General features: G+C 41.8%; 1 long non-coding RNA gene and 1 pseudogene across 1 annotated transcript; one reads left to right on the forward strand and one right to left on the reverse strand.

Annotated features, from left to right (window-relative positions):
- The first annotated feature begins 8,774 nt into the window (after positions 1–8,774).
- On the forward strand, positions 8,775–10,031 carry LOC131401874 (actin-like protein 9; annotated as a pseudogene).
- A 4,662-nt stretch (positions 10,032–14,693) lies between these two features.
- LOC131401875 (uncharacterized) lies at positions 14,694–36,925 on the reverse strand. Its single transcript, XR_009218070.1, has 3 exons — positions 36,911–36,925; positions 34,708–34,907; positions 14,694–14,944 (listed from the first exon to the last, which is right to left on the reverse strand). It is a non-coding gene; the product is annotated as an uncharacterized LOC131401875 (long non-coding RNA).
- Between the last annotated feature and the right edge of the window lie 31,346 nt (positions 36,926–68,271).

Below are 68,271 nucleotides of genomic sequence, written 5' to 3' on the forward strand. Positions count from 1 at the left end.
TTCTCTGAGAATCAACCAGTCCCAAAAAGAAAGAAAAAGCTACCACTACGGAATCCCCAAGGAAACAGCCCAGCAAGGTCACCCTAAATAGAAAACCAAGTAAACAGGCTAACACACGTGCATAGAGCTTCCCATCAACTCTTTTACCCAATTAACCAAAAACATGTCATACAAGTGACAGAGACCAAAACAGTAGTTCTGAAAATAAAGGCACTTTGGAGGAAACAGACTTTGAGGGAAGAAGAAATTAAAAAGAAATTCTTAGTAATATTAGAAATATAACTGAATAGAACTCAGAGACATAACTACAAAGATAATAATCATGAAACAAAGGATTTTATCTTTACTTTAAATAACAAAAAAAATCTTTTAGAATGTTTTTAATGATAGGAGACATGAAAAACTCAATAGAAGTGTTGAAATATAAAATTTAGGAAGACATCACAAAAGAACAAAGAGAAAAATAGTAGAAAAATGATGAATAAGTCAAAGAATCATCACAGATGGCCCAACAAAGAAACAATAGGCATTTCAGATGTATGGAAATATGAGAAGAAAAAAACAGAAAAATTCAAAGAAATAATGCAAGAAAATTTTCCAGAATGGAAGTTGTGAATTTCAAGATTGAAAATTGCTCAGCAGAGTAGACAAAAATAATATATCCTATAAGCTTCCAGAGAGATAAAACACCTTTCCTACAAAACTCAAAAATAAGAATGCCCTGGAACTTTTCAGCAGGAACAAAAAATACTAGAAGGCAATGGAGTGATCTCTTCAAAATGCTCAAGGAAAATTAATTCCAACCCAGGATTCTATAGCTGGTCAAATAACCATTTAAGTGTGAGAATAGAATAAAGACATCTTTTGGGCCGGCCCCATGGCTTAGTGGTTAAGTGCATGTGCTCTGCTACTGGTGGCCCAGGTTCGGATCCTGGACGTGCACCAACGCACTGCTTCTCCGGCCATGCTGAGGCCACGTCCCACATACAGCAACTAGAAGGATGTGCAACTATGACGTACAACTATCTTCTGGGGCTTTGGGGGAAAAAAAAGGGAGGAGGATTGACAACAGATGTTAGCTCAGCGCCAGTCTTCCTCAGCAAAAAGAGGAGGATTAGCATGGATGTTAGCTCAAGGCTGATATTCCTCACACACACACAAAAAAAGAATAAAGACATCTTTAGACCTGATGGTATTTTCAAAAAGTGTGTCTCCATTGACTCTTTCTCAGGGAGCACGTGTGCCACCTCAATGGGGCATAAACCTAAAGAGAAAATACAGACTATAGGAAACAGAGGATTCAACCCAAATGGCATCTCTAGGGTAATGGTGAAGGGGGATCCTAGGATGGCAGCTGTCAGCTAGTTCAGCCTGAAGCAGTTCAGGAGGCTCCAGCAGAGGTTTCTTCAAGAAAATTAAACTGATAGAAACCTTCGTGTGTTTGAAAGTTTCGAGAGGAGATTTACATAAATACAGAGTTTTGGGTTCCAAAACAAAAAGAAAAGAAGAAGACTCAGTCTCTCACCACCACTCCTGCCCAAAACTCACCTGCGGATACCAGCAACACCTGCAGACACATTTGTGCGAGGACACTCACAGGGGTGGCACTGGTTCCATCATATCTGGAGAGCCTGCCTCAGCAAACATACACACTGCCGTGGACTAAAGTAGAAAGATGATGTCAAATATCCACATACTTGGTCTACAGGCTGGAAAAACAGACCCTAGATTTGCACAGTTCTAATGCATCCTGTTTGCACAAGACAAAGGAGAGAGACACATATCTTCTGTAGGTCCTTTCCCTACCTTGCTCTTAAGTCTGTGGATCCAGGGCCATGAGCAGACCCAGTGAGAGATGCCCATCAGCTCTCCCCATCTCACAATGACTCCTGAGGACACCTCCCTGGGATGTGTCACGCCCTGGTTAGCCCACCAGCACCTTCACCCGAGCAGTGACGAGCTAATTGTCAAGGGATGGAGGTCCCAGGGGAAGCCTCTTCTGGCTTCCTCTTTCAACTGCAGAGAATATTAACAGCAGTGGGAGTCAGGTGCCCTACATCTAACGTTTGCCCCAGCAGAGCATGAGACAACAATTATGTTCAGCTCTTAACTGACCACAGGAATGGAGGAGGGAGTATTTGCATGGATGACTGAAAAGTGCCAGGCCATCGAATACCCTGGAGAGTTCTGAGTGAGAAGAATGGGAGAAGGAGTCTGTTTTATTTTATTTATTTTTAAGTGGTTATTTTTTTTATTTTATATTATTTTATTTTATGTTTTTGTTGAGGAAGATTCACCTTTAGCTAACAACTGTGCCAGTTTTCCTCTATTTTGCATGTGCGTCGCTGCCACAGCATGGCTGATGAGTGGTGTAACTCCACACCCTGCAACTGAGACTCAACTGCTGAAGCAGAGCATGCTGAACTTAACCAGTAGGCTACAGGGCCAGCTCCCAAGGCATCTGTTTTAAAATGTAGGTTTATTATTATTCAGGTATGGTGAAGCCAACAGGTCAGATGATTGCCATTGAAAAGACACCCTGTTTCTTACGGTTCCCAAGAGGAGGTGGCACACCATGCCATGGGGGTCACATGGGGAGGCACCAGGGTCAGTCAGGAGGCAGAGGGAGAGAGGGGAAAACGTGGGCAACAGCCTTTATTCTGGTTTCCATGGAAAAAATGGGTGAGGCAGGGTTAGCCGGCTTAGGATTGTCTAGTCTGAATAATTTTGGTGGGCTCTGGGGCACAGGGATGTCCCTAGTTGTCTGGCCCCTGGTCCCGGAGTGATCTAGTAAGTGGACAGTGGCCCTGAGTATAAGAGCTCCATGAAGGAGAGGGTTGGGGTGTGGGCTCTGCATTGGTTGGTTTGCACATGACAGGTGCACTCACAGGTGGTTGTTTGCTGTCTCTAGGAATTAGCTAGTCCTAGAAGGAGCAGTCTCTCCCCAAGCAAGTCCCCAAGATGTCAAAGCATCAAAAATACAGAATAAAAATACACGATTAATGCAACATTCCTGTGTGTTCTCCAGGGTTTGTGGCAAGACTGCTCGAGTAATCAGTGGTTCTCAGCACGGAATACACAGTAGAGTGAGCTGGAAGTTCTTAAAAATGTGATGCTCAGGCCACACCCCAGGTCAAGTGAATCAGCATCGTTGGGGAATGGGGACCTCCAGACTAAAGAATGGATGGAGCTGCTCATTTCAGCAGAGCCAGAAGGAGGTGCAGTGTCCTGGAAAAACTGTGATTTCCCCATGTAAAAACACCCCAAATTCAGCGGCACGATCCTCTCAGGGGAGGATCCACAGAGGGCTTCCCATGTGTCCATCGTGTTATTGTTGCTTGTGTTGGGTGGTGGATACACACAGGCACTTGAGATTCTGTGTGTGTGTGTGTGTGTGTGTGTGTGTGTGTACAGTTGATCGTCATTACTAACAAAGACTATATCTGAGAATTCACCTACTTGCTAACATTTATTTGCAATCCCCAAATCAATACTGGTGGGATGTCCTAGGCCATTCGCAGACATGCACAGAGCAGTGAAAAATTTGAGTCATCTGCACGCTCCTTCCCAGCTGATGTCAAACAAGGCAAGGCTCTCCCTTCTAGTTTCAGCTCTCAGACCACAAACATGTCATCGTCATGGTCTATCTAGTGCCACGTGTGTCACGTTTTTGTGCTTTTGTGCCTTCACTGTTTACATTGGCCCCCAGGCATAGTGCTGAGGTGCTGCTATCTAGTGTTTTTAAGTGCAAGGGGGCTGTGACGTGACTTACAGAGAAAATGCGTGTGTTAGATAAGTTTCGTTCAGGTATGAGTTGTAGCACTGTTGGCCGTGGGTTCAATGTTAATGGATCATTAATACATATTAAATGGGGTGTTTTTAAACAGAAACACACACAACACAAAGCTATGTATGGATTAGTTGATCAAAATGCTGTAACTAGAGACTTGCAGGATCCTAATCCAGTGATTCCCAGTTTGGCCACATGCCCAGTTGGGTGAGCAGTGTGGGATAGGTTGCACAGAGACTGAAGAAAAGACCCAAAGATGGTGAGTGAGACACATGGGTTTATTGGGAATTACTTACAGGGAATGTCCAGCAGTGGCCGGCTGGACAGAAGTGTGCACCTGCTCCTGCCCCCGAGAGAAGCTTGCTTAAGCAGGCAGAGGAACAAAGGCTGCGTGCTTGCCGAGGAGGACTGTCCATGTATGACCTGCATTCCAAGGACGAGAGCTCCCCCCAGAGGGCCTCCATGTTCCCTCAGACCATGACGGCCTTTGAGCTAACTGTCCCATGAGAAACAGCTGGGTCGGCCAAGCCCAGGATTGTGATCATCATGAGTGCTGGCATGTAGACCAGACAAGGGGCCTCAAGGACGCATGGCTCATAAAGGGCACAATAGTTCCCCTACATTCCCCTAGAGGCAATAGTTCAGCGTTCATCGTGACTTTATAGAACACAACTACTGCAATAAATTAAGAGAATCAGCCATTGATCACTTAAGCATTCTTGCCTTAACCCCTGGAGAACAAACAGGGATGCTGTATTAATCTTGGCTTTTTAGTCTGCATTTTTTCCAGCTTTACTGAGATATAATTGACATAACATATGTGTAAGGTTAAGGTGTACAATGAGTTGATTTGATACACTTATATATGGCAAAGTGATTACCACCATCATGCAGCTAACAGCTCCTTCACATCACACATTTCTTTTGTGTGATGAGAATATTGAAGATCTACTCTCTTAGCAACTTCCAAATACACAATACAGTATTTTTGACTATAATCAGGATGCTGTGCTGAGATCCCCAGAACTCATTCATCTTCTAACTGGAAGTTTGTACCCCTTGACCAACATCTCCCCATTTCCCCCACCCCCTGGTAACCACCATTCTACTCTCTGTTTCTGAGTTCAGCTATTTTAGATTCCACGTGTAAGTGAGGTCACACATGATTTGTCTTTGTCTGACTTATTTCATTAGTATAATGCCCTCAATGTTCATCCATGTTGTTGCAAATGGCAAGAGTTTCTTCCTTTTCATAGTAGAGTAATATTCCATTGCATATATATATATCACATCATCTTTACCCATTCATCCATTGACGGACACTTGGGTTGTTTCTGCACCTTGGCTATCCTGATTTATTCTGTATTTTTGATGCTTTGACTGTGTGTATGTGTGTAAGTTTTGTAAGCCTGAAATATTTTGTAATTTCAAATTTTGAAATTAAAAATGTATTTAGAAATAAAATAATGAAACCTTGTAGTTCCAGCTTTATTGTGAGTTTTCCTTTCATCTCCCAGATGAAACAAAACTACAAGGCTACAAATTTTTCAAAGTGGAGCAACAACAGCATCAGCCTCACCTGGAAGCTTGTTAGAAATGCAGATTCTCAGGCCCCACCCTGGACCTGCTGAATCAGAATCTTTGGGCAGGACCAGAACTCTGTGTTTTAACAAGCCCTCCTGCAGATTCTCAGACACCTTTAAGCAAGAGGACCCGCTGGTCTGAGGGAACTGCCTCACAAGCCAGACTCACTGTCCACGTTTCAGATGATCAGGGGGAATGAAGAATTTAAGAATTTTGAAGACCCAGATCTGTAGATCTCCAATTGCCGCACATTAAGTTCTTCTGGGAGCTTTTAAAAATCACTGATGCTTGCTCTCCATCTGCAGAGATTCCGATTCAATCGGTCTGGGGTGCAGCCAGGATCTGGGGATTTGTTTAAGTTCCCCTGGTGATTCTAATTTGCAACCAAGGTTGAGAACTCCCGACCAAGAGAACAAAGGGGCAGCAGGGGAAAGGAAGAGAAGCTGGTGGTCTTGGGCGCCCCCTGCCGGCGGGAAGCTGTACATGTCGGCTCCCAGCACCCTCAGGCAGGTGGATAGAAATGCCGGCCCACGTGGGCTTTGTAGGAGTTCGCTGCACGTATCTGAAGTCTGGTTGATATGTGTCCACGAAATGCCCTTTCAATGGAAATGCCTATTTAAATCCATTTAATCCTATATAATTCCATTTCAAAGCTGTTGTTTGAATGTTTCCAGTTGTCATTTGCTCACACACACCCACATACAGAATACATTACCTGTAATTTACGTAACAAACCCTCATATAGCACTATGTGCCATTCACGGACCTTAACCCTGCACAAATAACTCGTCCCTCCCCATACCTGCCCTTTGACGTCAGTACTATTACGTACAATTTGCTAATGGGGAAGATGAGGCACAGAGAGAATAGTAGTTTGTCTCAGCCATGAAGTGGAGGGGCTGGGGTTTAAACCCAGCAGCTGGCTCCAGATCTGTGGTCTTAACAATATCATGGCATTGTTGCCTCTAATCATGACGGTCTCTGCCCTGTTTGCTGTGGTATCCCAGGATCTAGCATCTGTTATGTGCCAGACACAATACCCCCTCAGTGAGTCCCAACCTCCACTTCCACTGTTTGGGATGGATCTGAGACCTCACAGTTTCCTGGACCCAGTCACTGCAGTATCTCAGAGATCTGGGTTCAAACCCTGCTCCTGCACTGTTCCAGCTGTGTGACTTTGGGCAAGTCACTTCACCTCTCTGAGCCTCTATTTTCCCATCAGAAAAAGTGGCCATAGTACCCATTTTTAAGTCATCACAATGCCCCATTCCAAGCTGTCATCTAACACCCCTTTCACTTGCCATGAGGATTCTTTAAAGGGAAAAAAATGTTTATTATTGTCTTAAGTGGCTGTAATGTAAATTCACCACAATACTCTTTCATAGGGTCAAGGGTCCATCCTGCAGATGTGCTGAACAAGGTGGAGAAATGGGAGACACCTCCCCGTCCACACACAGCTGTATCACTATCGGCACTAAAGGCTGGGCCCTCAACAGAGTCTGTTCAATTCTTAATGGAATAATCCATCTGAACTAAATGTGTCCTTTTAATGTGCTGATGCTCAAAGCTCTATTATAACCCCACACTCATTAGGATAGCTGTAACTTTTTTAAAAACCAGAAAATAACAAGTGTTGACAAGGATGTGGAGTCAGTGAAATCCTCTACAGGGTTAGTGGGAATGTAAAATGGTGTTGCAGCTATGAAAATAGTATGATGGTCCCCCCAAAATTAGAAACAGAACTACTATATGATCCAGCATTCCCACTTCTGTGTGTATACCCAAGAGAACTGAAAGCAAGGTCCCAAAGAGATATCTGTACACCCATGATCACAGCAGCATCACTCACAATAGCCCAGAGGTGGAGGCAACTCTAGTTTCCAGTGATGGAAGGACGGAGCAACACAATGTGGTATATACTTATAATGGAATAGTAATCAGCCTTAAAAAGGAAGGACATTCTGACACACGCTGCAACATGGATCAACCTTGAGGACATTATGCTCAGTGAAATAAGCCAGTCACAAAAAGACAAGTAAAGTGTGACTCACTTATAGGAGGTCCCTAGAGGAGTCAGACTCACAGAGACAGAAAGTAGGATGGTGGGGGCCAGGGGCTGAAGGAGCTGTTCTTTAATAGGTTTAGAGTTTCAGTTTTGTGAGATGAAAAGTTTTGGAGATTGGATGCACAACAATGTGAATGTACTTAACACCACTGGACTGTACACTTAAAATGGGTAAGATGGTAAATTTTATGTTATGTTTATTTTACCACAATTAGACTTTTCTTTAAAATTTTGTTAAAAGTTGTGATTTCAATAAACCCTCCAAAGGATAAAGAAAAAAAATCTGACTACATCATCACTATGGCTCTTTTTAAAAACATGAGGGGGAAATCCTTCCAGCCAAAATGCTTATTCTTATTCTTTAACCAAAAACATTTGAAAACAGAACGGCTGCGCACCAAAGCGTTAATCAGGTCAGCTCTGAGCAGGGGCATCGGAAGGTCAGAGGCAGAATCCTACTTTTTTTTTTTTTTTGAGAGGAAGATTAGCCATGAGCTAACATCCAATGCCACTCTTCCTCTTTCTGCTGAGGAAGATTGGCCCTGGGCTAACATCCGTGCCCAGCTTTCTCTATTTTATATGGGACGCGGCTACACCATGTCTTGACAAGTGGTGCATCAGTGCACACCTAGGATTGGCACCTGTGAACCCTGGGACCCCAAAACAGAGAGCCTGCACTTAACCACTACACCTCTGGGCCAGCCCCTATTTTTTTTCCCTTACATAAGTTTTAAGTGGTGAGATTATGGGTGACTTCATTTTCTCATGCTGTGTTTTTCAGCCTGTTTTGAATTAAAAAGTAAAAATGACAACCAAGTTTGAATGTGATGGATAAGGCGCTGTTATTTAGTATATTTCTAAAGCCACACTAGCTGATCACCTTCTGATGAATATTCTAAGGATTAATATTTTAATATTCTAAGGAGGCATGTGGCCAGCTCTCCCATAGGACGCTGTAAATAACTTCAAGACAAGGCACCAAGAGAAAGATTCCTGGGTCTTACTGGGTTCTGGATCAGGGAGCTGGGTCAGACATGCCTCCTCAGGAACTCTCTATCTTCCTCCTTCTCCAAATTTGGCACTTTCAGGGGAATCCAGAATAGATGAGTGTCCTGGGAGCTTTCTGGGACAGGGAGGGGCCCTATCCCCAGCCCTTCATTGTGACGTCTTCTAAAGGGGGCAGAGGGCAGGGTGATGTCACAGACCACTGGCCGGCCCCTCTCCCTCTCTGCCTGTGCCTGCCACAGGCCCGGCCTCACCTTTTCCCCCCACACCTCTGCACCCCAGAGGAAAGGGGTCAGCTTTGCCAAGCAGGCCACCCGGCCACCTGCAGCCATGGATGCAAATCACTCCACCCCCTTGGAGCCCCAGTCCTCCCCAGAGACCCCCAGGTCTGGCCTGACACCCTGCTCAACCCCGGGAAACAAGGCCTGCAGCAGGACACCAGCCCCCAGCACAGTGGGCGACAGATTGCCACCAAAGACTGGAGCGGTGGTCATCGACACGGGCACAGGCACCTGTAAGGTGGGCTTGGTGAGGCAGGCGAGGCCCACTACACCGTGGCCACCATCGTGGGCTGCCAGCCCCAGAGGCCGGCCCCCACCGGGCAGCAAGCGCTGGAGACGTTCATCGGTGAGGCCGCGCGCGCGCGCGCGCCCCGAGCTGACGCTGGTGCAGCCGGTGCGGAGAGGCTTCGTGGTGGACTGGAGCGCGGCCCAGCTCATCTGGCGCCACCTGCTGGAGCACGACCTCCGCGTGGCCAGCCAGGACCACCCGCTGCTCTTCTCAGACCCGCCCTTCAGCCCCGCCACCAACCGCGAGAAGCTGGTGGAGGTGGCCTTCGAGTCGCTGCGTTCCCCCGCCATGTACGTGGCTTCCCAGTCCGTGCTGTCCGTCTACGCGCACGGGCGGGTCAGCGGGCTGGTGGTGGACACGGGCCACGGGGTCACCTCCACGGTGCGGGTCTTCCAGGGCTACAAGCTGCCCCACGCCACAGAGCGCCTGGACCTGGCGGGCACCCACCTGACGGCCTTCCTGCCGGAGATGCTGCTCGGCTCCGGCGTGCAGCTGGGCCAACAGGACCTGGACACCGTGGAGGACATTAAGCATCGCTACTGCTACGTGGCGGCCGACTTGCTCCAGGAGCAGGCCCGGCCCGAGCAGGAAGACCCGCAGAGCCTGGAGCTGCCGGACGGGCGGACGGTCACGCTGGGCAAGGAGCTGTTCCAGTGCCCGGAGCTGCTCTTCAGCCCGCCCGCGATCCCAGGGCTGTCGCCCGTGAGCCTCCCCACCATGGCCACACGGGGTTTTCTCAAGGTGCCCCTGGAGGTGCGGGCGGACGTGGCCCAGAACGTGCTGCTCTGCGGGGGCTCCTCGCTCTTCGCGGGGTTCGAGGGCCGCTTCCGCGCGGAGCTACCGCGCGGTCTGCCCTGCGAGGCCCGCGCGGTGGTGACGGCCCGGCCCAGCAGGAGCTTCTCGGTGTGGATCGCGGGCTCCATCCTGGCCTCGCTGCGCGCCTTCCAGTCCTGCTGGGTCCTGCGGGAGGAGTACGAGGAGCAGGGCCCCCACATCGTGTACTGAAAGTGCTACTGACGCGGGGCAGGGGTGGGGAGTGTTGTGGGCAGTAAAGCTTCCGCTACCCAGCGGGCTCTGTCCTCCCTTCCCTCAGGGCCCAGCCTCGTCCACTCCTGGACCCACCCAGACTCGCCTTGCTCTGACCCCACACGCCCACCCCACCAAGATCTGCCTCCAAAGACATCCTTGGTTCTGCCCTGTCCTAATTCACCTCCCATGGTCCATCCCGTGAGAGACCCCAGTTCTGATTCCCTGAACCCACCTCCCCCAGGATCAAGGCCCAACACACCACCATGTCCTCACCCTGTCAAACCCGTCTCCATGATCTGTGTCCCCCAGGGCACTCTCAGGTTGGGGCCCCACCCAAGCCCAACCCCAAGACATCCCCAGATTCTAACCCCTAATCTCCCCTCCATCATCTATTTCTTTTGATATATAGTGCCCCAAGATTCCTCTGGGCTCTAAGCTCCCCAATTCACCCCCTTGCCATGTCCGTCAAGGATCCTCAACCACCCCCATACCCTGTTCCTCCCCAAGGAACTGCACTGGGCACTCCAAACCCCCTCCCAGAATCTTTCCATGAGTGTTGCAACCCCTAGGTGCACCCTCATAGTCTGCCCCCAATTTCTAATCCCCCCAAACATAGTCCCGAGATCCATTTCCCAAGACATCCCCGGTTCTAAGCACCTCAAATCCACCCCCTCATTGGTTTTCTCTTGTCTGTTTAACCAAAGTTCTCCTATACTCTGATAGTATGAGCACCCCCAAAATTCTCCCCACAAGTGCTGAAACCCCACATTCACCACAAAAATCCAAGTTCTGACCATCAGGGGTCTCCCCTATAGTGGCCCACTAAAGGATCCCTCGTCCAAATCCCATGCCCCAAGTGCCCCTCCCCCAAACTCTGCCCTCCCCTCACAGTTTGCTCCCCTAGACTCTTTCCATCCAGGTGCTCCCACAACCGATCCCCCATTCGTACCCCCAAAGAACACCATGTTCTGAAACCCCAAACCCCCAGGATGATGCCACTGCTCTCAGCCCAGCCCCTTGTTCTGCATCCCTCCGAAAATACCCCTGCATGGTCTGTCTCTCAGTGTACATCATGACCCCAGTCCTCAGCCCTGGAATCCTCCCAGGAAGGCTTTGGCCCCCAGGACCATCCCGTGATGACCCCACTAATGCCCTAGGTCCCTCCCCTGTGTTCTGACCTCCCAACTCCCTCCCCAAATACAGTCTCCCACGGTCAACTCATGATGAACCCCCAGGACACCCCACCCTGGGGTTTTCAGACTCCCAGAAAAAAAAAAAAAAAAAGGATGTCAGAAGATATATGAAAAACCCAAAACAAGAACCCCCAAGAGGTTACAAAGTGATGAGGAGGAACTGCTTTTTCTTCTCACCAGGGGGCAGCGCGTCCAAGCTCAAGGGGCTGAGGGCTGCACCAAATTTAGAACCACGACGACTGCATCCCAGAGCTCAAAGGAGACCCACCCTGCACCACGGGGTCAGGGCGCTGCCAGCCACACACACACAGAAGGGATGTGGGACAAGCTGAGTCCCATATGCAACTGGAAGTGAGGAGGATGCACAAACCCCCACCACTCTTGGGCTGCTGACAAACCCAAAGGGCTCTCATTTAGACCAGACTAAGGTTTCCCCAGCCCCAAACCTTCCCTGGGACAGAAATTTCCCCTAGAACTCTCCAGAAATGTGCCCCACCCATTTGCACACTCTCAGGGGTGGGGAGCTCACTACCTCAAGTCTGTTGTTAGAAATCCCACCTCCTTCCAGGAGTTGTAGGTAAACCTCTGTGCTCTCTGCTTGCCACTCCCCTACCCGGGGCACTGAGAGCACCAGAGAGGTCCCCCCACCCGTATTCACACACACCTCTGGAGTCTAGTCTCTCCCAAGCCCACCGTCCCCAATTTCTTCCACTTCTGGTTTTAAGTCATTCACGCATTCATTCCACAAACATGCATTGACCACCCACTATGTGCCCAGCTCTGGGCTGAAATCTAAGGAAACCACAGTGCATCACTTGGGATGTACCATGGAGAACAGGACATGCGAAAGATGTCTAATGTCACTGTCTTACTCTCAGACGACATTTGAGGGATAGCGATTGTGTCTCCTTTATTCACTGAGTTTACTAAGTGGGGAGCAGGTGTCTGGATAGGAATCGGGAAAATCCAGTCTCAGCCAACAGTTACAGTTAAATCAGTAAATCCAAAAAAGAAAAGTGAATGGGGTGCCTTTCCATCCATCAGCTGTATTACTCCCTATAAAGGGTCTCAAAAGCAATCTCTGTGCTTTTTTCCCCCCTCAGCCAAGAAAAGCATCCATGGAGCTCAAGTTTGAGGTGAAACCAGGCTCAGGGTCCACCTGTCCTCGTTGATCCTCGGATTTCTGTGTGAGCAGGTGAGTACCGTGTGGACCTGGTACCGACAGGTTCCATCAGCCTCTGCTGTGCAGAAGACCTGCCAGTGGGCTTTCCTGGGCTTGGGTTGTCACCACAAGGAGTCAGGAAGACTTTCGGGTTAAAAATGAAATTACTCGATTTTTTATAAAATACTCAAATGTTTAAAATCTAATTAGAATTCTTCTTTGCATCTGGTTCAAAACTAAGGTGATATAAAAAGATATACCTTACAAAGTCTTGCCCTCACCTTGTTTTCTTTCCATCCCATTCTCCTTCCTCTAGCCACCTATAGGTAATTACTTTGATTGGTTTATCATGCATTCTTACCGTTCTGGATTTTCTTTAAGTAAATGCAAGCAAATATATTTTCATTTCCCCTTTTACTTATACAAAACATTGTAGTACTCTATGCATTTTTCTCTGCCTTTTTTCCTTTAACATATACTGGAAATTTTTCTATTATTAGTGCATAGAGTACTTTGCTCTTTTTAGTGGTAAATAGTCTTAAAAACCAAGAGCTGGACACTAGGTATGCTCAGTGCCTCTGGAGTATCATTGCTTCTAAGACCTTTCAGTGGATATAGTAGTGTCAACTTAAAAAGCAAATTTGCCTGTTATTTCATCTGAAATTGAATTTATTTGGGAATAGCCAAAAGAATTGCAATTCAGGATATACATGCTATGGCAAACCACAGGCAAATCCAGAAAAGAAAGGAGGGGAGCTGCTTTTATAGAGAAGAGCAGGAGTAAGGAGGGGCTGTTCTAAAGGAAAATCCATTGGGAGAAAGTAAAGGTCAAGGCAGCAAAGGCTTCTCACTGGCTGAGCTGTGGCGTTTCTCGATGGCTGAGCTGCAGCGTTTCTCGATGGCTGAGCTGCCACGTTTCTGGTTGGCTTAGCTGCAGCGTTTCTCGATGGCTGAGCTACAGCGTTTCTCGATGGTTGAGCTGCAACGTGTTTCGTTGGTTGAGCTGTGATGTTTCTCATTGGCTAGGATGTTGTCAGGTGGAAAAAAAAATCTTGCTTCAGTAATAAAGCAGTTTTACTTCGTGTCCAAGACACAAGTCTCTGTCACTTCCTGTTTGGTGTAATTGACAATATGCGAGAGGGTGTGAGAGCTCCCACTACAGGCCTTCCTGACTCCAATTTAGTTAAGGTTTCTTTTATCAATTTCTGCAGCAGAGAATACGTAATTTTTAAATCATGAGTTTAACATGATATTTCTAATTCAATTTAACTTTACAGTGGTTTTTTGCTTAATTTTCTTTGATTTTATATTAATCTCTTATATGTTATACTAAAAATATTGCCTCTGAATAGCATTAATTTATTTACTTAATGATATTCTCCTTCAGTGTATATAAAAAATTACACCCAGAAGAGTCGCTGTCTTTACGTAGCAATCTCGCTTCTGGAAATATACTCTGAATGTAAACCTCCCAAAATACAAGACCACATCTACACACGATGGTTATTCACAGAAGCATTATTTCCAACAGCAAAAGAAGAGAAACAACTCAAATGTCCTTCAGGAGGAAACCAGCTGAATTAGCAATATACTTAGTTTTAAACTCAAATGTCCTTCAGGAGGAAACCAGCTGAATTAGCAATATACTTAGTTTTAAAGTCCCGTGAAAGCATTCTTTTTCAAACTCTGTTGTAGTCATGTTTCCAGTTTATATGCAAATTCGGTTCATTTAGTTATTTGTTTTCCATTTTGAGGATTGTGGTTGTATTTTTAAAATACGGTTCCGAAGTCAAAACTGTATAATGAGCCATATTTAGGGAATTCTAAATTCAATTCCTGTCTCCTCTTCTCAATTATTGTCCTACCCTTCTTGGTTACCGTTTGTATTCATGTTTTATCCTTTCAGCGTTTCTTTTGCAAATATAAGAAAATAGGTGTGTGTATATGTAAAAATATACATATGCAAAATATATGTGTGTATATATGTACATATATTTATATATATATGTATTATATAAAATACATTTGTATTTTACATACAATTACATACAATACATATACATATAAAATGCAAATGTATATACATTTATATGTATACATATACATATGTATATATCCTGGCCTTTCCCTTCTTTTAAAAAGGAATCATTCCATACACTTTTGTACCTTGATGTTTTTCTCCTTATATTTATTGGGGATAATTATCTCTATAACTACCTAGAGATCTTATCACTTTTCAATGGCTGCATGATTCTTCACTAGGTGAATATCCCATAGTTTATTCAACCAGTTCCTATTGATGGTCATTTGTGTTGTTTCTACTCCTTTGCTGTTATAAATAATGTCACAGTGAATAGTCTTAGAGGAATATTTTAGTATTTCTGTATCTTTGAGATGGATTCCTAGTAGTGGGAATGATGGAGAAAGGATAAATATTTTTGCAGTTTTGCTTGATTATGGTAAATTTTCTTCTGTAGGAGTTGTACCCCAGCAGTGTATGAAAGTGCCTTTCCAGACAGACTTTCCAACAAAGGATTTTTATTGATCTGAAAGATAAGAAATAGTATCAGTATTTACCATCTACATCTCTGTTCTGTGACTAAGATCATTGATGATTCTACCAAGAGTGTTGTCCTTGAAATGGAAGTGGTGGAAACCAGAATGTCCTGTGTTGGGGACATGAGGAAATGAGACAGAGAATGCAAACACTTTGGCAGTGATGAGGGAGAGAGACTGGGAAGTAACTGGAAAGAAAACTATGCTCTTAGGATAGGTTTATTTCCCCAATACAAATACTGCACAGGGTTGAAATGGTGGGAGGAAGAGTCCAGGAGAGTGGGAGAGCTGGAAGGGGAAGGGTAGATAAGAGATCATCGATAGCCTTCAGATCCTAAAAAGGCAGGCGGGATGGAGCAAAGCACAGAGCTGCAGAGCACGGCCTTACAGAGAAGGGGAGACGGCTCCTGGTTTGTAACAGGAGAGGGAGGAAACCGTGGTGCAGGTTGTGATTTTGGTGACAAGACAGGAAAATGGACTCCTTAGGATGATTGCTTTGAGAAGTAAGAGGCAAGACCATCTGCTGAAAGTCAGAGTGTATTCATCGATACCTATTGCTGCATAGCAAATTATCCCAAACCTTAGTGACTTAAAACAACAATAACCATGTGTCATCTCACAGTTTTTGTGGTTCTGGAATTCAGGAGCAGCTTAGCTGGAAGGTTCTGTCTCAGGGACTTTCATGAGTTCACATCAAGATATCAGCTGGGGCTGCAGTCACCTGAAGGATTGACTTCCAAGGTGGTTCACTCACATGCTGGCACGGTGGTGCTGGCTGTTGGAGGCCTCAGTTCCTCTCCACGTAGGTCTCCCCACCAGGATGCTTGAGTGTCTTTGCAACATGGCAGTTGGCTTCCCTTAGAGCCAGCAGTCCAAGAGAACAAGGCGGAAGCTACAGTGCTTTCTAAGACCTAGCCTGAGAAGTCACCTCCACAATATTCTGTTGGTCACACAGGTCAGCCCTAATTCAATGTGAGTGTGACAACCAGGAGGCTCGAATCATTGAGGGCTATTTATGAAGCTGGTTACCATAGGGGAAAAGGTGACCATGTGAGAGATTTAGAGACATTAGAGAAGGTATGATGAGTAGGAAGCTTCAGAGACTTGTGGGATTGTCCTACAGGGTCAAGAGCTCTTTGCGTGGTGGAGACCATGTTTTTCTGGAGGTGGCAACGTGACATCTCTTGTGCAGGCTGGCCTGCCCAGATGTTGCCACGGAGCAGGCAGATTATTGGAATCATGCTTGGTTGGAGTTCTGCTGTACCAGAGTGAAGATAGGGGGTAGGGATAAGGAAATATGTTGAAATGAGACACAGTGAAATACAAGTTGGGTAAGTATGAAGTGAAGAGAGAAGGTAGTAGATGGACAACAATAAAGTAGGAGAGTGGGTAGACTGGAGCCATGTGTGGTAGAACACATGTCCTGAAAGGAGGAAATGAGTGAGCAGGGTAGATGTTTGGGAGTTTGGGTTCAGAGAGAGAAGTTTCTGAACTATTGTTCTAGATGGTAGAGCAGTGTTAGGTGATGACAAAGCCTGGGGTGGTGACCATGGAAATGTGTGGCCAAGATGGATGGGGACAAACTCCTAATACTGTGAGAGTCATCCTCATGGACGCTGACGTCATCCAAGTGAGGTGGGACTGGAGGTTGAAATAACAATGGGACTCAGGTGCCAAAGTCTCCGTGAACAGGGGTTGTAGCTGGGACTGTGATTGTGACAACCACGCGGATGGGAAGAATGTGCCCTGAGACTCAGGGAAGCCAAAGACTTAAAATGGGGGGAGCAGTAATGTATTGGTCATACCACTGGGGGCAGAAGACAAGTTTTGCCATCACATGGCCCTGAGTTCATCACCTGCTAAGCAAAATAAAGGCCCAGTATCAAATATATTATGTTTGAAGGAGGACATGACGGATGGGCTAAGACAGATTCGTCCTCAGTAACCTAGAGAGGGAGAGAGGCTGTGAATACTTTGTATTTTCCCATTTATTCCAGGGCCCTGTCCTGAGTGCTCTGTGGGGATAAGAGGAGGAGCATCCTGGTTCTCCACTGCCCTGTTGTTCACGAACATTTACTGAATCACAGGATGGCGGCCATGGTTCTGTCCCCGACTTGTGGTAAGTTCTTGGGTCCTTACAGGCCTCAGAGTCCAGGCGCTAAAGGCCCCTGCACCACAGGGGAGGGGGCTGAGCAGGGGAGGTGGGAGTGGAGCCCCAGGATCCATGAGGTCACTGATATCTGATTATGTGGTTCTTGGGATTTGGGACTTCAGTGGTTTGAGTGTCTGTGGAGATGTCACCTGTGCGGTGACTGTGTGGGATCTCATGAATTTTACCTCTAATTCCTTCTATAAACTTGATGAAGTAACAATGATGTCCCTCCGAACCTCAATTTCTTTATCTGTGAAATGGGAATAATCTGTGAACAGAGGGCATCCCTGGATTATTGTGACTCCTTCCTTCTTCTCCAGCTCAGTCTCCCCTGTACCCAGCCTCTCCTCGGAGAAGATGCACAGAGGAGGAAGGTCTTGTTCATGGCTTCCTGGCAAGCTGGTTACTGGTAAGTCAGATACTCCTTTCTCCAGATAATTATTCTTTTGACCAGAAATTGGACTTATCTTTTGTGGCCTGGAGCCTCACAGGCAAACCAGGTCCTAAGGCATCCCAGGATCTCCGAGCATCTGATGGAGGGTGAGGGGCTGCCCAGAAAATGTCAGCCTATGTCAACATTTTTTACATTTTCAAAGCTTCCTCCAGGGTCACCGTCTATATTGTGTTCTGCTGAGACTTTTAAAGGAAAGACATGACCGTGTCCTGTACTCAAGTAATTTATGACGGCTACTAGTGAGTATTTCTCTGTTTTCTTCAGTGTCCCAGCCTGTCAACCTTGGAGATTGAGAGAAATAAGATTACAGAGCCCACAGTCTTACTGGAAAAAGACAACTGTGTATGTGGTGGACATGCATCTAACCTTGGGAGTGGCTGGAAGTAAGTAGACTGGAGATGAGCATTGAGGGCTGAGCCTGGAAGCAAAGGAGAGCAGAGCTCAGCACCTGCCCAGACATCGTGTGTTTTGGGTTCCTCTTCCCTAGTTCTGTCATCCTCGGCCCTTTTCCTGTCAACATTGGTGAGGGTGGTCCTTGGCTAAGCCATGACGTTTGTGATGGTTTAAGACTTGGTGACCTTCGAGGATGTGGCTGTGGAGTTCACCCTGGAAGAGTGGGTATTGCTGGATGCTTCTCAGAGAACACTGTACAGGGATGTGATGCTGGAAAACTGCAGGAACCTCGCATCTCTTGGTAAGCCTGACATCATTCCTGCATTTATTTATTGACTCAGGTAACAAGGCTTTTTTTAATTCATGTAACATTCACAAAACAGAAAGACTGACCATTTTAACTATTTTAAATATACAGTTCAGTGGCTTTTAATAATGTCACAGTCTTGCGCAACCATCACCACTCTGTAATTCCAGAACCCTTTTATCACACCCATGATCATTAAGTAGTTACTCCCCAGTCCTGCCTACCCCCAGCCACTGGCTACCACTAATTTACTTTCTGTCTCTGTGGATTTACCTATTCTAGACATTGTATATAAATGAATCATACAATATATGGGCTTTGGTGTCTGGCTTCTTTTGTTCAGCATAATGTTTTTAAGATTCATCCATGTTGTAGTGTGTATCAGGCTTCGTTCCTTTTTATGGCTGAATGTATTCCATTGTGCATATATACCACTTGTTGTGTATCCACTCATCTGTTGATGGACATTTTAGCTATTGTGAATAGTGCTGCTACGAACATTCGTGTACAAATTTTTCCTTGAACAGTTGTTTTCAGTTCTTTCAGGTATAAACTTAGGAATGGAATTACTGGGTCATATAGTCATTCTATGTTTTAACTTTTTGAGGAAGCTCTAAACTGTTTGGCAGAGTACCTGTTGTCTTGACATGAGTACAGCCATGATTGGCCGCTCCGTTGACCTACAGCCACCAGCACAAACAGAAATACAAAGCTGCTTTCTGTGTGGTGGGAACTGGCCCTTCTCCCACAGAGAGAGTCGCAAGTTGTAACATTTCAAGGCTCTTGGAGCGTCGTAGCACAGGATGGACTGGCCATCTGTGCCGGGCTGGGACGATAACCAAAGAGAACAATACACGTACACAACTACTGGGCTGGGATGTTAGCCAGGGGGCTCAGTGCACGTAAGCCACTGATAACCATTTTGTGCATGGGAACACTAAATGCTTGCTCTGCAAACTCTGTAATTGCTTACTCTGAAAATTACTGATGGTATAAAAACTACTGGAGACTGAGACCCGGAGAGAGTTCCACCTGTGGAAGAGACACCTTGCCCAGGACGTGTGATCCTTGCGCAGCCGCGTCGATTGACAGGGCTCTCCTGGCAGTGGGGCGTGGATGTTGTGAGTAACTGATTTGATGTGAAGTAATTGATTTGATATGAAGCAATTGATTTGATGTGTTCTCTTTTCGGTCAACCTGGTGTTTCTCTTTCGGGTTGATTTGTGTCATTTCTCTTCAGCCGATGTGGGTGTTTTCCCTTTCCAGTCGGGCTGATGTTTTTTTTCCCTCTTAATATTTGACCTATTTGATCTGTTTGCAGACTGTCGCCTTTACTATCCTCTATATAATAAAATATACCTTCAGTCCATTTGTTTGGAGTGGAAAGTGTCTTTTACGTCTCCGATCGAATCCCCGAACCTCTCATAACACCTGTGCACCATTTACATTCCCTCCCACAATATGAGAGGGTTCCAATTTCTCCTCATTCTTAACCACACTTGTTTATTTTCCTTTTTTTTTTAATTAAAGCCATCCTTATAGATGTGAAGTGGTATATATCTCAATGTGGCTTTTATTTGCATTTCCCTAAAGAATAATGAGATAAGAATCATCTTCTCTTATGCTTGTTGGCCATTTCTATATCTTCTTTAGTAAAATGTGTATTCAAGTCTTTTGCCCATTTTAGGGGGAACAGGGTTGTCTGTCTTTTTGTTGTTGAGTTGTAAGAGTTCTTTATATCTTCTGGATGCTAGACATTTATCAAATATATGATTTGCAAATATTTCCTCTCATTCTATGCATTTCCTTTTCACTTTCTTGAAGGAGACTTTTGCTGCATATAGAATTTGTGGGTGATAGTTTGTTTTCTTTCAGAACTTTGTTTACTTATTTTTTTGTGTGTGAGGAAGACCAGCCCTCAGCTAACATCTGCTAATCCTCCTCCTTTTTGCTGAGGAAGACTGGCCCTGGGCTAACATGCGTGCCCATCTTCCTCTACTTTATATGGGACGTTGCCACAGCATGGCTTGACAAGCGGTGTGTCGGTGCGCGCCCGGGATCCGAACTTGCGAACCCTGGGCAACCAAAATGGAGCACGCGCACTTAACTGCTACACCACTGGGCAAGCCCCAATAATTTCTATCTTTTTGATGCTCTCTATTTGGTAAGAGTTCCATTTCCTTTAGTTCTTTGTACATGGTTTCCTTTATCTCTTCGAGCATACTTAAAATAGTTGATTTGAAGTCTTTGTCTGGAAAGTCCCTTCTTTGGGGACAATTTCTGTTAATTTCCTTTTCCTGTAATGGGCCAAGCACTTTTGTTTCTTTGCATGACTCATTTTTTTTGTTGTTGAAAACTGGACATCTGGCAATTCTGTAAATCAGATTTCCCCCTATCCCTAAGTTTTGTTGTTGTTGCTTGTTGTAGTTGGTGTTGTTTGTTTGGTGACATTTCTGAACTAATTTTGCAATGTCTGTATTAGTCATGTGTGGCCACTGAAGTCTCTGTTTTGTTAGTTTAATGGCCAGCTAGTGATTTGTCAGAGATTTCCTTAAATACCTAGAACCCAAAAACGCAGAGTCTTTGCAAATGGTCTCTGTGTATATTTTGGAGCAGGCTTTCAAAACTCAATCAGGCGATTGACAACTCTGTCTTAGCCTTCACTTCCTGCTTGTGCAGAGCAGGAAGGTCAATCAAAGGTGAGGGCTTAGTGCCTTCTCAGGTCTTTTCGGAGCATGCACCCAGCCCTGGGTATGTGCGTGGTCTTACGTATACCTAGGAATATGTGGGAGCTTTTCGAAGCCTTTTTTGTCCAAAACATCTTATTCCCTGCTTTCCTCTTAGACTTTTTTCTTAGTCTTTTGTTTGGTTCAATGGTTTTTCCTTGCCCCAGGCAGCAGTGGCTAATACATTTAAATGTGTTTGGCACATGCCCCGGCCCTCCACCCTTCATAGCCACCTCAGCACCGAGAGAGTTTGGAGTTAGACAAAATAAAAGCAAGCCCTTTGAGGCAGTCATTCAGGGAGCCACCAGACAGGTCAAAACAAGCAACCACAGCTCTTTGAGAAGAAAATCCGTTCTGCTCCCTCCAGTAGTAGGAACACAGGCTGCTGTCTTCAAGGTGACTGCCATGGTGGGGAACAGGTGATGGGCCAGGGTCAGTTCAAGTGTCACAGAGCTCTCTTACCAAATTCACTTCTTTGTTTTGATTAAGCATTGTTCTGGTTGCTGTAAACTTCTTATAACTCTCCAGTGTTCCAATCAAGTTGATTCTGACAGTTTTTACCAGTTTATTTGCTGGTGTTTTGTATAGTGTTGGACTTTGAGAGTTACCTACTCCACCACTGTCACTGACATCACTTCTTACAAGTCTTTCTTAAGCACCTTTATGTTCCTGGGTCTGTGCTAGGAATTAGGAATATGGTGGTGAATGAGGTCTGTGCTGGGAATTAGGAATTACGGAATTAGGTCCCTACCATCCTGGAGCTTGTGGTCTAATGCCTTCCCTATCAACTGAAGATCTACTCCTTGGCCTGACTTCAAGTTCTCCATGGATAAAAGCTTTGGGGCTTTTAAGTCTGTATTTGAAACTGGGCATGAACTTCTGGGACCAGTTATCCCCCGTCATCCTGGATATTGACTGAGGATGCTTACATTTTTTTTTCTTGGTGAAAGATAGTTTTACTATATTTGTTAGAATTTAAGGATAATTGTACTGCTGCTCCTAAAGTCACACTTGCTCATCTATAGAAGTGTGGGCCTCAGTTCCATGGTGAGGCTTCTTGTTCCATGCAGAGTCCCCTACATCATATGTCTTTTCTCCATGTATAGGGAATCAAGTTGATAAACCTAGTCTGCTCTCCGAATTGGAGCAAGAAGATAAAGTGAGGACAGAGGAAAGAGGAATTCTCCCAGGCACCTGGCCGGGTGAGCACTAGGTATATATGAGTCTTTGTCAGGAACCTCTCTGGCCTGTGGCTTGACAGTTTGGAGTATTACATTAGGAAATGTCCATCAGACACATTTGTAAAATGCCCTTTTTTTCCGACAAGAAGGCCAAAAACGTTTAGTATGAGCCTCCTCGTGGACCTCCTTTGCTTTTTCTTTAACTTTCTGTTCATTATCTCATACTTTACTTTGGCCTCAGAGGGGGGAAAAAGATCTCTCTCTTCCTTCTTAAATTTAAGTCTCATATGAGCTCTTTGTCTAGTTCCTTCTCACTTTACATTCCTGACAATTCCTTCTTTCCATCAGCATCAATTTCAATATTTCTAGAGTCTTCTTTAATACAAACCTAAAATTTTCACACTCGTGTCCCTTTCATTGCAAACCTCCTGAAAATCTCTAACCCCTTCGGGTCTACCTTCACTAACACGTGCATTTTACCTTTTCTTTCCTTTATCAACTTAAATTTCTTTTCAATTTGTTTCGGATTTGGAGACTCTTACTTAAAGTCCAAGGGTTAACTTCTAAGCAGCATGTTTTCAGAGAAGAACAATCTAAAGGTTTAAAAATGGTAAGATTTCTGATTTTCCACAGTAGGAAAATACCATAAATTAGAAAAGCCACAAAGTTACCAAGGGATTCATTTTCCCAAGAAAAAGTTGTCCCTCTGGAGAGATACCCTGAAACTCTTGTGAATTTGGAGAGAAGCATAAGTTATCTCCAAAATGTTTTCTTCCCTGAGTGTTCACAAAAGTAAATGTTTCCATAAATGTGACTCAGATATTGAGTGTTTCAAACATAAATTTGTCTTAAACTTATCAGAAGATGGTCTGTGAATCTGATAAGGACTTATGGCAAAGCATCCATCTTTTTTAACTTCTGAGAACTCAAACCAGCAGAAATCATATACAGGCACTCAAAGTGGCAAAAACACCAATTATAATGATGTTATACATAGCAGAATTCCTGGAAGAAAAATTCCTATGATAGCATTGAATATTAAAAATATTATAAATTATAGTTAGCATTCATTTCTTAATCAACAGGAGAGAAGTCATCTTGGAGTGAAACTCAACGAGTGTAATCAGTGTTTTAAAGTCTTCAGCACAAAATCTAATCTTATTCAGCACAAGAGAATTCATACTGGAGAAAAACCCTATGATTGCAATCAATGTGGCAAATCCTTCAGCAGCAGTTCTTACCTCACTGTTCATAAGAGAATACATAATGGGGAGAAACCCTATGAATGCAGTGACTGTGCGAAAGCCTTCAGTAATCCCTCATCCCTTAGACTGCATGTGAGAATTCACACTGGAGAAAAGCCTTATGAATGTAACCAGTGTTTTCACGTCTTCCGCACTAGATGTATCCTCAAAAGGCACAGGAGAGTTCATACTGGGGAGAATCGTTACGAATGTAATCACTGTGGAAAGGCTTCAGCATGAGCTCCTCCCTTACTGTCCACAATAGAATGCATACAGGGGAGAAACCTTATGAATGTCATGATTGTTGTAGAGCCTTTAGGAAGAGCTCACATCTGACACAGCATGTGAGAACTCATACTGGAGAAAAACTGTGAGTCTAATGAGTGTGGGAAATCCTTCACCAGTAGTTTTTCTCTTACTGTGCACAAGAGAATACATTACAGAGAGAAACCCTATGAGTGCAGTGACTGTGGGAAAGCTTTAAATAATCTCTCATCTGTTAAGAAACATGTGAGAACTCACACTGGAGAAAAACCCTATGAATGCAATCATTTTGGGAAATCTTGCACCACTAACTCTTACCTTTCTGTGCATAAGAGAATTCATAATAGGTAGATATGAATATAGTAACTGTGGGAAAGCATTCATTGATCTGCCATCTCTGGGGCATCTTCGGGACTCACATTGGATGTATAAATTATTTGTTGTGTAATAAATTATCCCTAAAATTTAGCGGTTCAAAACAACAAGCATTTATTATCTCACAATTTCTGTAGGTCAAGAGTTAAGGAATGGATTAGCTATGTAGTTCTAGCTCAGGATCTCTCATGAGAAGCAAGATGTCAACCAGAAATGCAGTCATCTAAAGTCTTTGGGACTGAAGGGTCCACTTCCAAGATAGCTTACTCACATCCCTGGCAAATTAGTGCCAGTTGTTGGCAGGGGTCCTTCAGTTTCTCCTTATGTAGGTCTCTCCATGGTGCTGAGTATCATCACAATATGGCAGCAGGTACCCTCCAAAGGAAGTGATCCAAAGGAGCCCATGCAGAAGCCGTAAGTCTTTTATGACCTAGCCTCAGAAGGCCATATTCTCTCTTCATCTGGATTGTGTTGGTCACCCAGACTGATCCTGCCACAGAGTGGGAGGGAACTACACAGGATATGAATACCAGGAGACAGAGATCACTGGGAATCCTCTTGGAGTCTGGCCTTCAGTGAAGAAAAGCCTTCAGCACACCCTCATCCTTCTAATCTGATCAATATGGAGTAGCATTCAATAACCCACACGTTAACTCACTCTGGAGAGAAGCCTTCTAAGTGCACTGTATGTGGTAAAACCTTCAACACAAACTCTGACCCTACTGTGTGCCAGAAGATGACCTACTGGGGAGAAACCTAAAGAATGCAATGGCTATAGGAAAGCCTTTGGTGATAGCCCTAGGGAGTCACCTCACAATTTACACTAAGGGAAAACTCTATGAATATCATCAAAATGGAAAACCCTTCAGAGGACCCTCATCCCTTAAGACACACATGAGAAACACACTGCAGAGGAACACCCTGTATATAAGGAATGTGGAATGGCAAACACTGGTACTCTCCCCTCTAGTCTACACTGCTCTGTGCAGGTTGATGGACTATATCAAAGAGCTCATTTGCCTTAGGCTTCTGTTTGGGTTGGTCAGTGGGGAGCCCAGTTAGGAGATCAGAGGGTTGGAGGAGAGTGACTCCATGCCATGACTATATCCCTGCAGGAGAACTGGGGTCCGGGTGTTACCCTTGAGCTCTTCTCAGCCCCTGTGGTGCAGCTGTCTCCCGTTTCCCCACTATGACCCCAGACTCACTCCCTCCCCTCCCCTTTTCTTCCTTGCTCTTCCAGTGACTGAATATGCAGTATCCCTCTTTGGTTTCCCTACACCCTAGTCCTGTTAACATGAATCATTCTGGCCTAGTGACACATCAGTGCACGGAGAGCATAATGAAAAGTCTGTACCATTTCCTACAGGGGCCCCAAATAATCAGGATTCATCACATCACTGACCTCACCTTCCACCACTCTCCTATTTGCTCCATCCACTGTAGCCATACTGGTCTTGCTGCAGCTCCCTCACCCCAGCACAGTTCACTGTCAGGGTCTCTGTACTGCCTAGACTGATATCCCCCAATGTAGCCACATGGCTCACTCACAGTTCACTTAGGTCTCTGCTCAAGTGTGCCCTGAACAGAGAGACTTTCATTCTCACTCCAGATAAATGAGCAAGTCTCCAATTCCCACATTTCTTATCATTACTGGGAGATATTCGTCTCAATAGCACGTATCACTTCTCTGTCTCCTACCTTTGAAGTGGTGCAGACTGTATCTCTCTGTATTTACCATATCCACCTGATACTACAAATATTTAAGGCTAAGGTCTCTTTCTTGATTACAAGCTTCAGAGAAGAATCTCAAATTTTAGTATTTGATGGTATCTACCACACAGTACTTGCTCAATCATCTAAATTAAATAACTATCTGAGGACACAGAACTCTAGTTCTGAAAGCAGCAACAAGAGAGATGTGAAATAGCTAACAGAAGGTTTTCATTAAGAAAAGAGCCCCCTACTGTTTTTGTGCCTTATGCCTCAGCTCTGAGAGATACTGTAGACATTAGATCCCAAAAGCCAGTAGCGCGTAATTACCCAGAACTTTTCACCTCTGTGTATTTTAATCCCAAAGATAACTTAGATCTCACTTAATCTATCCACACCAAGGAAACTTTGGAACGCAGTTTAACATTTACTTAAAGCTGACTTTTGACTAAGCAGTCACCTCATATCACAGGGACAGATAATATACTCTTAATTATGAAAAGCAATTTTCTCAGTCATTCATACATAAGAACTTGATTCTGGTACAAGAGATTCCTAGAGTGCCTCCTTAAAATCTGTGGTTCTGACCAGTCCATTCACATGGACTGTATTACACTCCCAGGGGTATCCCTCAATACAGGTAGCATTTATTCAGCTATGCTTCCTTTTTTCTCCTTCCTCCACCTGGGACTAAACCACACAAAAACTTCAGCAGAACACTGAATAAACCTCAGGGTAAAGAACTGCAAAGCTAGGATGTCCACCACATTCTCTTTATTAGGGAACTTGCACATCTTTGTTGGGGACTACGACCTCTGTAAAAAACCTTCCTCTCCATCATGCCTCTGGATACCATTTGTTCTTCCTTCTTTCCGAACTACATCATTTCTCATCATTATCAAGAGGACAAAACTTAAAGAGCTCTGTGAAAACCTGCCATACAGCCCACTACTTTAGTCCAATAATTTGCCCAATTCTATTTTCTTTCACCTCACTTGCATACCTACATGCCCCATGAATTTGAATATACTCACTTCCTTGACTGTCTATTTAAACCTGGCTATTCCATTATCACCTCTAGGTCATAATATCTTTCTCCAAGTTAATTTATAATTTTAAAACATGGCAAGATACTGAATGACTCCAGGTGAATAGCTTCATATATATGCATATGAATTTCATATGCATACAAATCTCCTGGGAATATTGTTAAAATGAAAATTTTGATTCCATAAATCTGGGACACACAGGGGAACTTTTAGATGAAGGAATCATTCTGACAGTACTGTGGCGGAGAATAAATGATTCTATGCATTTGTCAAAGCCCACAAAACTGTGTAGCACGGAGTGTATGTAATACGTGCAAGTTTAAAAAAAATCAACCCATGTGACTGAGTATCCCAGGATGGAATGCAAACTGTGACAAATGAATCTAACATTATTATAAATTTATGATATCACCATACTGAAGGGGGTTGGGGGGCAGAAGCTAACTTGAGTAACTTTGGAAAACGGGTGTTTTGACTAGAAACTGTAAGGCTAAATATAACAGGAACTGTACACTGTATGTAAACACTGTATTCTAGTTGGTAAATTTGTTTCTTCTGTGAGAATAGCCTAGAAATTCTGCAACTGCTTTACCCATATGCTGAGGGTGAAGAGTATGGATGGTAGGTAGAGGATGGTGGGAACCAGGTTTCTCTGTTGGAGATAGAAATTATAAAAGAGCAAGAAAGGAAGGTTAGGATGAATCCTGTAGTTCAGGATTATAGCTGGAGACATCAGTACAAACTCAAGTTTACCTTAATATGTATACAGATGGACAGATACAGAAAGAACTATAGATATGCCGACATACGTGGTTTACTATACATACATATGTTACTAGCTCTGTCTGCTTTGTCTGCTGAGAGGGCCTAGAAGTCGTGACACCTGAGTAGCAATGAGCATACCCCGCACCCAAATCTGCTTTCTAATACCCTTTTCTCCAATAAAAGGGACCAGAGCTCTTTGGAGAAATGAGTGACTCGAGGGCAAAAGAATGGGAATGTGTCAAAAGGACACAGAAGCCAACTCGAAAGAAAGCTCACAATGGGCAAGGCTAGAACAATTTGAGCAACAAAATAAATTCATTGGATTATAGCCCAAAGTATAAAATACATATACATAAGTCCATGCTTATATAAATGAATGAGTGACTAAACGGGGGAGCAGTGACTTCTCTACAGAAGAACTCCATTATAATATATGTAGACACTCCCTCCCAGCAGGAGATGAACTTAATTCCCACTCCCTCCACCCCCTTGAGAGTGAGCCAGACACAGTCACTTGCTTCCAAAGAATACAGCACGGAAAGGGAAAAACAAACAGAAACTTTACCGTGGAGAAACCTGGCAAATACTACCTTGGCCAAGTGATGGACGTTAGCATCAACAGTAATGTCACGTGGATATTATGCTCCCCATACGATGTGACTGGAAGAACACTTCATCTCTGTGATATTCGTGCTAAAAACTGATAACCCTAGTTTATCCTAACAAAAATATCAGACTAATCCAAACTGGGGGACATTCTACAGGACACCTAGCCAGTACTTCTGATGACTGTTAAGGAAATCAAACAAAGGCTAAGAAACTCTCACAGAACAGAGGACACTGGAGAGAGCTGACAATTAAACATAACATGGTACCCTGGGTTGAATCCTGGAATAGAAAGAGGGCATTAATGGAAAAGTCAATGAAATCCAAGTGAAGTTTGAAATTTATTTTTTTTTTTGGTGAGAAAGATTAGCCCTGAGCTAACATCTGCTGCCAATCCTCCTCTTTTTGCTGAGGAAGACTGGCCCTGGGCTAACATCTGTGCCCATCTTCCTCCATTTTCTGTGGGACACTTGCCACAGCACGGCTTGATAAGTGGTGCATACGTCTGCGCCCAGGATCCGAACCTGCGAACCCTGGGCCGCGGAAGGAGAGCACGTGAACTTAACCACTACACCACCAGGCTGGCCCCAATAGCTTTTTTTTTTATTATTTTTTTTAATGGTTATAAATCTGGTTTCTCCTTCTAGAGAATGGGACTCATAATACTGTGAACATCACAGGAGTTTTGTGAGGATGAACTGTGATAAATTCACATAATGCACCATGTACTGTGCACCATGCCTGGCTCAGTCAGAGTTAAGAGCTCAATGATTATTGGTCGCATTATTGTTTCTAGAGCAATGAAATGTATCCAGCCTCTTGATGGCAGGGCCTATGACACCGTTCTTTGGGAGTTCCCAGAAAATAAAAACGATGTATAACAACATCAGTAACAAAAAAAGCGGCAAGGTGCTGAATGAACCGCTTCATATATATGCGTATGAATTTAATATGAAGACGAATTACTGGAGAATCTTGTTAAAATGAAGATTCTAATTCAGAAGGTCTGGGGTAGGGGCCAAGGTTTTACATTTTGAACAAGCTCCCAAGTGACGCCAATGCTGCTGGTCCAAGGACGGAAATTGGGGCTGCAACTTTTCTATTTCTGCATGTTTTTAAATTTTCCTTAAAAAAATACAAAAAAGTTTTCTCCATCTATTCTTTATCTCTTCACCACAAAAAATACTCTTATTTTTAAACCCAACTATATCATATGTAACCCACCAGTCGTCAAGATCTTAAATAAGCAACTATTTCAACAGTACAGCCTTCCCCGCTTATACGCAGTTTTGCCTTCCACAGTTTCAGTTACCTGCAGTCAACTGTGGTCTGAAAATATTAAATAGAAAATTCCCAACTTCGTAAGTTTTAAATTTCGTGCTGTTCTGAGTAGCATGATGAAATCTCGCTCCATCCCACCTGGGACGTGAATCATCCCTTTGTCCAGTGTATCCACGCTGCATAAGCTACCTGCCCATTAGTCACTTAGTAGCTATCTCAGTTATCAGATTGACTATCGCAGTATCACAGTGCTTGTGTTCTAACAACCATGGACATCATCTGCTTATGACATCCAACCATCAACACCATCATGGCTCAATGATCCTCCTCATGTATTGTCAGAAGGTCAATATTAACCTAGCGCTACATCACAATGCGTAGATCATTCACCTCACTTCATCTCAACATGTAGGCATTGTATCATCTCACATCCTCACAAGAGGAAGGGTGAGTACAGTACAATAAGGTATCTTGAGAGAGAGAGACCACATTCACAGAACTATTTTTACAGCATATGGTTATAACTGTTCTATTTTATTATTGTTGTTGTTAATCTCTTACTGTGCCTAATTTATAAATTAGACTTTATCACAGGTATGAATGCATAGGAAAGAATATAGTATACACAGGGTTCTGTATTATCCGCAGTTTCAGGCATCCACTTGGGGTCTTGTAACACATTCCCCGTGGATGAGGGGAGGCTACTGTACAAAAAAGGGGTAACTACACATGAATGTTTGCCCCCACATGATCTCATACCTATGTAGATAAAAGTAATGTCTTGCAAAGTCAAGTCATATACAATTCTCTTAGCCTTATCAGTTAAAAAAGCCTAAATACTTTACAGTAACCTAGGTTAACCACAATCCTAGGAAATTATGTGAAAATTTTAATTAGGTAAATTCTGCTTGGAAACAGAGTATCCTATTACTAAGGCTCCTGCTTAACGATTTATTGAGTTTTCAAAGGATAAGAAGCGATCTTAGATGATCTTAGATTTAGTAGCATATACAGGATATTTGAGAGAAAAAAGAGGAAAAGATGAAGAAAGCACATGCTGAACTGAGAAATAGGGAATAACAAAAAATGAGATGTAAAAGAGTCATACTTCCCTGCAATTAATGACATCACAGAAAATTTTAAAAACCAGTTTCCTTAACTCAATGATTTCTAGCCATTCTGGCTTTGTGATTTCACACTTTCCCATCCTCCTTAAAATGTTTCTTAACACAAACTTTGGAAATTTAAAAAATGACATTTTTTTTAAAACTCTGAGATAACTGCAAAACAAGCTCAGCAAACACCATTTTAACTGGTATTGACTTTAAAAATTGTTCAAATTTATTTAGTGAAAGAAACTAACTGATTTTGATGGCAAGAAATCTTTCTGGTATGTGTATACATAAACACAATGTTTCCAAACACAGTATACCATAGTAGAATTCAACAGGACACTAACAGACCCATGGTGCAAACCGTGCCCTGTGTTCAAATTCACTCTGAACTGGTTTTCCTTAAATGTCACAGGTCATTGAGGCTCCAGGGCTTCTCAAAGCCTCTAAACAGCCTTTAAACTCTGAATTTCTACAAAGGAGGTTTCCATTCAGCACATTTCCCGTGACCACATTCCCTATTCACTGCCTACCCACAACACTTTACAAGCTGAGATCCAGAGATTCTTCAACCATAAAACGATAATTACAATATTTTCTATAAGCCAAGGAAATTGAAGGGTTACAGGTCCACAAAGCTCCATTGCCAGCTAGAGACTAATTCTAAATGGCTGAGACCATTACAGCACATCACTAACCACCTGCCTCACCCTGTAAGAATTTTTCAAGAGCATAATAGAGAGACTGATTAAAGTGATTCAAATAAATTCTCAAATTTACATGGACAAACATATTATTAAAAATTTATTTAATCTACAGGCCAGCAGAGAAATTCTTCTGAGCATTAAGCATGTATCAATCATCCAAAAATGAGCAAAATATGATAATATATTTCTGGTCTTTACCCATAAATCTAGTCCTGGAGTAAATCATCATTCAAGATAATTTTAAAATAAAAAATATCTACCCAGGATTTGAGAAATTTGGTTGCAAATAACAACACATCCACACAGTGAGGCATTGATGCTCTGAAATCTTCCAATAGTATCTTCAGAAAGCTTAACTTCAGTTACATAAGAAACTTTGTGCTGAGCTGAAACTGATGTACAGGTGCATCCTGACCCAGATTTCTTAGTAAATAAGTTTCAAAACTGTCCGTTATAGCACAGCCCAAGACACATTTTCCTATGTATTCTTCTTCCCTTCAGTCAATGGTTATAGAGAGCTTTCTACATGGAAAGAATCAAAAAACCATTTTTTTAGTAGAAAGCTAATTATACCAACCAAAAATGCTAAATGACTTCTTAAGTCTATTTCATTTCATAAACTTCATTTTCATAAAGGAAAAAAGAAACGCTAAAGCAAAAATAAATTTAAAAATTCTAGCCAATAAAAATCAAATTTTACTTTAAAAACTATTTACAGTATATATTAATTTTAAAAGGAGAGCATATTTCTCCTCTCATCACTCTATTAACATTCATAGTTACTGAAACTTTTGTTGTTTGCAAGAAAATCCCTATGTCTATAAAGTTCACCTCCTCACTCTTTTAACTAACTAGGCACAATCTCCCTTCTCTGTACTGCCTTGTTATAAAAGCTTTGGGGAGGAGGTCTCAGGGTTAGTAACAATGACAGTAGAGCAAAGGAAAAGGATAGCATAACAGCAGTAAGGAAGAAAATGAAAGCAAAATAGAAGCAGGTCTTCCTCCCCCTGATAAACAAACACCAAGGCAGTTGAAAGAATTAGATAACTCGACAATCATACTTCTCAGAAGCACATACCTTGTATGGTAGAAATGGTGACTCAGAATAATTACAGAATATGCTTTGCAATTATTTTAAATGAGTATGCATTATAAAAGACTCCTGTAAGTAAATCTGCTTTCACAGGGTTTAACTTTTTTCAACTATACCATCTAATTTGACTTACTACTCACCTTTGCTTTAGATATGGCAGTAAAATATATAAAAGATTACTCGAACAGGTAAGCGGTCAGAATATAACAGCACGCGATCTCTCCGCATACTCAACAAGAGGATTTACTCTCAAGAGGCTTACTTCCTATTTTCCAGGTAGCTTTGTTCCTGTGTCTCCTCTAGGTATTTCTACCTATCAACCATTTCATTGCTCACTAATGAATAAGACAATGCGGGACAACGTGACTCTCCTATTCACTTACTATAGTCAATATACCTGTAGAGATCTGAATCAAAACTGAGATTCAAAAGTCTTCTAATTTACCTCTCAACTCTGGTGATTCATAAAGTTTTAGATAACAGAGTTTGACTAGAATCACCAGAAACTCTGTTACCTAAAATTTTATTACACATTGTAAAAGTGATAGGATGAAACTTCAAAATCATTTAGTTCAACTCTTAATTACTTTACAGTTGAGAAATCATTCAGAGAACTAGTTAGATGGTGTCAACTCAGGTTTTGTAACTCCAGATCAACACTTGTTCTGCTAAATCATGCTGCTTTCCGTAACTACTCCTTCTTCTCTATGATGTTCTTGTTATCCAAACAGTGCACCTGTGAAAGCTGATAAACTCATGTATTCCTAGAATGAATAGAAAATCCCAAGTCTCAGGTCAAATACATATACCACTGCTTCATTTTCTACCCCAACATTTTTTCTGAAACCCTCCTAACTGCCAAAACTTTCCTGTTTCTTGTCCATCACATTTCTCTATCACTATAATTAATGTTTTAGTTATCTAGTACCCTATGTTACATAAAACATAATGCTAATCATAATAAGCAAATATTGAGTGCTCATTATATCAGGAACTATATTAAGACCTTTAGATGTAGCATGTCGCTTAATCCTCAACTTCAAATAAGATAAATAATACCATAATCCCCATTTCAAAACTGCAAAAATCAAAGCCTCAGAAGTTAATTTTTTCTTTTTCGCTCTCCCTTTTTTTTTTTTGCTGAGGAAGATTGGCCCTGAGCTAAGATGTGTTGCCAATCTTCCTCTTTTGGCTTGAGGAAGATTCACCCTGAGCTAACATCTGTGCCAGTCTTCCTCTATTTTGTATGTGCGTTGCCGCCACAGCATGGCCACCAATGAGTGATGTAGGTCGGTGCCCAGGAACTGAACCCGGGCCACTGAAGCAGACCACACCAAACTTAACCACTAGGCCATGGGGCTGGCCCCAGAGGTTAAATAATTTGTCCTCATTCACAGAGCTAACCAGAAGTAGAACCGGGATAAGTAACCAGGCAGTCTCACTCCAATGTCCATATTCCTGATCTCTACATATGATAAGTATAAATAACTACATGGACTTTATTATTAATATGCAGATAACTCAAAATTTGGAGGCTACAGAAGAATTTAAAGAGTCTTTGTATTTGAAGAGGATTCTTTCACATTAAAATAGCTTAATATGGCTTATTCCCATAAACTATATCTTCCTTAAAAAGACATGGCCCAAGTAAGAACTCTTAACTCACTCATATATAATTAAAACTCAAATTAAAGAAAATAGGAGGAAAAAAGAGTTGCAACAATACTTTAACAAATATCCAGATCAGCATTGTCCAAAAGAACTTTTTGTAGTGATAGTAATGTTTTCTATCTGCACCGTCCATCATGGTAGCCACTAGCCACATGGGACTATTCAGCATTTGAAATGTGTCTAATGTGATTGAGTAACTGAATTTTGAATATTGTGTAATTTTAATTAATTTACATTTAAACAGCCACATGTGGCTAGTGGCTACTATATTGGACAGCACAGGTAGAAGATAAAATGCCAGAAAAAGATGAGGAAAGAAATTCTTATTGCCTTTATTTAGAGAGTGCACTAACAGTCAAATCAATTTAAATCTCTTTTCCTACTTGTTCTAGCTTCAGTTATTAACCCAAACAATATATACCTCCAAGGAGATTTAAGTAATCCAAACTTCTATACTTAAATTCTTCTTTGTGTAATTCAAAGGAAAAAAATAATTAAAACCTGTATTATCAACAAAGCTCCTTATATTAGAAACTTTTTACTGTTTGGATACCTAAGAGGCAGAATTTGAACCTGAAAACTGCCATCTACTAAGAAAACTAAAAAGAGTCACACAAGTTTTCCATTCTCTTCATAATAAATACTTGATGATAAAGTGCTTACCTTGATTCTCCACTACTGTTTCTAACACTTTCTTCATCACTGTGTCCATTCATTGTAAATATCAAGAAGTTTTAAAATAAAATATAAATCTTCCCAGTTTAAAAGATGAATATAAATACTGACTCCTCCTTGAACACCAAAAATTCACAGACGAATTTCCTTCAACATTCACAGGTTTCCTGGGACCCTTTTTGATTCACCTAAAGAAAACATATTAAGAAAATAAGAAAACTTCCTGTAGAGAAAAAGATAAGTCTATTTAGAACTTATACAAATCTACCTAGGCCAATCAGAAATACCTAGGCTTCCATTAACTACATTCCTGACTACTTACTAGAATTTATAGCACACCAGTGCTTATTTTTGACAGAAGAAATCAGAATATCTGCTGAGTGATAAAACTTTTAGACTAACTGCAGCTGTGTAGCGATACATATACACATATTATGGATAACTAGCTAACTAAAGAAAAACGGTAATATATAACATATACATACCTTCCAAGAATAGAAAACGGAGTCTTATTAGATACTTTGTCAAACCAAGTAAGGGGGGAAAAGGTTACCTTTAATCAAACACGAATTCATATCACCAAGAACTTCATACACTTGAATGAGGCAAAGTTTTGAAAATGCTCACATAAGAACAGAAGAATAAAAGGGTATCATAGAATCTTCGCAAAAACTGTACAGGTCAAAATAAATGTGTACTTTCACAGGTTAAGCCGACAGTGGAATAATAAAATTTAAATAATATTTATCCAGTTTGGACTTGCCGAGATTCCATTAAAAAAAAAAAAAAGGTAATGGAATATACACTATGACTTTTTAAGTAACGGGTTTGGGGCAGAAATCACGGACCAAGACACAGCATTCCCACCTTTCAAGATTTCAGCACAACACTGGAGAGTCACCTACAAGCCATCCACGAATAAACAAAGGAGATCTCTGGCAGGGGAGGGAGAGGAAGAAGCGGGGGAAGGAGACGTCAGATCCTTCCCCAGCCAGAAAGGACCTAGATAGCCGACTGAGAGCAGAGCTGTCCTCCGACCTCAGCAAAGAGAATTCAGTCCTACGATGATCTCCATTCCACAAAAAAAGAGGAGGAAAACAGGCCGTTGCCAACTTAATCATAGCAAACTCTACATCTAGATCGAGATTTTAATTCTCCAGAGACTAAGGTCCAGTAGACTCTTTGCAAGAACTGGTTATCCAAAAAGTAACTCTTCCACGCAACATTTACTCCTCATGTTAAAGATTAATTCCAACCCGTCAAAGAGCTTTACTGTTCAACAAGTCTTAAAAATCTAGGGACTCGAACAAACCGCCTCTTTCCCGAAAGTCTCTCTGCGTTGAGAAAGTTCACTCCTCTTTTCCTTCTTTCCTTTCCACCTTCCTTTCGCTCCTCAAAACGGCTTTCTCTGGACATTCTAACTTCCTTTTCCCCCTCATCTGCCTTCCCCGAGTCAGTCCTCTTTCTGAGGCCCTGCTCACAGCCCTGAGTTCTGCAGCTCCAGGCGCACGCAGCTCTCTCCAGCCTTTCCCGCGTCTCAACAATGAAGTCAAACCTCCCCAACCCTCCTCCCCTGTGCCCGGTCCTCGAACAGCTGCTCTGCTCCTGCTGAGTTTCCCAAGCGGGGCTCGAAAGGAGGCTGGAAGCCTTCCTCCTCCCTCCTCCGTCCATCGCAGCTTCGCTCCAGTCAGTCTCCCGGCCGGACGCACACTCCCACCCCCGTCCCTCCCAGGGCCCCCCTCCCGGTCCCCGAGTCTCTCTTCCCGCCTCACACTTCCCGCCGCCCCGCTCCGCGCCCTCCCGGGCTCGCCTGGGCCGCCGCCCCTCCCCCTCGCCGCCGCCCCCCACGTGCCGGGAGGCCGGGTCGCGGCGGGGGCGACGCGCCGGCCAAGCGCTCGCCGCTCGTGCTCCGCGGCTCTGCCCTCGCGGCCCCGCCGTGCCCACGCCGAGGAGGCCCGGGCTCCGCCGCCCGCCGGCGCTAGGACGCGCTCCGCGGAGCCCCCTGCGCGCCACTCACGCGGCCGCCCGCGCGCCCAGCCCGGCCGCTGCCGCCGCCGCCGCCGCCGCCGCCGCCGCCGCCGCCGCCGCCCTCGCAGAGCCGCCCCGGCCTTCGCCCGGCGCCCCCGCCCCCGCCTGGCCGGCTCCCGGCCTCCCCGCCACATCCTGACCCGCCCGCCGCCCCCTTTCTTACCGGCGGCCGTGCAGGCTTCGCGGGGGCGGAGGGAGCCCACTCAGGTCTCCGCCGCCGGGTGAGTCCTCGGGCTCTGGGCGTCTGGGGGGAAGCAGGAGTCCGTGAGGGGGAGGGGGAGGGGGAGGGGAAGCCCCGCCCCGCGGCTCCCACGCGCGACCCCCTGCGGAGCGGTTCCAACAATCTATTCATGATGGAAGCACCAACGGCGAGGGCAGCTAAGACGAGAAGGAACGAGCCGTCGTCGTCGCCGCAGCCACGTGCGCTCTCCCGCTCCCGCCGCTTATCGGCTCCTGGCAGCCGCCATAACGCCGAGAGAGCAAGCGCAGCCGCCGCCGCCGCCCGCGCGACGTAAGCTCCCTGCTCGCTCCCCTTCCCCACTGGGCGCGAGGAGGGATTTGTTGATGCAATTGGATTCAAGGTCAGGAGGAGGAGGGAAGCTGTACATACAATGGAATGGGAGGGAGCTGATTGATGACATCCATTTGAAAAGTAATATGTTTGGAGATGAGTAGGTGTGGAGATCATTGGTGTAGGACTTACTGAGTTTCTGATGCCTTTGAGTCATCCAAGAGGCTTTTGGATAGAAGTCTAGAGCTGAGAAGTAAGATCTAGACTGAAAACTAACTGTTAAGTATGTAGGGAGAAATTAAAGTCTTGAGGATACATGAAATAGACTTAGCAGACAACCTAGGAGTGTGCAATGAAGAATTTAAATTAATTTTTGGCTAGGTAGAGGAAGATGAGCTGGCTAAGGAGTTGCAGATATCGGATGGGTGTTCTGCAATGGAAGACAAAGGCATAAATGATTCAAGGAAGGAGTGGTGAGTAGTGTCCAATGCTGTTGAGAAGTCACGTGAACTAAGGCCTGAATAATATCCATTAGATTTAGTAACATAAGGGTCATTTACCTTAGCAAGAACTATTTTGTTGGAATAATAGGACCAGAAGCCAGATTGGAGTGGGATGTGATAAATGAAGAAATGGAATCAGTGAGTCTCAATTTCTCTCTCAGACAGTTTGACTTTGACTTGATAGTGAATATGAATTGTTCTGTTTGGTTTTTGGGGGTGGCTTGTGGATTTTTGTTTGTTTAGGTGACAGATTTAAGGTGTTTCAAAGACAATGGGAAATATCCCTTTGAAAGAGAGGTTGAATGTATTAGAGTTAGCTGTAAGAATTAACACATATACATTTTTTTTCCCCAATCGGGAACTGAACACTAGATATCACTGTTTATAGTTATGGGCTATAGACACTTAATTGGTGTAGCTTGAGAATTTCTGTGAGTCTTTTACTCCCCAGATACATGCCTCATGCTCTACTAATGTTTGAAAAGTCTTGGTAGAAATCTATTTGAATATATTCCCATATATTCCTGGGAAGAGTAATATGTTAAGAAGGTAGTTCTCAGCTGTGCCGAAGTTTAGAATTACCTAAGGAGCTTTAAAATAAAAATGCTCAAGGGGCCAGCCTGGTGGTGTAATGGTTAAGTTCGCGCAGTCTGCCTTGGTGGCCTGGGGTTCGCAGGTTCAGGTCCTGGCTGCGGACCTATGCACTGCTCATCAAGTCATGCTGTGGTGGCAAACCATGTACAAAAATAGGGGAAGATGGGCGCAGCTGTTAGCTCAGGGCTAATCTTCCTTAGCAAAAAGAGGAAGATTGGCAGCAGATGTTAGCTCAGAGCTAATCTTCTTCACCAAAAAAAAGAAAAAGAAAAATGCTCAAGACTTACTTAAGAGATTTCATTCCATTGTTCTAAGGTGGGGCCTTGGCATATGCGTTCTTTCAAAGCTCCCCTTTTAAAAAGATGATTCTAATGTGCCATTAGTATTGAAAAACTATGGACATCATTGTGTTAACACTGCATTGACTCATGACATTTGGTTTAGATGAAGTGTGGAGAGGCCAGAATATTTATTTAGAAAATAGTGGTTATTAACAGGGCAGTGGTGGGTGGAGATTTTGCACCTCAGGGGGTATTTGGCAAGGATCTGGAAACATTTGTGGTTGTCACAATGAATTGGGTGGGGGCTGCTACTGACATATATTGGGCAGAGGCCAGGGATACTGCTAAACATCCTACAATGCGCTGGACAGCCCCCCACAACAGAGAATTATCTGGCCCAAAATGATAATAATGCCATTGTTGAGAAACCCGGCTATAAAGGATGGCAAACTAGGTAGTATCTTTTAGTGAAATCTCAGTCGGTGGGGGTTGTGGTTTGGTAAGGGTGCTAATGAATGAGGAGGATCTATTCTATGTAACAACTTAGCCTAAAACTAAGCCTTGCTTGTAACCAGCAACAAAAGAGCCTCAAATAAAGATGGAGCTTGCTGACAGAAGAAACAGCTTTCATAGCTGAAAAGTGTTTGCCTCTGGGAAACAGGGACCAGAGATGGAGAGAAGAGAGATGGCGAGAAGAGAGACAAGGCACAGGACTTTTTAACTGTTAGCCTTTCAAAACTATTTGATTTCTTAATGAACTTTAATTATTTAGACTTTTTCAAAACGAACCTAATGGAGATTAGAATTTTAAATTGAGTCCATTTTAAAAAATTATTTCTTTAATTACTGTTTTAATACAAGCAACTTAAAAATTAAAATATGTGGTGTTCTAGATGTAAAGAATGGTAATAGAGGAGTGGGATACATAGATAGATTTAAAAGGAAAGGCAGGTTCTTAAAGGACAAGACGTTTGAACTTGTTTTTGTTGTTTTAAGTGCCTAGTGGCTAGTATCTTTAAATGTAGGTACTATGAAAGTATTGAACAACCAAAAAAGTACTGGATGCTTGTTTTTTAAGATAGGTTTCTTAAAATAAAATAGACGTTTTATACATAAGGTTATCATAGCCCATTTCCAAGTGATAAGAATATCATTTTTTCTTTTTCTTAGATTGATATTGATAGTACGCTTTCTCTGAATAATATTATGGCCCTGTGTTCCACTTGTAAAATATTTCCCTGTTTCAATGTGAAGCAAATTTATTACTCCCGAATAGATTTTCACAGTCCTCTTATGTTCACTCTGCATAAAATTCCAGATAAATGTTTGATACTTTGCTCTTCTTACTACAAATTTCATTTGGCATCTTTTCTCATCCAGATTTCAAATGTCATCTGACATATATTTTAGTAGAGTGCTTCAGTATCTTCCACAACCACTTAATTTTTATACAGGATAAATAGTTGGAGACACATTGAGTACTTTTCTCACTATACAAAAATGCCCATGTGAGGGAAAGTGGTGGCTGAAACCCAGCTTGTGTCCACTCGCTGTGTAGTCTGCTAGGAAGAAAGGGCACATATTGTAATTCACACAAAGTTTCTATATGTATTAGTGGTGACCAAGGTTGGAGAGGAAAATAACAACAACAATAGGGGAAGGTCGTAGAATATGTGATCAATTTCAACTAAGATTTTTGGAGCACCCACTGAGTGTTAGGCACTGAGATCACAGAAATGAGGAAATCACTGGGCCTACAATGAGCACGGTGACCATAGGCCTGTTTACACAGAACTACCCCAGTTTGTATGTGTTTTCCCATTGTCCCATCTGGTTAGTGTCCCCTTTCATTCTCAAATGTGTACCAGTTTGGACAGCAAATTATGTAGTCACCCTAAAAAGAAGGAAAAATTCATTCTAGTCTGAGTGGCAAGGTCATGGGTAAGTGAAAGAGCATGATATCCTCTGGTTCGGCATGACAGGAGGGTTGGTGGGGGAAATGGCACGAGGTAGATATATGACTGAAAAGATAGGGAGTCTGAGGTGGTGAAGGGCCTTATACACCACTTTTAAGGAGTTTTTATTTGTCTTGAAGGCAGTGGGGACTGATGGTGGTTTGGGAGCAGGGAAATGATAAGATCAGATCTGTCTAACGTTGACAAGAACAAAAGAGCAAAAGTACATTTGTCTACCGTCGCCGCCCCCCCGCCCCAGTAGACACATACAAACACACAGGGCTGGGGAGAAGGAGAGGAGAATCTTGTCCTTTCTGAGTGTAAACACTTACAACTGAGCTCCATTTAATCTTAAATCCACTATAACTCCTTAGAATGAAGGACCGACCCTCCCCATGCCATCTCTAAAACACACTGCTGTCGTTGGTATGCGGAATCTCTAACAGCTTACAGCTGGCAAGCTACTCTAGCGCAACATACATTTTTGCTCCTGTGAGTTGAATTGTATATTTTAAGAGATGATGTGTTTGTTCTTAAGCCTGTTAATTCTAGTTGTACTTGTTATTTCAATTATGTAATTGAAAAAAATTATGTAAATTGATGAACTAAGAAGGTAAACAGTTTTTTCTGTGAAAATTTTGTGGAATGCTTTTGAAAAACTGAAAGATAACTAGCTAAAAATATTCAGATAAATGAGGTGTGGATGAGACAACTGTAAAAAAAAAAAGAAAGAAAAAAACAAAGAAAGAAAGAAGGAGAGCCAGCCCTGATGGTCTAGTGGTTAAAGTTCAGTGCGCTCCCCTTCGACAGCCTGGGTTCAGTTCCCGGGGGTGGAATCAGACCACTTGTCTGTCAGTAGCCGCGCTGTGGTGGTGGCTTACACAGCAAAACTAGAAGGACTTACCACTACAATATACAACTATGTACTGGGGCTTTGGGAGAGGGGAAAAAAAAAAAGAGGATTGGCGACAGATGTTAGCTCAGGATGAATCTTTCCCAGCAAAAAAAAAAAAAAAGAAAGAAAGAAAATAGCATAAACATCCAGAAGGTTCTGTGCTCAGTTTGCTTTACCCCCAATTGTGAGACTGAAGCCATAGTAATATGCTCTACTAAAGAGACAGGTTGAGTCTGACACCTGCAATCAGGGCTATTACTTGGTTGGGCTTGCAGTAGTCTAGGGTCATTCTCCAGAATTCATCCAGTTTTTGCAGGGGGCAGAGAGGTGAATTAAATGGAGATATGATAGGGACCATGTATTAGGGTTCTCCAGAGAAACAGAACCAATAGGGTATATATAAAAAGAAATTTGTTACAAGGAACTGGCTCCTGCAGTTATAGAGACTGAGAAGTCCAAAGATCTATGGTCAGTAAGCTGGAGACCCAGGAGAGCCTATGGTATAGTTTCAGTCCCAGTCTAAAGACTTGAGAACCAGGAGAGCTGATGGTATAAGTTCCGGTCCACGTCTGAGTCCAAAGGCAGAAGACTGATGTCCCCGCTTGAAGACAAGAGGAGAAAGCAAATTCTCCCTTACTCAGCCTTTTTGTTCTATTCAGGCCTTCAATAGAGTGGATGAGGCCCACCCACCTTGGGGAGGACAGTCTGCTCAGTCTACCAATTCAAATATTAATCTCATCCAGAAACTCTCTCACAGACACACCCAAAGTGTTTAACCAAATGTCCAGGCACCCTGTGGCCCAGTCAAGTTGACACAGAAAATTAACCTCACAGACCTCCACCCAGGCATTCTTGTGATCCTTAAGAGTGGCGCTAATCTCTGCCATGCACACCCAAAATATGATACATTGTTTTTGGTTTATTTTGGCTGAAGCAGGCTGGGTATCAATTTCCAAGACTTCTACTTGGCCTTCCCCACTGTAACAGCTCTTACTTCAGGAGCTAAAACCCAAAGTGGGGATTACTCCAACTGCCAAGTATGTTACTCACAGTTGTAACCTTCAGGGACTGAGGAAATGACCACTAGGTGTTTCCATGGACCCAGTGTACCTACTCTGAGCCAGGATTTGGCCATTTATTGCCTGGCTTCTGTATGTTCCTACTCTTAATGAGGAGACCAAGATGATAATCTGGGTCTCTAAGTATCAATGTCAACTCAGATCCTGTGTCTAATTTTTCCTGAAATGTCTAGATATTCCCCCTTTCTCAGTGTGCAGTCACCTGAGAAAATGGTGTAGGTCCCTTTGAGGAAGGACTAGAAGAATTATTACAGTATATACTTGCCATAGAGTTGTGGGGTCCTTTCCTCCATGACTTGGCCACCTTTATAGTCAGTAGGTTCTGGGTCTGAAAATTGACTCAGATCTGGAAACTGGACAAGAGATCGTGACACTTTTTATTGTAGTGACCAACCTCATCCACTCTTGCTTTCTTTGATTACATATATTAGGTAGTACCTTTATTCCCTGCCCATTTATTTTTCCCCTAGGAGCACTGGGTTCTATAAAACATCTCCACAACTCTTTCTAGGTCAAGCTCCCTTGGCTATCACTCTGATTTTGCCAGTCATTCTGATAATTGTGACTACTCTGACTTCTGGCATTAAGTTCTGCCTCCTGGATCTACTATGCTTCTGGGCCCCATCATTCCCATTGCTATTAATAAGCCAAGCTCTGTGATAGCATCTCCTACTGTGAGCCCTGGCCCTCAGAGGTGAACTGTCACTGAACTTCGTGGTGAGGGTGGTGTCTCTTTTACCAGGATGTCTCTCTTACTGAAGGCCTTGGTGAATGATGTATCCTCTGGCCCCTCCCATAATCTTCCCTAAGGGCTTCTGGCCTCACATAATATATGCACTCCAGCCTGCCCACTCCCCTTGAGGTTTTTAATACCGCCCTCCACTGACTGCCATGGCAATTTAAGCATTTCAAGATCTCTCAGCACAGGCTATTACTTTCTCCAGACTTCTAGGAACCATCCTAACGGGGAGTTTGCGCCTGGGGCCTGCCATGGTGTTACATCCCATATCTCAAGAGTGCCTCCAAGTCAATAAGCTCACCATTATCCAATCTTATATGCTAGGTCTCTTGACTAGGCCCCCTCAAAATCCAGTCCTAAAAACTTCCCTTTTTCCTGCCAATATATGCTGACTCATTCTGGCAGCTTCTTTGGGGTATAGATCAGGCCTAGCACATTCCCATGTAGATTATGCTGTGACTTAACCCTAGTTATTGGCGTGACTGCCATGAGAGGAGGTGGGGTAAGTTTCTGAGAGGGCTCTCTGTTGCTTTATTCAGAAGCACTCGCTGCAGTGGCTTTCTGCGTGGGAGGAGTGTTAGCTTTTAGTAAGAAAGGTGGGCAACCTCTGCAGGCTCTCAGTGTTCAGAGGGGTCTCAGGAGCCAGAATCTTTGCGGGCATCCATCCAGCTGTCCCCATCCCATGCGTCGGTGTCCCAAGTTTTCCAACAAGTTACCTATCTTTGGCTTCAATTTTTTTTTTTTTTTTTGTGAGGGAGATCGGCCCTGAGCTAACATCCGTGCTAATCCTCCTCGTTTTTTGCTGGGGAAGACCAGCTCTGAGCTAACATCTATTGCCAATCCTCCTCCTTTTTTTTTCTTCCTCAAAGCCCCAGAAGATAGTTGTATGTCATAGTTGCACATCCTTCTAGTTGCTGTATGTGGGACGCGGCCTCAGCATGGCCGGAGAAGCGGTGCGTCGGTGCGCGCCCTGGATCCGAACCCGGGCCGCCCGTAGCGGGGCACGCGCACTTAACCGCTAAGCCACCAGGCCGGCCTGGCTCAGTGTTGCCCTAGGACCTCTCCCCCAGGAGATTTACATACAAATATTATCAGACTAAATTAAATCTTAGACACGTCTTTGGAAGATTATGCAACACTGAAATAATACTCTTAATCACATAATTGACATTTATGGAACATTCTAGTCCAAAACTACAGAATATGTATTCGTTTCTGTTATATATAAAACACTCACCAGGTATTATGGCCATATTCCAGACCATAAAACAAATCTCAGAATGTTAAAAATGCTTAAAATTGTACAGAGTACATTCTCTCACCATAACAGTACTGATAAGAAATCAATCACAGAAAGATATCTGAAAAATATCTAAATATTTGGAAATAATCCAACATGCTTTTAAATAATCCATGAGTCAAAGAAATTATGAGAGCAGCTGGAATATACTTTCAAATAAATAAAAATAAAACACAAAATTTCCAAAGATTTTGAGGTATTGCTAAAGAAATGCTTAGAGGGAAATGTAGAATTTGAAATGATTATGATAAAAATCAATGTTTTCCTCAAGAAATGAAAAAAAGTAGATCAAAGTAAACTCACAGTAAGTAGAATGAAGGAAAAATAAAAAGAAGAGTGGAAAATCAATTCAATAGACAAAGAATAGAGAAAATCAATGTAACCCAAAACTGGATCTCTGAAAAGATCAATAAAATCTATGAAACTCTAATCAGGCTGAATAAGAAAACAATGAGAGAAGATATTACTTACTAATATGAGGAGTGAAAGATGGAACATTTCTAAGATCCTACAGACATTAAAAGAATAATAAAGTTATTTTATGTACAACTTTACACCAATAAATTTGAAAAATGAGATGAAATGGACACATTCCTTGAAAGCCACAAATTACCAAAACTGACTTAAGAAGAAATAGAAAATCTGCAAAGTCCTATATACATTTAAAAAAAAATATTGAAGGCCCGACCCCGTGGCCGACTGGTTACAGTTCCATGTGCTCCACAATGGCGGCCTGGGTTCACAGGTTCAGATCCCAGGCAAGGACTTCCTCCACTCATCAGCCATGCTGTGGTGGTGCCCCACATACAAAATACAGGAAGACTGGCACAGATGTTATCTCAGGGCTAATCTTCCTCAAGCAATAAAAGTGGAGGATTGGCAGTGTATATTAGCTCAAGGTGAATCTTGCTCAGCAAAAAGAAAAAAAACATATTGAAAACTTTCCACCAAAAAGGACATATCCTACCCCACCTAATAAGGTAATTAAGAAATAAAGGACATATAAATTGGAAAATAAGAAGTAAAACTATCTTTATGTGTAAATGATATGATCATGCACATAGGAAATCCTAAAGAATCCACAAAATAGCCACTAGCTCTTATAAATGTGTTGAACAAGGTCACAGCACACAATATAGAAATGCAAAGATCAATTGTATTTTTGTATTTCTATATACTACTATCAAAAATTGGAATTTGAGAGGCCAGCCTAGTGGCATAGTGGTTAAGTTTGTGTACTCTGCTTCGGTGGCACAGAGTTCGTGGGTTTGGATCCCAGACGTGGACCTACTCGCTGCTCATCAAGCCGTGCTGCAGTAGCATCCCACATACAAAATAGAGGAAGACTGGCACAGATGTTAGCTCAGCGACAATCTTCCTCAAGCAAAAAGAGGAAGATTGGCAACAGATATTAGCTCAGGGTCAATCTTCCTCATCAAAAAAAAAAGGGAATTTGAGACATACAACTAGAATATACAACTATGTACTGGGGTTTTTAGAAGGGGAATAAAAAGGAGGAAAATTAGCAGCAGATGTTAGCTCAGCATGAATCTTTGTAAAAAAAAAGAAAAATGGGACTTTGAAATTGAAGTACTATCTACAACAGTGTAAAAAAATATGACATACTTAGGGATGAACTCAAAATATGAAAAAGATCTGTACAATGAAAAGTAAATAGGACTTCCGAGAGAAATTAAGGAAGACCTGAAAAAATGGGGAGATATATGTTGTTTTAAGGATCAAAAGACTCAATATTGTTATAGTGTTCACTTTACCCAATTTGGTCTATAGACTCAAAGCAATCCTAGTCAAATTCCAAAAGTGTAAATTTCATCTAGAAAACTGTAAGTTGATTTTAAAATTTAGATGGGAATGAAAAGAATCTAAAGAGTCAAGCAAACCTAAAAGAAAAAAATCTGTATATCTTATACGATCTGGTTTCGAATCATGTATCAAACTACAAAGATTTCAGATCCTGCAACAGACTATAAAGATGCCATAATCAAGAGAGCGGGTATGAGAGAGAGAATAGACACATTGATCAAAGGAACAAAGAGAGAGTCCAGAACCACACCCAAATGGTCATTTGATCTTTGACCAGTTTGGCAATGCAAATCAATGAGAGACATGACAGTCATTCAACCAATGGTGCTGGGACAACCAATAGAAATATAAGGGAAAACACCCTGACAACTACTTCATACTATAGACAAAAATGAATTAAAAATGGATCGTAGACCTAAGCATAAAAGCTAAAACTATAAAACTTCCAAAAGGAATTATAGGAGAAAATATTTGAGACTTTGTGGTTACTTCTTACACAGGAAACAAAAGGTACGTACAGCAGAAGAAAAATTTTGTAAATTTGACTTTATCAAAATAAAAAATCCTGCTCTTAAAAAATGAAAAAGAAGAAAAGGCAAGCCACATCTTGGGAGAAAATATATGACAAAGGAAGGGCTTGTCTCCAGGATACAAAGAGAACACTCACAACTCAGTAAAGAGATGAACAAGACAATTAAAAAGTGAGCAAAATATTTGAATTAATACTTTCAAACGGGACAAATTGCCAATAAGCATGTGAAAAGATGTTTAACATCAACAGTCAACAATGAATGAAGATTAGAGTCACAATGACCATTGCAGACATATAAGAACATATTGTCTTAAATTTAAAAGACTAATAACTGAATATTTTCAGTTAATCTAGGTGTGGCCAAGGTCAGCGAAGAAAGAAAGAGAGGGAGTGAGGTGGGACCACTATTCATTGCTATCCGCCAGTAGCAGGGGCTGTGCGAGAGCTCTGCTGCCATGATTTAATCCTCGAGTTCCTCTGAGAAGGCCGTTATCCCACTTTACCCAGAGGCCACATAGGTTGAAACTCAGATCCCTCTGATTCCAGAATTCTTGGTTTATCCATGATATCACATGGTCATCGGGGACACACAGCAAGACCATCTGCCATGGGATTCCTTACGCTTGCCCTTTCTGGGATCAAACCTTGTCCCCAAATTTCTGAGTGGTACTAATTACAGTTAAAGGTAGTGGAAGTGAAGCTGAATAGCTCACTACAAATCTCTGGGTTCCACAGAGGAACCAGGTTCCTCTGGGTTCAGGAGGAACTCCTTGGACCCAACGCACCTTCAAGCCACAGAAAAGCAATCACCTCCAAAAGGCGGTGTATCATCTGTAAATCTTCGACAAATTTTGTTTTTAACTCTGCTTGTTTGAAGAAAAATACACCATTACTTTTAGCCTGAGCATGTGAATGCGGAAGATAGTCCAGTGAACTGGTAAAATACCCAGGAAGTCACCAAAGCTGTTCAAAGAATTAAGTTAAATGTTACTCCAGCTTAAAATATGTTGATAGAAATAGCACATTCCTGTGACTCTGCAATAGAGTTTGAATCTTTTCACACACAGCTTAGTCACAGATTTCTTACAGCATACAGGAATAGCCTCTTGGAATGGTCATTGTTTTCATGTTGAGTGGCTTGCCTGAGAATTTTTATATTCGGTTAGGCACCTGAAGTCGTATACTTCTCTTACTCACAAATAATATTTCAATATGTGGTCTAAAAGACTCCATCTTGTATCAACTTAGTAAACTGGAGCCAACTGAAAACAAGCAATTACTAAAAATAGCTTCCAGTTTCTTAACTAGAAAATCTTCCATTGAAATAAGGGCTGTCCTTTCACACACCTGGCTGATTTATAACTGAAGATGCTGTACCCACTTGAGATCTCCAGAAAGGGAGAGTGGACATCAGTGATGGCTCTGACATGTCGATAATCTGCTAACAAAGAAAACTTTGAATGTTTTCTTTATGTCCATATTTCTTACACATCACTGTTTCCCTAGGAAGCAACACCGCCTTCTCTGCCTGCTGTGCTCCATCACACTCCATCTCCCCGTCTCTGTCCGTCATCTTGGTATTTACCTTCCGTTCATACTTTCTGTTCTTTTATTCTTGCTTCCTCCTTTCCTGCTGTACTTTGGTTAACTAAGTATTTCTTTACATTGCATTTTATCTTCTCTATTGGTTTTTTTTGCTGTAACTCTTCATGTTATATTTTATTGTTACTATAGGGTTTATAAATACACATCCTTAATTTAATACAATCTACCTTGAATTAATATGACACCACTTTGTATATAATGTAAAATCCTTACAACAGTATAATTCCATTTAACTTCTCCTATCCTTTGTGCTTTGTAGGTTACGTATTTCAATTCAACGTATATTGTAGGTTCTACAGTGCATTATTATATTACTCTAAAGAATCAATTAACTTTTAAAGATTATTAGTTAAAAAAAATATTTTATACCTACTCACATTTTTACAATTTCTAACACTCTTATAAATACAAATTTCCATTTTCCTTTAGCCTGAAAGACTTTCTTTAGCAATTATGGTGTGAACCTGCTGGCAATACATTCTTTCAGCTTTTGATCATCTGAAAATATCTTTATTCTGCTTTCGCTTCTGAGAGATATTTTAATTGGACATAGAAGTCTAGATTGATGCTTTTCATCTTTATCACTTTAAAGAGGTAACCATTTCTTGAGGCCTACATTGTTTCTGATGGAACGGACTCATTCTTATCATTATTCCTCTCTATAAAATGTGTTTTTTAATCTGCTTGAAGAATTCCTTTTTTAAATAAACGTTTTATTTTAGAACAGTTTTAGATTTGCAGTAAAATTACAAGGATAATACAGGGAGTTCCCATAGCCCCCACACCCCAGGTTACCCTATTACTAACATTTTACTATAGGATATTCCATTTGTCACAACTAATGAACCAATATTGATATATCGTTATTAACTGAAGTCTGTATGTTATTCAGATTTTCCTGTTTTTTACCTAACATCCTAATTCAGTTCACGGATCCCATCCAGGACACAACATTACATGTAGCCATGTCTCCTCAGCCTCCTTTGGGCTACGGTAGTTTCTCAGACTTTCCCTGTTTTGGTGACCTTGACAGTTTGGAGGATTCCTGACAGATTGGTCAGGAATCTTGTAGAATGTGTCTCAGTTTGGATTTGTCTGTTGTTTTCCTAATGATGGTACTGGGGTTATGTGTTCTTGAGAGGAGAGACACAGAGGCAGGGTGCCTTTTCCATCACACTGTATCTAAGGTACATCTCAACATGGCTTATCACTGTTGATGTTGACCCCAATCACCTGGCTGAGGTGGGGTTGTCAAGTGTCTCCACTGTAAAGGGACTCTCATCCCCTTTCCATGCTGTGCTCTGTGGGAGGAATTTACTGTGTGCAGCCCACACCTAAGGAGTGAAGAGTTATGCTCCACCACTTACAGGGCAGAATATCTGCGTGAATTATTTGAAGTTCTGAACATGGGAGACATCCATTCTCCCCCATTTTTAATTCATTCTATCATTTGTTTATATAAGTACGGGCTCAAAGATATCTATTTATACTTTGGGTTATGACCAAATAACTCTATTTTGTTCCTCCAGTTGGTCCAGTTTTGGCCATTGGGAGCTCTTTAGGATGGCTCCTGTGTCCCTTTGACAGACTGCATCTTTGTGCATTTTAATAATTGCTTCCTTACTTCTGTCATTACAAGATGCACCAGCCTCATCTTGTATATTTCCTACTCCATGCCTAGAAACAGCCATCTCTCCAAGAAGCCTTTAGGATTTTCTTTTTATCTTTAACTTGATGGAATTGACCATGATGTGCCCAGGTTTGGGTTTCTTTGTGTTTCTCCTCTTGTTGTAACATTACATATTGTACATTTGTTTAATATACACATCACGCTTGCAGTGTCTGGCACATAACACGTGCTCAACACATATTAGCTATTACAATTATTAGTGTAAAAAGATCTCATTTGCATTACATCTGAGGTCCTAAGTGACCTGGGAACCAATCTCCTTTTTGACCAAAATTTCACTAACTTTATCTCTTTTATGTGGGTTCTTCTCACCCTAATCACATTTCGTTTTTGCACACATAGCTGCTGTAGTAACATCTTCCCAGAAGGCATCGTGAGTCCTCCCAGAAGCCGTATTCTGCCATCCATGTGGCTCCATTATGGTGCTTTCTCCTGTTGACCAAATGTGCTTACAAGTCAGAAGGGTGGTCATCCAGGGTCTTCCTGTTCCCCCTTCCTCTTTGAGGGTGGCTTTCGGTGGAATATCAATAAAATCCTACCTAACTGTTTATGATATTTATTTTCTAATGCTTTTATTCCTCTACCTTTACCCACATTTCCAGCCTTAGGTTGTTATAAATACCTTTATAATGTCTTTGACGGCTCTTGAACCCGACGAAAATGCTAGTAATGTTGATTGGGGTAACAGTAAGATTATCTTACAATGGAATTTGTGAGTAGGCTTTTGAATTTCTGAATCCTGATTTAACTGAGCCACTTCTTCTCCTCTAAGAAGACTTAGAGGGAGTTAAAACAAACCAAGAGGGAAAATGAATCAAAATATCCCTTTATTTTTAATGGGGTTGGGCAAGAGATCCCAATGGCCTCAGAACCCAATGTTTAGTGAATGTGCTGGACCATGTAGAGGGCACTACTTTTTTTTTTCCTACTCCAGGAAGGTCTGAATATTCTCAATTCAAAGAAAGCACAAATATCACTCCTATATATTTCCCTTTAACGTCTAAGCCTTAGTGTCAGCCATCGTCAATATAACTAGAAGAAAGACTGATTAAAAAGAATCCAGGGCTGCCAAAAGCCAGGACAGACACAGAGAGAAGCCTAGAGCTGTCTTAGTTCACCTTGGCCCGATTTCCTGGGGTCACCACTTTGCACCAAATCTTAGGGCCGCAGCCTTGGCCTTCTCCATTCTGTCCACTTCCACTGTGTCATCATGTGGAAGAAGAGAAAGAAAGAGCAAGTCAGAGTCTCAGAGGGCCGTCCTGTCCAGAGTGTATTTTTACAATTTTTGAAGGAAAGTGGTGGGGGGAGATCTTCTGTTTTATGTATACAAGAAAAACGTAAAAATTCTGGATTCCCAGGAAAGGTAATAAGACAATAGGGCATGGTCTTGTGCAGTCTCTTTTGTTGTTCTTCTCACATTGCGGGGTCAAGAAAAGAAGATGGTGATGGGCATGCATTATAGCTCCTGCTCCCACAGGTCCACAGCCAAGAACTCCACCCTATCCCACCTAACATTATAAATCATATCTGGGTGCGTTGCCCACAAAACTATCAAGACAGTGGTATAAACATACAAATCATAATTTAAAAAAAAAGATCAGTTACTTAAATACCCCAAATTCACGGCCACTTTATAAAATTTAGTAGGTATCTCTTTCCATTATGGAATTACTTATCTCCACAGATAAGTAAAAATTTCATCGAAGTGTATCTTCCCTTATTTTGTTACCCAGAGAAAATCCCACTATATGGCCCCTTCCCCACTTATTCTGCTCATCTCCGAGTCAAAAGCTGAAAGAACAGTCTTTATTTGGAGCCTAATTTGCTTAAGTTTCAACTGCAGCCTGTGGAATCATTCACGGGAGCTGACGCAGCCACCTCAGTACCCCCGGAGCCGGGTTTTCTCAAACCCAGTGCTTTCACATTCCTCATCTTTGCATGGCTCTAAGAACAGTTAGTAGAGATAAGAATAGCACAGCAATGACCCTACACCCATAAAATTGAGAAAACATAAATAACAGAATGAAACGTGAAGACTGCAGCAACTTTAAATCTACGTACCAAGTCTAGACTGACACCGCTATCAGTACAGTCAGCAACCTCATCTGGACCCTCCCTTCTGCCTACCGTGTCATTACACTTTGTGAGTCGTCTCTTTCTCCTCCTCTGCCGTTTTATGTAACAGTTCTTTCAAGTATGCCCTAGCATCCTCAAACCTCCAGGGATTTCCATTTCTCAGACAGCACAAAGAACACAGAAGTAAGAGACAAATTTCTCTTAAAATTTACCTTCAAGGCTACACATTTATCTGCATCTTTATATATCGTGTTTTCTGTCTTTCCTCCTTCCTGTAGGCTAATTTCCCTGTGTGTTCTCTGCATCTCATCTCCTCTTGCCTCCTCAGACTATTTGATTTATTCAGTTATTCTCTCTCGCTTCTCTCTCTCAACTTCTTTATGTTTCCTAACATGTAAATCCATATCTGTATGTTAAAACACCTCCCCTGATCCCACATCCTTTTTTAATTATCACTCTTCTGCATGCCACATATTAAGCTTTTAAATGGGTTTCAATGCGTTAATTTTTTCCTCACTTTCCACTTTTTTGCTTGTTTTTGTTGTTGTTGTTTTTCATTGTAGTAAAATACACACATATAAGATTGACCATCTTAACTATTTTTAAGAGTACAGTTCAGTGGCATTAAGTACATTCACATTGTTGTGCAGCCATCACCACCATCCATCTCCAGAATACTTTTCACCTTGTAAAACTGAAGTTCTATACCCATTAAACAGTAACTCTCCACCCCCCTCCCCCAGCCCCTGGCAGCCTCCGTTCTACTTTCTGTCTCGGTGAATTTGACTATATAAGGTCTAGAGACCTTATATAACTGAATCATACGGTATTTATCCTTTTGTGCCTGGCTTATTTCACTCAGCATAATGTTCTTAAGGTTTATCCATGTTGTAGCATGTGTCAGAATTTCCTTCCTTTTTAAGGCTGAATAATATTCCACTGTATGAATATGCCACATTCTGTTTATCCATTCATCTGTCAATGGAAGCTTGACTTGCTTCCACATTTTAGCTATTGTGAATAATGCTGCTATGGAAATGGGTGTACACATATCTCTTCAAGACCCCACTTTCAATTCCTTTGGATGTATACTCAGAAGTGAAATTGCTGGATCATATGTTATATTTTTAAATTTTTTGAGAAACCACCATACTGTTTTCCACAGAGATTGTACCATTTTATATTCCCACCAACAGTGCACAAGGGTTTCTTCCACTTTTTTAGCCACTATGATCTTGTTTTATACCAGCTATTTAATTGAAACTATTCTTGACAGGATCGCTACTTATTTCCCTACCACTAAATCCAATAGTTCTTATTCCGTCTCTATTTATCATAATTTCTCACGAGTTTTCATTCATTACTAAATATTTATTGAGTGCTTACTCTGTGCCAGCCACTGTTGTACTTACTGGGGATGTGGTAACAAATGAGACAGATGAAAAACCCTGACCTTGTTAAGATGTGTTAAAAATAAAAAAGCAAATGGTAAGTGGCAAATGTAAAGCAAAGACAATATCTGGGAGTTATTGATGAAAAGGTATTGACAAGTTAAGTAACTGGTTAGAGAGAAATCACTGAGAAGATGACCTTTGTGTAAAGACAAAAAGGAAATGTATGCCGAATGGTACACTTAAATTGGGTGAATTTGTGCTTTGCAGTTAATATCTCAAAAAAGCTGTTAAAAAAAATAAGTGGTAGAGAAGTTTACAATTCGGTTATCAGCAGGAAAATAAAGAGAAGAAGAAAGAGAAAAACCAGTTTGAGAACAGGGGAAACTTTGCATTAATTAGACAAATTAGTTTTGAGGTTATGGCAAGGAGATTAAGTGTGAGGTGCGCAGTTGGGTGACAGAAATGAGAGATGAGGCCTCAGAAGAGATATCCAGATATAAGTGATACTGAGGGGCTGCGTGGAGCCAGTAGACGGTACCCAATATGTTCTCAGAGCATCACTTAATTGCTGCTCTACTCCTGATACTCAAGATGAAGTTAAACCTCTTTGAAAATCTTATTGACTCCTTAAAATCACCAGTTCTGGTTTTTCTATTCATATTTTACACTTGAGAGACTATAACATGTTATGAGATTACAATTGTGTAAACCTATTGCTAAATTTAATTTACTTTTTGTGAGACATATAGTCATAGTTACTCACTTAAAGTAAATGCCATTGGGTAATGGTAGGATGCTGTTTTGAAACTAATGAGAATATTCTAAAACATAACACATTCAATATGTATAATTTATGTTGCTTATTGTGTTTTCAGTCTTTTTTACATTTAGTCAAATATAGAGTGCCAATTGTAGACTTAAATTCAATGCATTGATTTCAAGTTTCATTTCATTTCAACAAAATGGTAAGATTTGGTCCAAAAACAAAGATTTCCAAGGATTTCTGTCCATTAAACATTTCTTCTAAAGAGCTTTTTCAAAGAGTTAATGGTAACTTAATCAAATACACATGGTTTAACATTTCTTTGCAAATCCAGTGATTGAGGAGAAAAACAAATTTGTGCAAAATGTGTTTGCCAGAACCTTTCAAAAATAGGTTAAGATGTATTTTGTTGAAAATGAAAGGCTGCTGGTTTCTCCCATCTCTATCAGCAGATACCGTTGTTGAAAAAAGGAGAGCCAAACCCAAAAATGATGGGACACTAGAACCAGATGTGAGTTCTCACACAGGAAAGTGTTTCTTGATGTTCCAGACAACTAACACTACCAGCTTTGGTTACCATCAAATGGAGGCTTTGCAGCTGACAGAGTTCCAGCCCTTTGGTAAGTGGTCTTGGGGTTGGCTCCAGAAGGATTGTCTCCTGCACCTGGTCTCCAAGCCTTTCTGTTATTCCTTTCTAGACTATAGCCTTCAATATTAGTCTAAATCTTTCATCCATGATAAAAACACATATTACCTTTTTTGAATTAAACAAAACTCCACTCTATTGCATAAACTTATTACATAAACTTATGTAAGCTTAGGTTTCATTAGTAAAATGGGGATAACGTTGCCTTCTTCCAATTCATTGAGACAATTGGAGGTGTTACATGCCCAGTTTAGAAGAGCGACCAGAATGAGGACTCCTCATTGTGAGTGGCCAGGACTCAAGGGTCTTTGCTCCCCAGACCCACTTCTCTCACTTCAGCACAGCTATATTTTGGAGTATTTCCCTGTGACACCACGCTTGAGTCTAATTTCTGTGGCACTGCATATTTTTTAGGTTGTAACAGAAATCCAATTTGAACTAAAGTAATGAAAATAGGATTTATTGGAAGAGTACAAAAGTAGAAGACAAAATTAGTGAAAAATGTAAAGGAAGTAAGGCATCTCCTAGCATCACTGTCAGCAATCTCTCTCCCAGTACCCACCCCTCTTCCTCTCTCTCTATCTCTCTTTCTTTCGATCTCTTTGTATTTTGTCTTTGCTTTTTGTTTTTCTTTCTGTCTCAGCTTCATGCTCTTGTATGTCTGATGGCTTTCTTCACACAGCTGAGCACACAGCTGCTGGGAGCTCAGGAGTCACATCCTTAAAGAGTTGGGAGAATGTGAAGGAGATTTGTTCCCCAGAGAGTTGGACAGGAAACTCCTGGAGGGTGCCGACTGGCCTGGAGAGTCAGGTGTGTCTTCCTGGACCAACCATTGTTCTGGGGGATGGAGTATGCTGACTCACCCAGGGTCAGGGCCCACCTGGAGCCAGAGAGTGTGGAGACTATGAGGGCAGCACTCCTCTTTTTCAAGAACCAGATGGTCAGACAGGAGATTTACCAAGGGAAGAAGGGTTACAGTTTCAGGCAAAATAATTTTTGTTTACTGTAGAAGTAGTAAAAAATACTAAGCTGCAATTAATAGCATTGTGCGTGTATGATTCAGATAGCCATTCCGGTCTTCAAATAGGCTTTCTAGACACATCAAAATATGAAAACAGTTGAACACAAGTTTCTCAAATTATTAAAGTATTTTAAGAAATTAGGATAAAAAATCCTTGCCCAAATGATGATGACAGTCTATTCACAGCTGTAAATGAGCCAAGAGAGAACCTAAGTCTGCATAGATTACTCAGAATTTTCTCCAATAAAGAGGTCAATCTGGAGTGCTCTTGTCCTCAACGCTAACCCTTGATTCTCCCCTTAGAGTGCTGAGAGCACTGGATTTCACTCCTCGCTCTCATATGTTAGAAATGAGATCTCCTCCTCCTTGCTCTATCCTCTGCTCTCCTTCACTTATGGATTAAAAGTATTTATTAAGCACACAGTAGGTGCCAGCAGGAGTCCAGGAACTGGTTTATAGTGAATAATATTACACATGGAGTTGATTCCTTATGCAGTGAGGCTAATGGAATGCCTTCTACATCCTGGACATTCTGACTAAATTGTGTTGTCCTACACACACTGTTAATACGTCCTTCATTATTTTTCTTTCAGGCATTTTTATACAAGAGTAGTGAATTGTTTGAACATTGTCTTCCGTTCTCAACATATTTTCAAAAGATTCTATTTCCTTTTAGATAAATATAGTTGTGTTCAATAGTGTTTGAATCGTGCACTTCATTGGATGCTGGGGGCAATCTCAGCCACCCTTCTCTGCTTCTTCTCCATAGCACTCTTCACTGTCAGATACACGATACAACTGACTATTTATTACACTGAATGTCCATCTGCTCCACGAGAAGGCAAGTGCCACGTGGTGGGGGTTTCTCTTCTCTGTTTGCTCCGCTATCCCAGTGCCAAGAAAAGTGTCTGGTGTCTAGCAGGCTCTCAAATTATATTTGTTAATTGGGCAAAAATAAGACACAATGTCTGTCTTTGAAGAGATTTCATCTAGTTGGGACAGCAGAAATCTAAACTGTGACAGCAGATGCAGACATGGCCAGTGGAGGGTTCTCCATTCAAACTGGAACAGGAGAGGTCAAGAGACAATCTTAGCTGTTTTCTACGTAAATCAATGGGAGTAAGATTGTAGATCTGGGTGCCTCATGTTGAAAGTTATGTTTTCCTAATAACCACACTGTCTTTGAAAAGTAAATTGTAAACTAGATTTTGTGATTTAACAGAAAGCTGTCTTTCAATATGAACTTAGAAGAAAATAATAGAAAAACAGCCAAATGGGATACTTAAAAAACTCAATCTGCATTGAACAAAAACTGCAAGGATTAATAATTAAAATGCCTTTTGCTCTGAGGAAGTCTTAGCCTTTTCCCCTCCGCAAGTACAGGAATTTAGGTCAGGCAGCTGAGGGTAATCGAGAAGGCCTCCCCATTTGAAAGAATACTGAGATTGGGCCCCCATGCTCGGGTCTGATAAGACAGACAGTTAGAATAACTTAGTAGGAACCTTCTCTAAAAGCTGCATCATCTGGTGGGCCATAGCGAGACTGAGAGCAGGGCTGTTTTCCAACAACCACCAGAAGATGCTAGGGGAGCCAAATGAGGAATCTTAATCAGGTAAATATTAAGACTAAACTGAAAAATTGGAGGGCAAGAAGTTTACCTTACGCCCCATGACCAGCACTTGGAAAGTGGTCAAGGATGCTTTTCCCTTGAGTTGAGGTCACCTGCCAGCATCTACAGGTGTCCTGGCTGCTCAGTTTCTATGAACAAGTCTTATCTTTAAAAGTGTATCTTGGGATCAGTCTTTCTCACCCAGAGAGTTACTAAATTCATATTGTTTGACATTATTCTGCCCGCGTAGGAGCGAACATGGGGAAACTACAAACTAGATGGTGAGTTTGAAGATCTCAGGTATCTGTTGCTAGGAAAGTTACCATCACTTCCACTTAGTAGAAAACACCAAATTACTCACCAAATGTAATTCATAGAATCTCAAATGAAATAACCAAGATTTAATAGTGGTTATCAAATGTGAATGTGCCAAAAGAATACAAAACAACATTTTAAAAATGCATGTTTTCAAGAATTGTTCTAAACATGCACAAATTAACATACATGCACACGTGTACACACATTAATTTACACTCACACACATACACATACATGCAAATACATACAAATGTACGCACACAGATATATACATGCATACATCTATAATTTGTTTTCCTAGGTTTAAAGTGGAAAGATTTACATTTTTATGAACATCCCGAGGCATCCACAAGTGGGCAGTCTTAGCAGGCCTGCACCATGAGAAATCCTGCTGTGGGAGGTGACCCCTGCCAATTCATTTGATTTCTGTGACTGCAAACACAGAAGAATGTAGCAAAATTATTGAATGCCTAGAGCAAGCCTGTGGCCACCTTGCTACAGGTCTGTTTCTACTACCCCCAACCTAGTTTCCTCATTGTGGTGGGAGAAGGGAACTAGCAATGATATGTCAGATGCAGAGAAAGTGATTTTCGTGCACAGTCTCATGTAATTCACACAGTGACATTGACACTGGTCACATCATCTTTGTTGTACAGCCAGGAGAATGAAAGTTCAGAGTGATTAATAATATGCTGGAGGCCACACAGCCTGTTGGCGGTTGAGCCTGAGGCTCTGAGCACTTGTCTGTTGACTGCCCCACACTGTGTGCAGGGTCTGATCTCAGGAGTTGATTCTGAGACGTGGTGCCATCTGAAGACTAGTGGGGTTTTGGGAGGTTTGTACTCTAAGCCTGGTGGTCATTGGACAAGGACATGTGTTTATTTATCAAGCTGTGAATTTGAGATTTGTGTGTACTTTGCTGCATGTATGTATAGCTCAATTAACAGAACAACAAACATTTGTCCTTGGAATTAGACACGGGGGTTAGAACAAACCTGTTCATGCGTGACAACAAGGTTCCTGGACTTCAGCCCAGTTTTAGAGCAGTGGTGGCTGTGCAAGTGCTGTAGAAATGAATGCAGCCTGCAAAGACTTGATGACTTCACACTTTTGAAATGTTTAGAACATGTAAGCATAATATATCTTTATAAAAACTACATCAAAGTGATAACTTTGCCAGTTGATGGAGAAGACCATTGCTGGTGATGAATTAAAAATGAGATAAATTGAGGAACAGGTGTTATTGAACCAAGTGAGCTCGCCTCCTGGTGAGTTAAATAAGACTCGACACCAGTAGAAGTTGTCTCACAAAGTAAAGTGTATTTGCAGCAAATAGGAGGCCACGAGGAATCATTTCTGAAGTCATGGCGTCCCTGAACAAGGGGAAGCAGCAACTTTTATTTCCTTGGGTAATGAATATTCAAAAGGGAGAGGTGAGTATTGACTTGCACAGGCTCAGTTGGAGAACATGCTTCCACATAATGAGGCCTAAGCTCCTCCTGGAGAGATCTTTGCTTTAAAAATAAGGCAAAGGTCGTGGGCACAGCTCCTGTGGTGAGGCTTGGTCAGTTTCAGGATGGCTGGTGGTTACATCTCCCTTGAGTGCCTCATTTGGTCAGTTTCAGGATGGCTGGTGGTTACATCTCCTTAACATACAAAAGGAAAAGAAACAGCTTGGAAAAACAGTTAATTGTTTCCAAACCCACCTTGGAGTTTCTGAGGAACCTAGTCAGTGACACAGGCACACAGTACAAAATGAATTTTCAAAGAAAACTGACAAGAAATGAGAATTGATGGGGAAATGAAATTGGTGGGTTCTTTTAAAAGCACATAAAACATAGAGTCAAAAACTGCTGTTCAAAACATTTTTGAACCAAAACCTCACCCTATGTAATTCTGTGGTGATCACATAATCAGGGAATCCCATAGAATTGTGAGTTCATATTGTCTGAAGGGTGGATACCAGACAAGTTCTTAAGGGAGATGACATCGTGTTTTTTCCAAGTAGGATCGTCTGGATATACCAAAGTTTATTTATCCACTTACCTGCTGAAGGACATCTTGGTTGCTTCCATGTTTTGGCATTTGTGAATAAAGCTGATATAAACATCTGAATGCAGGTTTTTATGTGTACCTAAGTTTTCAACTCTTTTGGGTCCATAGCAAAGAGTGCAATTGCCAGATCGTTTGTTAAGAGTATGTTTAGTTTTGTAAGAAACCTCCAAACTATAGTCCAAAGTGTCTGTACCATTTTGCATACCCACCAGCAATATATGAGATTCCCTGTAGCTCCACATCCTTGCCAGCGTTTGGTCAATATTCCACATTTTGGGCATCCTGATAGGTGTGTAGTGGTATCTTAATGTTGTTTTAATTTGCATTTCTCTGATGCCATGACTTGGAGCATCCTTTGGCACGTGCTTATTTGTCATCTGTGTATCTTCTTTTGTTAGGTGTCTGTTAAGATCTTTGGCCCATTTTATAATTGGGTTGATTGTTTTCTTATTGAGTTTTAAAAGTTCTTTGTATATTTTGGATAACAGTGCTTTATCAGATGTATCTTTTGTGTAAATATTTTCTTCCAATCTGTGACTTGTCTTCTCATTCTCTTGACGTTGTCTTTTACAGAGCAGAAGTTTTTAATTTTATTGAAGTCCAGCTTATCAATTATTTCTTTCATGAATTGTCTCTTTGGTGTTGTATCTAAAAAGGCATCGTCAAACCCAGGGTCATCTAGGTTTTCTCCTATGTTATCTTTTAGGAGTTTTATAGTTTTGCTTTTAGATTTAGGTCTATGATCCATTTTGAGTTAATTTTTAAAGGGTATAAGGTCTTTCTCTAGATTCATTTTTTTGTATGTGGATGTCCAGTTGTTCCAGCACCGTTTATTGCAGAGATTGTCTTTACTCCATTGTATTGCCTTTGCCCTTTGTCAAAGATCCGTTGACTATATTTATGGGGGTCTATTTCTGGGCTCTCTATTCTCTTCCATTGATTTGTCTGTCTGTCCTTTTGCCAATACCACACTGTCTTGATTAGCATAGCTTTATAGTAGTTGTTGAAGTTGGGTAGTGTGAGTCCTCCAACTTTGTTCTTTTTCTTCAATATTGAGTTGGCTATTCGAGTCTTTTGCCTCTCCATAAACACTTTAAAATCAGATACCTATAAAATAACTCACTGGTATTTTGATTGGGATTGTATTGAATCTACAGATAAAGTTGGGAAGAATTGACATCTTGACAATATTGAGTCTGCCTATCCATGAACATGAAATATCTCTGCATTTATTTAGTTCTTCTTAGAGTTCATTCATCAGAGTTTTGTAGTTTTCCTTATATAGATCTTATATATATTTTGTTAGATTTATACCTAAGTATTTCATTTTGAGGGGTGCTGTTTTTAATTTCAAATTGTTCATTTTGGGTATATAGGAAAGTGAATGACTTTTGTATATTAAACATATATCGTGCAACTTGCTATATTCACTTATTAGTTCCAGTTATTTTGTAGATTTTTTTTGGATTTTCTATAGAGATGATCATGTAATCTGTGAACAAAAATAGTTTTATGTCTTCCTTCCCAATCTGTATACCTTTTATTTCTTTTTCTTGCCTTTTTTGATTAGCAAGGACTTCCAGTACCATGTTGAAAAGGAGTGGTGAGGGGGTCATGCTTGCCTTGTACCAACTTAGTGGGAAAGCATTGAATTTCTCACCATAAGTATGATTTTAGCTATAGGTTTTATGTAGATAGTCTTTTTCAAGTTGAGAAAGTTCCCCTCTATTCTTAGTTTACTGAGAGTTTTTATCATGAATAGGTGTTGGATTTTGTCAAATGCTTTTCTGCATCTGTTAATATCATCATGTGATTTTTCTTTTTTTTCTGTTGATCTGATGGATTACGTTAATTGATTTTCTAATGTTGAACTAGCCTTGCATGCCTGGGATCAGTTCCACTTAGTTGTGGTGTGTAATTCTTTTTATACTTTTTCAGATTCATTCTGCTAATATTTTGTTGAGGATTTTTTTTTTTTTTTTTTTTTTGCTGAGGAAGATTCACCCTGAGCTAACATCTGTGCCAGTCTTCTTCCATTTTGTATGTGAGTTGCCGCCACAGCATGGCTGACGAGTGGTATAGGTCCACGCCCAGGAGCCAGACCTGTGAACCTGGGCTGCTGAAGCAGAAGGTGCCGAAATTAACCACTATGGCACGGGGCCAGCCCCTGTTGAGCATTTTTGCATCAATGTTCATGAGAGATATTGGTCTGTAGTTTTCTTTTCTTACAATGTCTTTGTCTGGTTTTGATATTAGGGTAATGCTGGCCTCGTAGAATGAGTTAAGAAATATTCCTTCTGCTTCTGTCCTCTGAAGGAGATTGTAGGGAATTGATATAATTTCTTCCTTAAATGTTTGTTAGAATTCACCAGTGAACCCATCTGGACCTGGTGTTTTCTGTTTTGGAATTTCATTAATTATCGATTCAATTTCTTTAATAGATACAGGTTTATTCAGATTGTCTGTTGGTTCTTGTGTGAGTTTTGGCAGATGGTGTCTTTCAAGGAATTGTTCCTTGAAATTGCTCCATTTTATCTAGCCTATCAAATCTGTGGGCATAGAGTTGTTCATTATATTTCTTTATTTACTTTTAATTTCCGTGGGATCTGTAGTGATGTTCTCTCTTTTATTTCTGGTATTAGTAATTTGTGTCCTCTTTTTTTTTTCCTTAGCCTGGCTAGAGGCTTATAAATTTTATTGATCTTTTCAAAGAACCAGCTTTTGGTTGCGTTGATTTTTCTCTATTGATTTTCTGTTTTCAATTTCATTGATTTCTGCTCTAATTCTTATTTCTTTTCTTCTATTTATTTTGGATTTAATTTGCTCTTCTTTTTGTAGTTGCCCAGGGTGGAAACTTAGATTGTTGATTTTAGATCTCTCTTCTTCTTTTTTTTTTTTTGGTGAGGAGATCAGCCCTGTGCTAACATCTGCCGGTCTTCCTCTTTTTTTTTTTTGTTGCTCAGGAAGGCTGGCCCTGGGCTAACATCCATGCCCATCTTCCTCCACTTTATGTGGGACACCACCACAGCATGGCTTGACAAGTGGTGCATCGGTGCATGCCCGGGATCCGAACCGGTGAACCCCGGGCCACCGCAGCGGAGTGCGCGCACTTAACCGCTTGCACCACCGGGCCCACCCCTCTTCTTTTTTAATATATGCATTCAGTGCTATAAATTTCTTGCTATGCACTGCTTTTGCTGTATCTCACAAATTTTGAATAGTTGTATTTTCATTTATCTCAAAATATGTTTTTTTTGTGTGTGAGGAAGACCAGCCCTGAGCTAACATCCGATGCCAGTCCTCCTCTTTTTTGCTGAGGAAGACTGGCCCTGGGCTAACATGCGTGCCCATCTTCCTCTACTTTATATGGGACGCTGCCACAGCATGGCCTAACAAGCGGTGCGTTGGTGCGCACCCGGGATCCAAACTGGCGAACCCTGGGCCGCTGCAGCAAACCACACGTACTTAACCGCTTGCGCTACTTGGCCGGCCCCTCAAAATATGTTCTAATTTCTCTTGAGGTTTTTTTTGTTTGACCCATGTGTTATTTAAAAGCATGTTGTTTAATCTCCACATATTTTGGGATTTTCCAGTTATCTTTCTTTTATTGATTTCTACTTTAATTCTATTGTGGTCTGAGAGCAGACATTGTATGATTTTTATTCTTTTAAATTCATTAAGGTATGTTTTATGGCCCAGAATGTGATCTGTCTTGGTGAATGTTTCATGTAAGCTTGAGAATAATGTGTATTCTGCTGTTGCTACGTGAAATCATCTGTAGAAGTCAGTAATATCCAGTTGATGGATGGTGTTGTTGAATTCAACTATGTTCTTACTGATTTCCTGCCTGCTGGATCTGCTTATTTTTGATGGAGGGGAGTTGAAGTCTCCAATCCTGATAGTATATTCATCTATTTCTCTTCCCAATTCTATTGGTTTTTGCCTCACTTAGTTTGATGCTCTGTTGTTAGTTTCATACACGTTAAGGATTGTTATGTCTTCTTGGAGAATTAACTCCTTTATCGTTATGTAATGCCCTTCTTTACCCCGGATAACTTTTCCTTACTTTGAATTCTTCTCTCTCCGAAAATAAATAGCTACTCCAGCTTTCTTTTGATTAGTGTCAGCATGGTGTGTTTTTCTCCATTCATTTACTTGTGATCTATGTATCTTTATATATAAAGTGGGTTTCTTATAGACAACATATAATTAGGCCATGTTTTTTGATAATCTTTATCTTTTACTTGGTACATTTAGACCATTGACATTCAAAGTGATTATTGATACAGGTGGATTACTATCTACTATATTTTTTACTGTTTTCTATTTGTTGCCCTTATTGTTTGTCTATTTTTGTCTTCCATTCTTTTTCTGCCTTTTGTCTTTTTAATTGAGTATTTTATATGATTTCATTTTCCCTTTTTTCTTAGCATATCAGTTACACTTCTTTTTTTTTTTTTAGCTTTTTTACTTGTTGCCCTGGAGTTTGCAATATACATTTATAACTAACCTAGTTCACTTTCAAATAACACTATACTGCTTCACATATAGTGTCAATACCTTATAATAACAAAATAACCCTAGTTCCTTCTTTCCTTCCCTTTTATCTTTGCTGTTATTCATTTCACGTATATATAAGCATACATAGGGTATATTCATAAACATAATCAATTACATTGTTGCTGTTCTTATTTTGAACAAACTGTTATATATTAGATCCACTAAGAATAAGAAAAATAGAGCCAGCCCTGATGACCTACAGTTAAAGTTTGGTGTGCTCTACTTTGGCGACCTGAGTTCAGTTCCAGGTGCAGAAACACACCACCTGTCTGTCAGTAGCCATATTATGGCGGCTCATGTAGAACTAGAAGGACTTAACAACCAGAATATACAGCTATGTACTAGGGCTTTAGGGAGAAATAAAAAAGAGAGAGAGGAAGATAGGCAACAGATGTTAGTTCAGAGCAAATCTTTCCCAGCAAAAAAAAAATAAGAAAAATAAATTTTTTATTTTACCTTCACTTATTTCTTCTTTGGTGCTCTTCATTTCTTTATGTAGATCTGAGTTTCTGTCTTATATTATTTTCCTTCCCTCTAAAGGACTTTTAGCATTTCTTGCAGGGCACGTCTACTGGCAACAAATTCTGTCAATTTTTATGGGCCTGAGAAAGTGTTTATTTCTCCTTCACTCTTATAGGATAATTTTACAGAGTACAGAATTCTAGGTTGATGGTTTTTTTTTTTTTTTTTTTTTGTGAGGAGATCAGCCCTGTGCTAACATCCGCCAATCCTCCTCTTTTTTTTTTTTTTTTTTTGCTGAGGAAGACGGCCCTGGGCTAACATCTGTGCCCATCTTCCTCCATTTTATATGGGACGCCGCCACAGCATGGCTTGCCAAGCAGTGCGTCGGTGCGCGCCCGGGATCCGAACCAGTGAACCCCGGGCCGCCGCAGCGGAGCGTGCGCACTTAACCGCTTGCGCCACCGGGCCGGCCCCGGTTGATGGTTTTTTTATCTCAACACTTTAAATATTTTACTCCACTCTCACTTGCATGGCTTCTGAGAAGTTGGAAGTTGGATGTAATTCTTATCTTTGTTCCTTTATAGGTAAGGTGTTTTTTTCCTCTGACTTCTTTCTGGTTTTTTTCTTTATGTTTGATTTTCTGTATTTTGAAAACGATATGCTGAGGTGTAGTTTTTTTGGCATTTATCATATGGTTTGGTGGTTTGGTGTGAGACATTAATTTGGGGAACTTCTCAGACGTCATTGTTTTAAATATTTCTTCTCTTTTCTTCCTTCCTTCCTCCCTCCCTCCCTCCCTTCTTTCCTTCCTTCCTTTCTTCCTCCCTCCCTCTCTCTGTCCCTCCATCTTCCCATTACATATATGTTTCACCTTCTTTAGTTGTCTCACAGTCCTTGAACATTCTGTTCTGTGTTTTTGTCTTCATTCTCTTTGCTTTTTAGTTTTCAAGGATTCTGTTGGCGTATCCTCTAGCTCAGAGATTCTTCAGTCTAGTCTACTAATAAGCCCATCAAAGCCATTTTAAATTTCTGTTACAATTTTTTGTCTCTAGCGTTTCTTTTGGTTCTTCCTTAGGATTTCCCTCTCTCTGATTACACTGGCCATGTGTTCTTACATGATGTCTACTTTAGCCAGGAGAGTCCTTATCATATTAATCATAGTTTTTTAAAATTCAGTCTGATAATTCCAACATCCTGCCATGTACTTGCTTTGTTTCTTCAAATTGTGTTTTTTTGTCTTTTGGTATGCCTTGATAGCCAGACATGATGTGCCAACTAAAAGGATCTGCTGTAAGTAGGCCTTTAGTGTTCTGGTGGTGAGGTGTGAGGGGGAGGGAAGCAAAGCACTCTGTAGTCCTATGATTAGGTCTCAGTCTTTTAGTTGCCTTATGCTTCTGGACTGTGGACTTCACAAGTGTTTCTTAGTTTTTTCTCTCCCCTCAGAGAGGACAGAATGGCTATGGTGGGCTTCCTTTTGTGGAAGGCTAGAGCTGGCTGGAGGTGGGTATTCCCCTTCCCCAGGTGAGTTAGGCTCTGATAATAGCCCAGCAGGTCAAGCTCTGCTTGACTGGTTGCCCCACAATGGCAGGCCTTGTTAAGAAAAACTGAGTGCTTTGGTGTATCTCAAAATGGTTTCTTTTCCCCTCCCCCTGTTGGAAGCCAGAGGGGATTTTTCTCTGATATTTAGTATGGAAATCTAGTTGGACTCTTGGAGGTAAATCTCACAATATTGTGGGAACCCCCTTATGACTGGGTCCTCCTGGAGTTTTTAACTCTCAGTTTTTAACTGAGCAGTTTGTCAGTTACAGTTAAGGTTTTACTACCCCAGTGCTAGTTCCCAAGTTGGTTTCCCCCGTGAGTCTCTGCTCCAGGAAGCCGTGACTGCCTGTATTCACCTGTTGTCTTTCCAGTCATAGAGCAGCAGTTTGCTCTGTGTCCTCTTTTCTCTTATGGATCCAAGAAGAGTTGTGGATTTTTCAGTCTGTTCAGCTTTTTACTTGTTAAGACGGAGTGGAATGGCAGTTTCCAAACTGCTTACTTGCAGAACTGGAATGTAAGTGTTATTTTAGTTTTCCCCACAGGGCTTGTTAGCCAAAAATGCCTTTCTAGCCACCTGTTATACCAATTACACAGCCTGACCAGACTGCCTTACTTGGGCTTAACCCTGTTCCTAAAGTTCTTCTAAGAGGATTAAGAAAGAGGTATATGGACTATCACTTGAGAAGTTTATCGTGAAAGGAAGAAGGTTTGGATGGTTTCAAAGCTTTAAACATGGAGACCTGACAAAGTATAGCATATTTCCTGTATGTGTTATAGAATCTAAATAACTTGAAAGACCCTGGAAGAGGCAAAGACACCAGGTTTTGTGAAAATGGACCAGAGTTTTTATACAGGCAGGTTTTCCTTAGGGTATGTAGACACGGTAGCAAGAGGTTGGGAAAGCTAGGGAGACCCTCACCAATAATCAAAGTAAAAAAAAGTTTACTGTAGGTATGTACTGCTCCACTCTTGGGTAGAGAAGTTGTGAGATAGATGCATGTTTTGTGGAAACCCAGAATTATCTTATGTTCAGTTCTCTTTCTGTGAGGCCCCAACATCCTAGGTCCTTTTTGTCCACTGAAATGTGTGAGCTGTTCTTGGCCCTGAGGGCAAATATCTCTCTGTTGGGATGGAGAATGGAAAAGGCAGGTGTCAAGTGCCCCAGCTGTCTATCATTTGTAAGAGAATCTGGGTAGACTGCTCCCTGCTCAACTCTTGATCAATGTGTATGTTGACTCTGGCCTTAGAGACTTTCCAGAGACGCTAGATTACAATGAAGAACCATTTTGAGGGGCTATGGTTTCCTCTGCTCTGATTTCTTTTTTTTGTGTGTGAGGAAGATTAACCCTGACCTAACATCTGTCGCCAATCCTCCTCTTTTGGCTGAGGAAGACTGGCCCTGGGCTAACATCTGTGCCCATCTTCCTCTACTTCACATGGGACGCCGCCACAGCATGGCTTGACAAGCAGTGCGTCGGTGCGCGCCTGGGATCCAAACCCGCAAACCCCAGGGCCGCCGCAGCGGAGCGCGCGCACTTAACCACTACGCCACCAGGCCGGCTCCTGTTCTGAT

The sequence above is a fragment of the Diceros bicornis genome, assembly GCF_020826845.1.
Source record: "Diceros bicornis minor isolate mBicDic1 chromosome 21 unlocalized genomic scaffold, mDicBic1.mat.cur SUPER_21_unloc_1, whole genome shotgun sequence".
Lineage (NCBI taxonomy): Eukaryota > Metazoa > Chordata > Mammalia > Perissodactyla > Rhinocerotidae > Diceros > Diceros bicornis.